Here is a 60,948-nt window from a genome sequence, read left to right on the forward strand (position 1 = left end):
TGGCATTAGGGCCAGCCTGAGGCTCTTAGTTCAATCTCCCGGGACTCAGGAGGGGCACTAAAAACAAATGTTTCCTTAAAGAAATAAAACATAGCTTGGATTATTTGGGCAGATACCTGGAAACTCTTAAAATTTTTTTGAAGGCTCATTGATATTTGTGTGTGTGTGTGTGTGTGTGTGTGTGTGTGTGTGTGTATAAAACCTAATAAGGATTTTCAATGTATGCTGTAACTCGGGTAACCACTGAAAGAACAGGAATATGCAACTTCAAACTAGTAATGAGGAGAACGGATGATAAAAGATATCCACTTGTTAATGTATTGACAAGAGTTATATGCGATGGGGCTGTTTCAGTGAAGGCAGCGAAGGAAGCGCCCTCTGATGTGATGCTCTTTGAACAGAGACCTGTAAGAAGTCAGGACATGGCTATCTATAGAAAGACTGTCTTAGCCAGGCAATAAATGTCCCCTGCATTTAACCCCAGCACTCAGGAGGCAGAAGCAGGCGGATCTGAGTTCAAGACCAGTGTGGCTACAGAACAAGTTCCAGGACAGCCAGGGCTACACAAAGAAACCCTGTCTTGAAAAACAAAGCAAACCAACAACAAAGAAAGCAAGACTGTCCTAGCAGAGAATCAAGTCCCTGAGATGGGAGCATGTGTAGTCAGATGCAAGACTTCAGGAGGTTAGGGGCAAACCATGGTAAAAACATGGGACTCCAACACACACACACACACACACACACACACACGCACACACACGCACACACGCGCACACACGCGCACACACGCGCGCACACACACACGCACACACACACCTATGCAGCCACAGCATGCATACGGAAGTCAGGGGATAACCTGTAGGAATTGGTTCTCTCCTTTAACCATGTGAGTCCCGGGAATCAAGCTCAGGTCACCAAGTTTGGCAGCAAGTGGCCTGTACTCTCTGGCCCATCTTTGCAGGCCTAAACTTCTGTTTTAGCACAGTCGGACTTACGCTCACTATGGTATAACCTCTGGCAGATGCAAGGATGCAATAAATCAGGTAAATGATAATAGCAAATCGTTTTTAGGTGACAGCAGACATGGTAATGAGTGAAGGTCTGTTTTTCAGCTAAACTATAACACCATGGTGTGAATCCATGCCAGTGTGTGTGTGTGTGTGCGTGTGTGTATTGAGGTCAGAGGTCAGCGGTCAGCCGAAGGTGTCATTCCTCAAGTTTCATCCACCTTTTTTCTTAGGACAGGGTCTCTGGTGAGCCCCAGAAACTGGTCCGTCTCAGCCTCCTGCAGCCATTGAAATTACAAGCATAGGGCACCACTTGGGTTTTATTTTGTTTGTTTGAGACGGGGTCATACTGTGTAGCCCCTGCTGGCCTGAAATTTCATGTACAGACCAGGCTGACCTTGAACTCAGAGACCTACCTACCTCTGCCTCCCGAGTGCTGGGATTAAAGGCCTGTTTCGGGCTGTGCCTAGCTTTTTACATGTACTTTGGGGAATCTATCTCATGACCACATGCTTGCACTTAAAGTCTATACTGACCGAGCCCTATCCTCAGATCAAAACACTCTCTTAATAACTCATTCAGTCCATCAGTGTTAACTATATCCACATTGTTGGGAGGCAGGCCATATAACATGTGATGGAATTCATGGTCCAAAATTCATTGTTAAATTTTGACATCTGTTAGTACTAGTTTATTCTACCATAACAATCCAAAATCATATATTTAGTCTTAAAACGTTATTTCTAGAAATGAGCCCACTAACGTTTTTATTAGACCTCTCCGGTGTTAACAAAGGGTTAGAGTGAGAGCGTGGGTTGCAGTCCCTTCTAATTCATGAAAGACAGTTTAAAGCCATGATTCTGAGAAGTTAATCCTCAGACGCAACCCGGCTCTATCATCTGCATCGCCAGTCAGTTGCTGATACCAGGGACCAGGTCCAGCTGCCCCCAGGCAGCTCCACCCACCCACCCCTACGACAATGACAGATCTTTGAAGTCTGGGGGAGAGGAGGGAAAGGTGAACAACTGAGTGCCCAGAGAGGGGAGCTGGTGGAAATAGCCCCGAATATGTAAAAAGTCTCCTTGCTGAGTGCAGAAACTTTCAGTTGGTTGATTAAAATACTAGTTTTTATTTATTTGTGCACCTCAGCTTCAACTATGTAAAAGGGTTGGAAGGAAAGGGAAAGAAAAAAAGTCAGTGGGGAAAATGGGCAAAAAATATGATTAGACGCGGCACGGGAGGAAAGTCAAAAGGACGAGCAACAAATGACAGCTGACCGGACCCAAACTGTTCAAAGTAGGAGTCAGGGAACTGCACATCCCTGATAGAAGTGTGCGCCGGCTGCTCTGCAAAGTTGTTTTTAATCTGCCCCCCCCCCGCCGTGTGTGAGTGTGTATGTGTGTGTGTGTCTGTCTGTCTGTCTGTCCCCCTCCAACACACAAATGCATTGGTTTTTAAAGACAGGATTTCACTCTGTAGGTCAGGCTGACCTTGAGCATGAGGCAATCCTCTTGCCTCTGCCTCCTGTTGCTGGAACTATACACATACCTGACCATATCATGCAATTTTAAAAGTAGATTTCATTTAAACTTTTTAAAAAATATTTATTTATTTATTTATTATGTATACAATATTCTGTCTGGGTGTGTGTCTGCAGGCCAGAAGAGGGCACCAGACCTCATTACAGATGGTTGTGAGCCACCATGTGGTTGCCGGGAATCGAACTCAGGACCTTCAGAAGAGCAGGCAATGCTCTTAACCACTGAGCCATCTCTCCAGCCCCTCATTTAAACTTTTTAATGAGAAAACTGATCTATACCATTTGGAAGATGGAGGCAGGAGGATCTGGCTACAAAGCAGCTTTGAGGCAAACCTGGGCTAAAATCCTTTCTCAAAAAAAAAAAAATCAAATAAATAAATAAAAGAAAAAATAACCTGTAGGGAAACAAATGGTTATTTGAGCCATATGTACTGGTATATATCTGTAATCCCAGCATTAAGGAGGCTGAGACAAGAGGATTGCATGTTTGGAACCGGTTTGAGCCAAAAATAAAAAAGTGTTAAATTAAACTGTATGACGTTCCTGATACTTGATCAGTTTTAACATACAAAAGGGCAATTTCATGTGACTCAGCCTAAAATTACCTCACTGTCCACATATACACACAAAAATATACATCAGGGAAAATGCATATGGACACACATGCACACAAACATATCGGAACTATGTATATGACCACATGTTCATACTTACATAAAAATATACATATTAAGGGGAAATAAATACTAGTTGTTAATATGTACAAATCAAACAAAATAATTATAGCATTCTCTGAAAACAAGCCATGACCTCACGATGCTGTTTGAACCAGGAACTAAAACTGAATGATGTTTCAGCTCCCTTTTTCATGTTAGTAAATGTATTCAAAAGAGAACAATTTCACTCCTATAAGAGGGAAGGATTTCCTACCATAAAATAATGAGAGCGTCGTAGCCAAGATATTCAGCTTTTTATCAAAACACTGCCAGTAAACCCAATCAGTTGGCATATCTATCTACAATAATCTTTTCTCAGTGAGGAGACTGGAATTGCTTCTCAGTTTTAGGAGGGATTCCGCAGGTAGAAGCTGGTTTCACAGATGTTCTGGTGGCATTGTGCACGCCCCCGCTGCAAGGTGCAAGGCATTGTGCACGCCCCCACTGCAAGGTGCAAGGCATTGTGCTGCCTGCTCACCTCCCTGATTCTTAACTGCATATTGTTGGACATAATACAGGAAAGAATATTTAAATGTCTATATGAAGAATTTCTATCGTGTTAAAAATGATTTAAAAATTTTTAATGTTAAAAAGTATACTTAAGGGGCTGGAGAGATGGCTCAGCACTGACTACACTTCCTAGAGGACCCAGGTTCAATTCCCAACACCCACATGGCAACTAACAACTGTCTTTAACTCCAGGATCTGACACAAAATAATAAAGTTAAAATAGTCCCACTTTTTTATTTTTTGGTTTTTTGAGACAGGGTTTCTCTGTGTAGCTTTGGAGCCTGTCCTGTAGACCAGGCTGGCCTCGAACTCACAGAGATCTGCCTACCTCTGCCTCCCGAGTGCTGGGATTAAAGGCATGCACCACCACTGCCCAGACAATAGTCCCACTTTTAAAGTAAGTGATCTGTTTGAAAATTTGTAATTCTGGGACTAATGAGCTGTCCCAGAGGTTAGGTGGACAAACATGCAGGCAAAATACTCACACACAAAAAGCTTTTTAAAATAAAACCTAAAGTTTGTATAGTCCCTTTTTGGCAAGGCCATGGCCCTAGGTTTGGTCTAGCTACTACTACTAGAAGGAAAAGAATGTTGTGACCAGAAGTTCGTCTTCTGCCAGGTGTGGGAGCAAGGCCTATAATCCCAGCGGTGACCCAGAGAGTTTAAGGACAGCCTGGGCTACATGGTAAGATGGTCTCAAAGAAAGAAAGCAAAAAGAAAAGGAAGAAGGATGGAAGCATCTGACGGTGTCACACACACAACAGTGACCTAAGAATAATAACCCTATACTCACTGTCTTCCTTTCCTTGGCTTGTTTCCTCCGCTTCCCACGGTGTTTCCTGAGCTTCACAAATAAGCGGCTTCCTTGTCTCGGGGTCTGCTTCTGAGATAACCCAGAACGTGTGAACAATGAGCTGGGAGTCACCCTCTCCTGTGAAGTGAGCTGTAGTGTCCCACCAGCCCGCACTGTCCTGCCCCCAAACAATAGTGTCCTTAAAATCTCATATTTAATGGACCTGAGAGAGATAGCACACCCTGGAAAGACAATTCACCACGCTATCCATGGAACAATTTGTATTTTGCTGGACACAGGACATATTTCAGTTAACAGGTGAAAGGAGAAGTTCATAACGGTTAAAATCATCCTTCAGAGTCACAGTTACACTGGTTCTGAGCTTCTGCTTCCAGCAAATTCGCTCGGTCTAGTTTTACTTATTTTTGAGACAAGATCTTGCCGTTGAGTCTACACTGACTCACACTCACAGCAACCCTCCTGCCTCAGACTCTGAAGTGCTGGGATTTCAGGCATGCCTAGTTTCCGCTCAGCTTATAGACCATCCTTCCACCCTTGAAGACTGCACAGTTTTGCTGGGAGCCCTGTCTCTTCCAAGGAATGGAGCTCACCAGCCCATGAGGGTGAGCAGGGTCATCTCCCTCTTCATCTCTTTCAGACAGCGGTTTATTCATAGACATAAATCTACAGGACGAGTTGAATGGGAAAGGAGAAAAGTAACATTTTGGGGACTGGCAAACAGAGAGATGGGTGCTAAAGAGACTCTAGTCCTGAAAAGGTTGGCGCCCTAAGCCAGCATGGAAAAGAGCCGGAAGGACCCCGATAGAAGTGGATTGCCTGGCTTGCACCGAGAATGGTAGTGAAAGTGATGCTAAGAGCGGAATTCTCGGGAGGGGAGACACTGTTGAAGCAGCTGGGTCCAAGCATCCCTGTGCCCTGCAGTCCTCCTGGCATCTTTCCCGGAGTCTGGAGACACCATCTCAGAGGGGACTCAGAACTAATGGGCACCAGGCACAGAGGAGGACCAGTTCTGTGCTGAACATGGAGGATAGGGCGGGGTAAAGATAAATGAAAGCATACACATAGAACTTAAGCTTCCAAGCCTTCTTTCCAGAACGTCCCATTTGGTCTAAACTCCATAGGTATATCTGAAAAACCCTCTCTGGTGACTCAGACTGCCTGAGGGAAAAGATCTGAAGATACCATCTAGACGCCACTCAATAACTTGAGTATCTGTCAGGGAGGCTAAAGGTCCTGTTGGGAGAGGCTTTCCTGGGGCAAAGCTTTCATTACCCGGCTCCATACTGTCTCACCAGATAACTGGACAAGGGAATTACATACACCCAGGAATCGGCAACAGCTTACGGCTAGAATCCACCTGGTACAGTTAATTCCCTTTGGCTCCGGCCAGGAGTGAGGTGCACCTGCGCACCAGCAGGACTTTAATCCCCTCTCAGGACGGCAGCCTCGCCTTATTGAGTATGCCCGGAAGCTGCCCACCAGTTCGGGTCCAGCAGCAGGAGGCAAGGCTTCATGTCTATCTCTGTCTCGCTACTGAGATTATAGGTCTTCGCTACCATGCCTGGTGGAAGATGAACTTTTGGGAACATCGTTCTTGCCCTACTAGTGGTAGTGGCTAGATCAAACCCAGGGCTGTGGCCTTGCTAAGCACTTAGTGGGATTCAAGATTTTAGTAAACAAAATGTCTTTGGGTTCCTGCCAGTGGCAGGTGACAGAAGGAATGATATATTTAGTAATTCATCCCGTGTTTTTCTTTGATAACTTTTTCCATATATATAAAACAATGTCTGTCATCTCAGCTTCCAGGGCAAGCCAAAAATATATTGAGCCTTGTCTATTAAAATATGCCCTTTTGGAGGGGGGAAAGGGAAGGGATAAATGCTGTAATTATAATATATATTTTTAAAACTTCCCAGCTGGAGAATTAAATTGCTAGACTTCCAGAGGACCCAGATTCGATTCCCAGCACCCATCTTTTTTTTTCACCCATCTTATTTATATCTTTTTTTAATATTTATTTATTTAATATTCTGTCTGTGTGTATGTCTGCAGGCCAGAAGAGGGCACCAGACCTCATTACAGATGGTTGTGAGCCACCATGTGGTTGCTGGGAATTGAACTCAGGACCTTTGGAAGAGCAGGCAATGCTCTTTACCACTGAGCCATTTCTCCAGTCTCTTATTTATATCTTTAACTACTACTTTTAACTCCAGTCCCAAGGGATCCAATGTCCTCTTCTGGTCTCCATGGTACCACATATAATGCACAGACACACATGCAGACAACACACCCATACAATAAACAAAATTTCATTTAAAAAATAAGCCCAGTTACTTGATCTAGTACATCAAACCACAAATCTGCAGTGGGTGTGTCCGTGTGAACCAATATCACCAGACTGTATGGACATGTTGCTCCTGAGTGAACACCTCAGCATTTTATAAAACTCCCTCACCATTTCCCCACTATTGCAGAACATGTCTCCTTCATGGACTTCACTTCCAGTTTCTTTTTTTCCCTTTACAAACATTTTGTTTGTTTCGTGTGGCTCGCATGTGTGTGTGTGTTGGCATCCACAGGCCCGTGGCACACATGTGGAGGTCAGAGGACAGCTCACAGGAGTAGATCCTGTCCTTCTACCGCGTGGGTCCTCAGGCTTGTGCAAGGGCCTTAGCTCACTGAACCATCTCCCCAGCCCAACTTCCAGTTTCTCAAACAGTTTTAAAAAAACTGAAATTCAGGGCTGGAAAATTGACTTAGTGGTTAGGAGCATTTGCTAGTCTTACAGAGAACCTAGGTTCGGTTCCTAGCACTCACATGGAGGTCACCACCTCCTCACACACCAGGCATGCATTCGGTAAAAAAAAAAAAAAACACTCATGCACACAAAATAGTAAAAATAAATCTAATTTTTGGGGATTTTTGAGACAGGGTTTCTCTGTATAGCCATGGCTAACCTGGAACTCATTCTGTAGACCAGACTGGCCTCGAACTCAGAGATTCCATCTGCCTCTGTCTCCAAAATGGTATTAAACATGTGCACCATCATGCCCAGCTAAATTTTTTTTTAAAAAAATTGAAATTCCTACCAAAAATTAGCTGAGTCCTTCAAAAAACAAACAAACAAACAAAAACCAATGAACTAGAGGGAAAAGTTAGAGCCACAATTCCAAACTAAAAACAAAAAACAAAGTAGGTATCATAACAAAATCCAGTTCATAGACTTGGGGTTGGGCCCTGGTTTAAAGGAGAAGCAACCCTGTGCTGTGCTGGCACACCCTTGATTCACACGCAGCACTCAGGAGGCTGAAGCAGGAGGACTTCAAGGCCAGCCTGGGCTTCATAGCAAGACCTGGTCTCAAAACAAATAGATTTTTTTTGGAATAACTTGCAGCAGCTGAGAACAGGCTGACCCCAGGTGGTATGAGATTGCCTTGAATTTGCACGGGGCATCATTTTTAGGAGGCACATATCTAGGGGTGCAACACACTTTAGATGACACGGTGGAAAATGTGCTCAGCATTAAGCTTGTGAGCTCCCTTCACGTAGTTACATGTAACCATGCTCCAGTAAGATCATTTCCGTTTTCCCTAGTGATTACTGCATGGACGTACCACGATTTAGTTATTCGTTTTTCTGTCGATGGACATTTAGATTGCCTATAGTTTGGGGGAGATTATGAATAATAATAATATATATGAATAATAATAATAATGCTTCTAATGTTCAAAACAGGTGTTCTATTTATATTCCCCTGGGGACAGACTTGCTGCCTATTAGTAGTAACCTAAAGCATTCGTCTAAGAACTGGATCGCTTACATCCCCACCTCTTCTGTTATGCATGCCTGTATGCACAGACACATATGTATTTGAAACAGGGTCTCACTATGCAGTCTTGGCTTGTGTGGAACTAGGTAGAAGGACTAGCTTTGGATTCACAGACATTACCCTGCCTCTTCTTCCCTAGGGTTGGGGTTAAAGACTTGTGCCCTAGTAGGAGATACTTTGCTGTGGCTTGTTTCTACTTTCCCAATTTCTAGTAACACTGGACATTTCTTCATATGGATAGGCTAGTAATTTGATTATCTCCTTAAAATGCCCATGCAGAGGTAGGTGTGTGTGTGTGTGTGCGCGCGCGCGCGTGCCTTTCTCTTCTTTTCTGGCACTGGGAATGGAACCAAGGGTCTCAAGTATAGAACATAAGTTCTCTGTCACTAAGTTCTATCCCCTTCTCTCCGGTCTTGAACTCACTCTGCAGCTAAAACAGGCCATGACCATGTAATCCTCCTGCCTCAGTCTCTGGAGTAGCTGAACAAAAGGCCTATGCCACCAGACCTGCTTATATTTTTCCTGTTTAGAATGATTTCTTCACATATTCAGTGCCTTTATCACATGCTGGGAGCATCTTTTCCTGTGTTGTGGCAAGCCATTCATACATACATATTTAATCTCATATATATAATCATATATATGTATATATAAATACGTAAAGTTCTTCATTGTTTGTTTATTGAGAGAAACTGCTCCTTAGAAGCCTGGAGGAGGGAGCATGGCATGCTCTAGCTAAGCCACCAGCAAGGTTGAGAAACTTGGAAACCAGCAGCCTATTATTGAGGTCCAGCTACTTTTTTTCTGTCTGTCTGTTTTTCGAGACAGGGATTATGGAGCTATGGAGCCAGTCCTGAAACTTGTTCTATAGACCAGGCTGGCCTTGAACTCACAGAGATCCACCTGCCTCTGCCTCCTGAGTGTTGGGATTAAAGGCATGCAACACCATTGTCCAGCACAAAAAAATATTCTGACCTCATTTGTTCCTGAGAGACACAGACAATTGTTATTTGCTTTTTCTTTATTGGTTTGGAACCCATACTTTATTGCTTCAAGCAACACTTGACATTCACTATGTACATTTAACTTAACACAACCTGTTTCTCTACTTTCAAATGTATTTCAATTTCGTCTTCAGCCCACATTGGCAGGTTTCCGGCCATATCGCCCCTATGAGGATGCTGGTGCATGCTGCCAGATGCCAACCTAGTCCACTAGTCCCTTCCCATCCTTATCTGTGCTGAGCTTCCCTGCGGACCTGACATCTGTGATCTCTCCACTGGCCCCTAGGGTTCCCTGTGTATTGTGTTTCCCAGGATGCTCTGATTCTACATCTTCATCCCCACCTCATCTCTCTCCTTCTTGGGTGCTTCCTCCTCAACGCCTACTCAGAATGAATTGCTTCCCGAAGGTTCCTTTCCTAACCCACACTTCCCATTTTACTAGGACACTCTTTCTGATCCCATCTACTCCTTCCATGGGGCTAACTCTCAAATTACTATCTCCAGTCCAACCTCTTCTTTGAACCTCAGACTCGAACCCAATTTCCAGCTGTCCGACCGAACCTGGAGACATGACAGGCAGCCCGAATACAGCATGCCTGTAATCAGTAATTATCTGCTTCTTCCATCACTTCTCTGCATGCCCTAGAAAGTCAGGGTTTTTTTTCCACTTAGTTCTACCTCCTGCTATATTTCCCTGGTTGCTTTTCCCAGTTGGCATTCCATGGAAACTGGATATTTAGAAGACATGGACACTGCAGCGAAGTCAGGCTGCTAAATGTTAGAAGGCCAGGACAAACTTGTTTCCACAGGACCTTCTCGAGCCACTCCCGGCTGTTAGATTCTAGATACACGTGAGGTGAAGTGAGCATGTGATCTTTCCCAAGATTATTTTAGGATTCCTACCTGTAGAAATACCGCATAGCATCTCAGGTGCCTCCTCGGGCACGAAACTGCTGCCCTGAACCAGTCCATCCTTCCCTAGCCCCATGCCAGGGCCCTGACATGGTTTTGTCGTCGTCCTGGTCCCATGGCTCTCCTCTTGCTTCCTTAGACACGTTACTCACAGTGGTACAGGAGTGAGCTATTTGGAACTCAATGAGAGAATGACATCTACTCACGGGGTATGGGGAGCTCTCCTGTAACCTGGCCAACTCCACCTGTCTCATCTCGCGCCAGACCCACATACACCGTAGGAATCTCCATCTGCTCTCCTCTCTGCAAATGGTCTTTGTTCACGTGATGCTGTCTGGAATATTCCTCCCCTTCCCTCTACCCACTGGTTAGCTGCTACCTCTCTAAAATTCAGCTCGGATGCTACTATTTTCCAACCCCACTCATAATCTATCATCAGCAATTATAAATGTGCTGTGCAAAGCTTAAGATCAGGGACAATGTCAATTTTTTCTTCTTATCTTTGTGTGTGTGTGTTCTTTTTTTCAAGACAGGGTTTCTCTGTGAAACAGCCCTGGCTGTCCTGTAACTCACTCTGTAGACCAGACTGGTCTTGAACTCACTGAGATCCGCCAACCTCTGCCTCACTGGGATTAAAGGTGTGCGCCACCACTGCCTGGCTAATTTCTTTTCTTCTTAAATCCTAAAACCTAGTGGCCACGAGTCTCAGCTCTCTTCTCTTGAGGCCAAGATGAATCCACCCATACCAACACCTCCCAACTCATTTCCAGTGCAGGTACCTGCGTTACTCTTCCAGATCTCCACCACATTGATGGCTTATTCAGGTCTGTTTGAATATAACCTCCTCTGATACACTCCATCCAAATCCCCATGCCCACTCTCTTCCCTTAACTCTCTGAAGAGTTGTCCACTTTTCCTCCTGAGTTACCCCTTACAACTGGACTTTTCCTCCTGAGTTACCCCTTACAACTGGAGTAGTTACTTACTGAGCTGTCGCTAGTACTTCAGACAGTGTCTGGCATAATGTTTGTCTGCACGCTCACTATGTGCTGGGTGAACTAATGTCTTACATGTCTGGCACATAATTCTTCCTGACATTTGAATGCCTGCTAACTGCCCTATATTGTGTTAACTGCACCACAGGAACTATTTGTCTTGAGGCTACAATTAGCTCCGTTTTATACTGAGACCTTTAGGGATAGTAGTTTGCTGAAATTCCGGTTAGAAAGGATATGGGTGCTGGTGGTCTCACCGTGAGTGGCTACCTTGCTTGCCTCCCACTCACACGGGTAACATGCAACCATGCGCTCAAATGCAAGGACGGTGAGGTGGGAGAGAGAGAGGGGAGTCAAAGAGAGGCGGGAATGCGTGCAGCAGACCGCTGTCCTTTACATCCATCCTCCCCACTCCAGCCAAGCAGAGTACCACCCCATTTCAGGATGGAGAAGTCAAGTTCCCCCTAGTTTTCACTGCTTAACCAGGCAGCCAAAAGGAGCTACTGCTTCTTGCTAGGGAGGAGTTTAAACTACCTATTTACTCATCCGGGTTCAGGGAAAGAACAAAGTGTTCACAGATCAGAGTCTTGGAGTCTACTCTGGGCTCTGCCAAGGAATGGTTGACGCCTAGTAACCACACTCCCTCTTTGGGTCTCAGCTTTTCTACCTATGGGGGAAACACTCCAGATTCTAACATCCCACAGTCTTTACAGTGCAGAGCCCCAGACCAGTCCTTCTGCCCACTGCTCTGGGTATCACTGGAGAAAGGTCTCCTTTCTGTCTTCTGGACTGGCCTGGCCGTTGGCATGCCAAGAACAGAATTCTTTAAAATTCAAGTGAAGGTGGCAGATGCTCTTGGAAAGCAAACACCCTGTGTGTGCCGTACTGTCTTCCAAGAGTGACAGAGAGACAGGCGAGCGAGACGGTCCTTCCCTGCAATATTTATTAAGGAATTTACACATACACAGGAGAAAGGCAACCAGGCGCTGTGGTTCCCACACGAGATCTTTGAAGCAAAGTTTTCTTGTTTGAGTTTTCAAGTGGGGTGAACAATGGCCGAGAGAAAGCTGTCCGGGCTCTCTGCCTCTTACACCTGGGAAAGGTGGGCAAACAGCACTCAGACACGAGGGCATCAGAGATGGTGGATGGGGAAGGGAAAGGAGGAGGGACCTATCAATGAGATGGCAAGTTTTAAACTGTAGAATAATCTGGCAACAGTTTTAGGCTGTTGAGAAATTAATTCCTCTCTGTTGTAAACCTAGAACTATAAAAACACCCAGAGAAGATGGGGAGGTGGCAGGTGGGACCCACACATCCACAGGCACACCAGCAGCGCACACGCTAAGCTCGGCATTTCCTTAGAGGGGCTGGTCTTTCAGCCACAGGGCCAGATCCTGCTCAGTGTAGGCAGAAGGCGGGCAAGGGATGTGTGGGACCTTCATGAAGTCTTTGGTGCTAGTAAAAGCTGACTGAAGCAGCGAGTCCTGAGGCTCCAGATCCTGAAAGGACTCAGAGTCAATGGAGTGATGTTTTTGCTCATCCTCATAGGAAGGGGCTTGCCTCACTCCAGAGCCAGGACCCGAGGAGTACGTGACTGCAGAACTTCCTTCATTCCTACAAAGCTGGGAACAATGCCTCCCTCTCCCAGCAAAACTCCCGACACTTAGAACCAGCTTAAAACAAATAAAGGACCACTCCACGCTCCCTCTGCTACTTGGAGGCCAGAGAGAAGGCTCAACCTCAAGGCAAGGTACTGAGAAGTTCTTGTACCCTCTTCTGCCAATAATTTCCAAGGTGCTGGTGCCGGGAGAGGGTGGGGGTGGGGAGGAAATCAGGACAGTTGGGACATGATCAACACAAAGCAACAGAGAGGTCTGTGAGTTGAGGAAGGGGCTGAGTTGGGCAGGATGCCAAACCCTAGATGACTTATGAGCAATTTCTAAACCAAACATAGAGAGGTAGGAAAAAGAGGAGAGAGCTGGGAAAGAGAAAAGGGAAAGCAAGGGTTGAAGAGAGTGGCAGCCATACAGGCTGCTTTGTTTTTATTTCCATATCTGAGGACTGAGAGTCTGATTGGCTGCCTGGCCATTTCCACCGCCCATTGACTGTCCATAACTCATCATGCCGTTGGCTCCGTAGAAGTTCATCCCAGCCATCTGTTGGGTCATCTGAAAAGAACAGAAATTTTCAGATCAGGCCGAGGGCACTTAGCCAGTTAGTATACAGAGCAGGGGAGGAGAAGAAGAAGGCCTGAGTCTAGTTAGCACAAAACCTTCCAGTGAGCTTCTCTTCTTCTTTTCCAGGCCTGCTCCTCACCTCCTCCCTACTGGGGCCTGTTGTCAGCTGGTCACAGCCTGCTCTTAAGAGTCTAAAACCAGGCCCTGCGGCAGTGGTCCGCCTCATGCCCAGCAGAGGGCACTAGTGCCAATATCAGCTCCTGTATGCTTGCTTGGACAAGTGGGGTGATGGGGCCTCCTACTGGATGGACAAAGGAAGAAAAGAGAGAGACAACCTAAGTGTCATCCATGACAACCAGAGAAGGTCAGTGGAATGTAGCTGGATGGGACAGGGTCTCACTGTGTAGCCCTGACTGGCCTGGAACTCACTAAGCAGACCAGGCTGGCCTCAGACCTGCAGCGATTATCCGGCCTCTGCCCCAGCCTACAAGTACTAGGATTATGGCCATGTGCTACTGTGCTGGGCCAGGAGGGACTTCTTTGTAATTAGACTGAAAGACTGAAATTTGCTGTATAAACTTGTTCTTCCATCAACTTTTTCAAAAGACTTCAGTTTTCCTTAAAATTGAACATTAAGGGAAAACTGGAAGAACAATGCAACAAAGCCCATATTTCACCTTCAAATTTACTAGCCATTACAATTTTAGCCTGATGTATTTCTGTGTACATGTATTCGAAACCTTCAAGATAAATTTGGGGTGCAGGTATTGTACCACTGCACCCCCTGGAGGTCAGGAGGCATCTCAGGAGGATGAACCACACCTCGGCACACCCGAGAAATGTGATGCTGCTACCATCGTCCATACCGCCTCACTGTCTAAAGCCTGATGTCAGCCGGGCGTCCATTTCTGTTCAGTGTGTGACTGACAGACTTGTGTGGGGAGTGACATACAGAGGCAGCCTCAGCCCAGAGAATTTTCCTGTTCTTGGGTGCACTCCCTCTTTTTGTTTTTTTCATTTTTTAAAAATGTATTTAGCTTTTTATTTCATGTGCATTGATGTGAAGGTATCAGATCCCCTGGAACTGGAGTTACAGACAGTTGTAAGCTGCCTTGTGGGTGCTGGGAATTGAACCTGGGTCCTCTGGAACAGAAGCCAGTGCTCTTATGTTGAGTCATCCGTCCAGCCCCCTGGTGCAGGCCTTTAATCAGAGCACTGAGGAGGCAGAGGCAGGTGGATCTGAGTTCAAGGCCAGCCTGTTCCAGGACAGTCAGGGTTACACAGAGAAACCCTGTCTCAAATTATAAACAAAAATATCTCACTTTTATATATTATAATTATCACATTATATATAATAATTTCCAGAACTATTCATTTATTTGTTTTGCTTGCTTTTTGATACAAGGTCTTCCTATGTAGTCCTGGCTGCCCTGGAACTCACTATGTAGACCAGAATGTCCTCACACTCAGAGACTCACCTTCCTCTGTCTCCCAAGTGCTGGGATTAAAGGTGTGTGCCACCACACACAGCTAATTTTATATATATAGTTTTAAATATGTCAACCCTGTCCTATGATCTTATTTTTATTCTTTAGTTGTTTACAAACACACATATGCTACCCTTTCTTTGCCTGCTTTCTATACTACTTTCTCTGATTCTTTTTAAAATAGATCTATTTATTTTTATGTATATGAGTGTTTTGTCTGTGTCTGAATGTGTACCACATGTGTGCCTGGTACCTGTAGAGGCCAGAGGAGGGGATCAGTTCCCCTAACCTGGAGTTACAGACAGTTGGGAGCTGCCAAGTAGGTCCTGTGAAGAGAGCCAGTGCTCTTAGCTGCTGAGCCGTCTCTCCAGTCCAGTCGGTTCTTTTTGCTCCCTTGTTTTGTTTTCGTTTGTGTGTGTGCGTGTGTGTGTGTATACGTGTGTCTGTGGGAAAAGTGCACATGGATACTGCTCCTTTATATCACACTTCCTCTCATTTGTTTCATGCCTTTTGCTATTAATATGTTTTAAGCTAAATCCATTCACTTGTTTTTCAGCCTTTACATCTGAGATTATTTCCCCTGAGCACAGTGCACTCCATTTTACAATTCCCACTTCTCACAGTTCTCCTGGCTCAGTCTCCGGAGTTCTGGGATTTTGGTACAGGCTGCCACGCCTAGCTTCAGGGATTTTATTTAGGTTAGTGAACTGTGTAACAGTTTTTTCTGCTTCATGATTTTGTGGGAGGAGTGGGTTCTTTACCTAAAATTCTTTGACTTTTAAAGATCAGTTCTTTGGACGGCTAACAGCCTGCGCTGATCACACTCAGCCCTTACCCCAATCCATGGCTTGGGGTGGGATCATGAGCTCTGAATGTTCTCTGCTTTCTCCACATAGGTTTGTAAGAATGCCAGCTACCACGTTAGCACGTTCTGCTGGCTTAGCAGCGTCTCATTCTTCTGAGGCAGAAACAATGCAGACAGGCATGAAGGTCTGGGGACATTACTAGACGGGAGCTTGAGGGCGCCCTCTCCTGTCAGTGGAATGACCCCACAGACGAATGGATGCTGTGGCCTCTATTCTATTCCTCACTTGGTTTTTTCTCATCACCTCTAGATTCCCAGAGACTTTCCTCTTCCTACGTCACACTCACCTCCCCACACACAACCTAGCCGCCTGTGTTTCTGCTCTGTCTGTGAGGCCCAGGAAACCAGAGCTCCACTCTGTCAGGGCTTAGGCCTGTTCTCATATGCCTCCCCCAGGATGGGTCCGTTCCCCTCCAGCCTCTGCTCCCTCTCCTCTTTTTGCATAGTCTCCGCTCTGGCTCAGTGGGACTCGGGTGTGCCTATGCCTAAAGTCACGTCACGAGTCAGGTACTAGCACTTTTGCTTGTGGCCCTTGTCTTGTTTGTTTGGTTTTTAGAAGGTGTGGAGGGACTCAGACTTAGTCTACGGGTCTCCGTCTATAGGAACTCAGGAATCCTCAAAAAGTCCGACTTCAGTCAGGCCTTCTAGGGAAATAAAACAAGGTATGTCTCTGGCACTAGCTCGTCCATATGGAAAGGATTTGGGGGGAAAGAAGTGGCACCAGGTGGGACACCAGGGAAGGATCTGAAGCTCATCCCAGGCCCAGGGAGGCTGCTTACCTGAGTCAGGTTCCACTGCAGCTGCTGAGCTGGCTGAACGCCATACACAGTCTGGGGCATAGCTGCCATGCTTGCCATGTAGCCGGCCTGGTGAGAGGTCATCATCCCGTTCGGCACACCCATCATGGAAGCCTGCATGCCCCCCATATAGCCTGCAGGCATAGCCATGGGGGCAACCATTCCAGAGGCTCCTGGCTGAGCTACCATGCCTACTGGTGGGGGCATCATGCTCCCCATGATACTGTTAGGTGGTGTGACCCCAGGGAAACTGGGGTAAGCTGTGGGATATGCCATCTGAGCAGGAGCCATGAACATTGCTGCCAAGAAAATACACATAAGGGTCTGTTAAAGAGGAAAAGACACAAAGTTAGCCCAATACTCACCAGCTATTCCTTTCCTGGAGGAGGTTCTCCCATTACTCAACTTGGAATCCTGTTCTCCACAGCAAATCAGCAGAATAAATTCCTTACAGGTCTCTGTGGTTACCACTGGGCCTTGTTCTGACCTAGTCACTCCTTTTCTGGGGCAGACTCTGACCTTCAGTCAGACTCCACAGAAGTGTGACACTAGACCTCACAGAAGGTGAGCGAGGCCTCGCTCTGATGACAATATAACTATCTGCTGATACTTTGTGGCTTCCCCAGCAATGCCATTTCAAGTTTGTTTTATACATTATATTTCTGACCTCACAGTTACTATTCCTTGTAACAACAAAATAATTCTTTTTATAAATTAGCATACAGTGGAGCAGGTTTCTTTGTGGCATTTTTCATACACACTTACTTTTGGTCCATCACCCCAATAAACACCCCTCTCCCTCATCTCCCTGGACCCCATCCCTGCTGCACCCTCTCTCTTCATTACTTCTCCTTCCTCCTTTCTTTCTTTTTTTTTTTTTTTTTTTTTTTTTTTTTGATTTTTCGAGACAGGGTTTCTCTGTAGCTTTTGGTTCCTTTCTGGAACTAGCTCTTGTAGACCAGGCTGGCCTCGAACTCACAGAGATCCGCCTGCCTCTGCCTCCCGAGTGCTGGGATTAAAGGAGTGCGCCGCCGCCACCACCACCCGGCTTCATTATTTTTTTTTAAAGAAAGATTTATGCAGTGTTCTGCTGGCATGTATGCCTACACTAGATCTCATTACAGATGGTTGTGAGTGAGTTACCATGTGGTTGCTGGGAACTTAGAAGAGCAGCCAGTGCTCTTACCCTCTGAGCCGTCTCTCTGGCCCCTCCTTCCATTTTCATATCACATGTGTCAATACAGCCTTCCCTCTCATGGACCCTTTCTAGCTTCCTGGACTCTGGCCACAATTACTTTCTCATATGTAGATTCTAGTACATAATTTTTGCACATGTTTATTTATGTGAGAGAAAAATTAAACATGTGGTATGTGTAATTCTAAGCCTGTGTTATCTCAGTTAACATAATATTTTCCAGTTCCATCTATTGTTTACAAATTTCATTTTTCTTTATGGCTGAATTCTAACACAGCATCTAATTCTTGCGTTTGTTCTCAGTCTTTCTTTGGAGCACTTCAGTGATTTCACAGTCTTTACCTTGTGCAGGCATCTGAGGCGTCTGGGATCCATACAGTGAGAGGATGGAGTCCTTGGAGAGCTGCTTCTTGCCTGTTTCTTCTGATTTGCTCCCTGGCTCAGGAAACAGGTTCAGGTTTTCAGGGACAGAACCAGCACTCCCTGCAGTTGGCATGGAACCTACAGCCTAGGGCACAGAGGACAATGAAAATTCATTAGCATGGAACCTACAGTCTAGGGCACAGAGGACAATGAGAAAACCATTAGCATGGAACCTACAGCCTGGGGCAGGGAGGACAATGAGAAAACCATTAGCATGGAACCTACAGCCTGGGCACAGAAGACAATGAGAAAACCATTAGCATAGAACCTACAGCCTAGGGCACAGAGGACAATGAGAAAACCATTAGCATGGAACCTACAGCCTAGGGCACAGAGGACAATGAGAAAATTCATTAGCATGGAACCTACAGACTAGGGCAGAGAGGGTAGCAGGACAATCAGAATGGGCCTCTGTGTAAGAACCCTTATACCTTCTGCTATGTCTATCACTTCTGATAAGAATTAATGGCTGGGGCTGGAGAGATGGCTCAGCCCTTAAGAGCACTGGCTGTTCTTCTAGAGGACCCAGGTTCAATTCCCAGCACCCACATGGCAGCTAACAACTGTCTGTAACTCCAGTTTCTGGGGATCTGATACCTTCACACCAATCCACATAAAATAAAGTTAAATAAATGATTAAAAAGGGGGTTGGAGATATGGCTCAGCGGTTAAGAGCACTGACTGCTCTTTCAGAGGTCCTGAGTTCAATTCCCAGCAACCATGTGGTGGCTCACAACCACCTATAATGAGATCTGGTGCCCTCTTCTGGCCTACAGGTAGGATACTGTACACATATATAAATCTTTAAAAAATTATTTAAAAAAAATAATTAATGGCTCATGAACCAGGTGTGATAGCTCACACCTAATAATCCCAGAGTTTAGGAGGCTGAGGCAGGAGGCTGACTGAAAGTTTGAGGCTCCCTGTGCTATACAGTGAGTTCTAGACCAGCCTGGGCAACACTGTTAACGTGTGAGACAGCGGGGAATAGAGAAAGAAAGAATTTTTGGCTCATGTAAAGTCAGCATCTTCCTGAAAATTTTACCATAAAAATACTTGACAAACCCTGCAAATTAAGCTCAGGTACAAGCCTTTGTTCTTCAACAAAACAATATGACCTGATAAGAGAGAAATACAAACAACCCCAAATAATGCAGCACAGAGAACTGAGTTTAGTTCAGTGTACAGGTTGGAGATAGCTCAGTGGCAAAGTGATTGCCTAGGATACATAATGTCCTGGGTTCAACTCCCAGCCTCTCTCTCACACACATACAAAGATCCCAGAGTAGCTATTTCCCATAATACAGCCAGAAGCAATTCCACAACTCTGTTCTCACCCGCAAAATATACATTATAGAGAATTCTTGTGCAGATATGAAAGTGAACAAAATATACAAAGTGACACTGGGGTGGTCTGAACGTAACTGGCCCCATAAGCTCACAGGGTTGGCATTATTAGGTGTGGATGGTGACAGAAGCCTGGAGAGGCCACTGCAGGAGGCTGTGAAGTTGAAGCCTGGATTCCCTTGGAGACACCAGAGCCATAGGATACCTGCTAAGAGCTACTAACTGGATGGAACCAGCCCCAGTCAACAAAGCTGAAAGGAGTTGGAGATCTGAAGAATGCCTTGACATCAAACATGGAGATGCAGAATTTGGAATTTGCCCAGCTGGTTCTCAGTCTTGCTTTGGTCTAGTATTTCCTCACTATGCTCCCTTCCCTGTGTTTTAGAATGGTAATATATATTCTCTGTCATAAATGTTGGAAGTATGTGATTTGCTTTTTTATTTTGATTTTATGGGGTACTACAATCAAGAGATTGTATGAATCTCAGAGGAAACTTTGAAATTTAAACCATTGTTGAGACTGTGATGGACTATGGGGACTTTTGAAGTTGGACTAAAATGCATTTTGCACTGTGATACTGCTATAATCTTATGGGGGTCAGGGAGTAGAATATGGCAGTTTGAATGCAACTGGTCCCTATAAGTTCATAGGAGGTGGCATTATTAGGAGGTATGGCTTTGTTGGAGTAGGTATTGGAGTAGGTCTTGTTGGAGGAAGTGTGTCACTGTGGAGGCGGGTTTTGAGGTCTCATATATGCTCAAGCCATGCCCAGTATCTCAGTTCACTTCCTGTTGCCTGCACAAGATGTAGAACTCTTGGCTACCTCTCCAGCACCATGTCTGCCTACACGCCACCATGCCCCACCCTGATGATAATGGACTAAACCTCTGAACTGTAAGCCACCCAATTAAATGTTTTCCTTTATAAGAGTTGCCATGGTCATGGTGTCTCTTCACAACAACAGAAACCCCAACTAAGACAGGCACAGGCATCATTTCTGGGACGCAGTAGCAAGCACTCCACAAATGAGAGCAGCGGAAGTCCAAGTCTTTCATCCCACAACACCCTGGCTCCTGCCAGGGTTCAAGTGCAGGTGGAGGGGCTCACCTCAAGTATCAGCCTTTAAAATATGACACCCTGTGACACAGACAACTAGTCACTCTTTTGGGGCAAAAGACAAAATAATATGAAGCAGTCATCTTGGACTATGACAACACAACACAATGCCAAAGAGAAAATCAAGAGAAACGGAAGTTCAGCCCTACCAAGGAAGCGTGACTCAACTCTATGATCAAGCTACCAACTTTAATCCTGAGAAGTGCAAAAGACTCACCTTTCTGGAAACTGAAGAAGGGGATGGAACAGAGGCCAAGAGATCTAGATCCTTTTCTAGGGTGTTGCTGGTCTTACTATTTGCAATGGAGCAGGCCACAGGGGCATCTAGGAGGAAAGACAGAATTAAATACAGCACAGCTATGAAGACATGTCCTCTATGTGAGCCAAGAAGTGTATATAGAAAGACAACAGGTTTTGGCCCAGGGAGCCGGGATAGGGCTTTTCAAGAGAGGCCTCACCCCACATTCCCACAAGTGCTCTGTAGTAGGCTACAGCCCACTTTCAGTCAGAGGGCAGCAGAATTTCAGACCTAAAGGCCACATCAGTGCCACAGCTGAGTGGCTGGCTTCCTCCTGGCTACTGGAAGGACACGGTGTGTAGGGCTCAATTTCAGAGAGAAACATGGCGTGGAAACTGGAGGCGTGGTAGTTACCAACCTGAACCAGCAGCAGAGGCCTGGAGGCCCAAGGCCTGTGAAAAAGAACTGGCTTTCTCTTTGGAAATGGCAGGATCAGGGATGCAAAGAGAAAACTGACAGCAAGGCAGCAGGCCACCTCAGAGAATGGCCGCACAGGAATGGTGGCTGGCAGGAGAGAACAGGGAAGTGGCAGAAGGCTCAAAGGTACTCTATAGTGAAATTACCAACATCTGTAAAGGGCTTGGAATAAAGTAGAAGGGCCAGGAGCCACTGAAGCAGACGCTGACCCAGCACACCACATGGTTATGAAAGTGACATCCAAAGGCTAAGTAAACTATTCAAGATCCCAGACAGTGGTCACACCGTGGACACCAAGGCCATGCTCTCGGCCATTGCACTGAGCTGCTGCTCTGAAAAACATCCAGTGAAGAGTTTCTTAGGAGTGATGTTCAGAGCTAACAGGAAGAGCAGCAGAGGAAAACCTCAGTGGAGAAGAAACAAATACAAGCCCCAATTCCCAGTCTTCCCACGGGAGCTGAAAAGCCTGATTCTTACCCAGGCCCAACAAATCCATGACCGGGGCCGCGGACTTCGGGGAGCTTTTCCGAGGTAGCTGTGCGTCTTCTTTTTTCTGTGGCTAAGGTGAAAAAAATGTTATAAAGAAGAACAAGCAGTTGTTTTGACATACCCCCATCACTGTAAAGCCACAGGTATTTTTGTGGTATGGCTGTTTGTCAAAGGCAGTTACCAAAGAAACAAGACTCAGAAGAGCCAGGAAGCATGAGTGTATGAAGAAACATGAAGTGAAAAACAGGCCTGGGCAGCTTCTTTAGCTTTCTGGGGAGGCTTATCTTTCTGAAGCCGGTCATCCAGGAGCAGGCACCAACAGAAACAGTTCTTGGTCCCAGGGGGAATAAGCCCCTGAAGGGACAACACAAGAGACCCAGGCTGAGTTCAGTTTCCAGAAGCCCAGGGTAGAAGGTTACGATGGACTCCCAAGAGTTGTCTTCTGACCTCCATGTGTGTGTTACAGCACATGCACCCCACAGATAAACGCATGAATTGGGTTCTGTTGTCATTTTGTTCTGAGACAGGGTTTCTCTGTATATCCCTGGCTGTCCTGGAACTCGCCATATAGACCAGGCTGGCCTTGAACTCAGAAATCAGTCTCTGCCTCCCCGGTGCTGGAGTAAAGGTGTACTATACTATGTCCTGCCCAGTTTTATTTTTTAATTAAGAAAAAGTCAGGAACCAACAAACTTCTCAATTTGTTTATAAAATCTTTTTTTTAAATTTTTAAAATTTATTTATGTATGTGCATTCGGCATGCCAGAGAGGGCATCAGATCCTATTACAGATGGTTGTAGCCACCATGTGGATGCTGGGAATTGAACTCAGGACCTCTGGAAGAGCAGACAGTGCTCTTAACCACTGAGCCACCTTTCCAGCCCCCTTGTTTATAAAATCTTACTTCATGCTACAGGACATCACTTTACAGAGTCCCTATCATAGTCGCCATGGACTGGGTCTACAGACGAGCTTCACAATGATGTACAGAACTTTTCCTTAAGCTAGAGTCAAAATAGAGAAAAGGGAAAAAAAGGCTGGAGGGATGGCTCAGTGGTTAAGAGTACAGGCTGCTTGTGAAGAGGACCCAGGTTTAGTTTCCAGCACCCGTATGGCAACTCTAGTTCCGGAGGACATAATGCCCTCTTCTGGTCTCCGCAGGCATCAGGCACACACACACATATACATGCAGGTAAACATTCACATATATAAGATAAAAATATGGGGCTGGAGAGATGGCTCAGCAGGTAAGAGCACTGACTGTTCTTCCAGAGGTCCTGAGTTCAATTCCCAGCAACCACATGGTGGCTCACAACCATCTGTAATTAGGCTTGGTGCCCTCTTCTGGCCAGCAAGGACACACATTTAAAAAAAAGATAACAAATAAGGCCAGGTGGTGGTGGCGCACGCCTTTAATCCCAGCACTCAGGAGGCAGAGGCAGGTGGATCTCGTGAGTTTGAGGCCAGCCTAGGCTACAGAGTTAGTTCTAGGAAAGCCCAAACTACACAAAGAAACCCTGTCTCAACCCCTCCCCGCAAAGGCCATCTCTTCTCTGAAAATTATATGCTCCCAGAGGATCTGTACCAGTCACAGTGTCTTACGGGGAAGGGGTGGGTATGACCCCACTTCTGGGCTGCTTCACAATGCAGCATAGGAAGGAGGGAAGAGGCTTAACAAGAACACAGAGGGAACGTCTGCTTAGAAGCAGCAGGTTGCCACGGCACACCAGCAGGGAGCATGCCCTTGCTCAGAGGGAAAGACAGTTTCCAGGCTTCCACCTAGCCCTCTCGACTAGCTATAAGCTAGATGCAGTGTAGCACAGTGCTAGGTCTCTGTGAGCTCCAGGGCTACACAGTGAGACCTTCTCTCAGAAAGGGGGAGGGGGGCAAAGGGCAATCGGGAGGGGAGAAGGGGCGGGGTGCTAGAAGAACAGGAGATGCTACAGAGTACGTTAGATGGCACCAGGCAGGGGGCAAACAGGTGACCTGCGTTACATGTGGGCCTTCGGGCCCAGTGCAGCAGTGCCATATGGTTTCAAAGCCACCCAGCCTCCTCCCCCACAGAAGCGAACACGAGGCCACCCACACGGTGAGAGGATCCCCACTTACCATTTTTACTTTCTCAAAAACAACAGGTTCCATCTTCTTCTCTGGAGCGGGCTCGCTCCCTCGTTTCCACTTATCGTCCTTCTCTTTCTAAAGAGGTTTAACGGGACAGGGGTAGCACAATTAGCGTTTCAGGAGCTACGCTACAGATGTAAGCCAGATAGCAGAAGACCCTAAGATCCTGAAGCAGCAACTCAACCAACTCGGGTATGAGTCGGGTATGAGCACTGGCCTTCCGCAGCCTCCACATGTGCTGAAGGGAGACTGCATACTTTAAGCACCCACTCTTCTCATCAGCCTGACCCATTCATTACCCTTGAAATTTATAATACAGGCTATCTATAGAGATTTAAAAGTTGTTACCCATTTGTGCCCTTTTTAGGATCTCCTATGTGTTATAAATAACTATACAAAGCCAAAGGAATATAAAAAATAAGTACTAAAGACAGGCATGGCGGTGAATGCCTGTAATCTTTTCATTTGGAAGAAGGGGGGGGGCAGGAGAATTTTGAGTTTGAGACCAATCTTGACCATACAACCAACAAAGACCATCAAAAACAACAGTCCAAAAAAAAAAAAAAAGAAAGAAAGAATATTTTTTTTTCCTCTTTTAAACTCTGGTCCTCTGCAAAAGCATCAAGCGGTCCTAACCACTGGACCATGTCTCCTGCCCTTTCACCTCTATTTTTAAAACTCAGGAAACAAAGCTAGAGGCTGGGCATGGTGACACACACTTGCCTGCACTTAAGAAGTTCACAGGCCACCTTGGTTACATAGCAAGTCTGAGGCCAGGTTGAGATATAGGAGACCTTGTCTTAAAAATTGTTGAACCTGAATTGCCAGTTATGAGAATGAATGACGGTAGATACCCAAAGATAGCACGGCTTGGAGAAGTGTGCCGGATAAGGCAAAGAGGAAGGCCCAAAAAACACTGGACAGACAGCATAAAGCAAGACTGTAGAACTTTGGTTATGACAATAACACAAGCATCTAGGGCTGCCCAGGATAGGAACAGCTGGAGAACCGCCATACATGGGCTGTCCACGCATGCTTAGGCATTGCCAGGGCTTAAATAAATGAAACGATAAATGAATGTCTTAAATAACAAAGGAAGGAAGGAAGGAAGGAAGGAAGGAAGGAAGGAAGGAAGGAAGGAAGGAAGGAAGGAAGGAAGAAGAGAGGGAGGAAAGAAGGGAAGGAGGAAGAAGAGAAAGAGAAAATCAGGCACAGTAGCTGACAGCTGTGATCCTAGCATTTATGAGTTGGTGCAGGAAGCTCGTTCTGAGTTTGAGGTCACCCTGGGCTACAGTGAGACTTGGTCTTAAACAAAACATAACAAAGCTTTAGTTTCAAGATTAACATAAGACAAGATAATTCAAGTGGCAACTTTATAATTCTTTCAGATTATAATATAAAGCTATTGGTCAATTTTAACATCAAATAAACATGTCAACGGAAAACAAAATCATAAAATAACTTTAAAAATACAGGCACTTGGGGACTAGCGGGATGGCTCTGTGGAGTACTTGCTGCTTTTGTAGAGGACCTAGGTTCTGTTTCCAGTACCCACATTGGGCAGCTCACAACCACCTGTAACTCTAGTTCCAGGGGATCCAATGCCCTCTTCTGAACAACACAGATACCTGTATGCACATGATGCACACACATATATGCATACAAGCAGGCACACATATATATCCATAAATAAATAAAAATTTAAAGGACACAGGCACATACAGTGCCCATATAAAAGTGTTCAGTCTGCTTATGACCAAAGTCCTCAATTTATTTTATTTTTTTTTAAAATATTTTTATGCTTTATTTAACTTTATTTTATGTGCATTGGTGTGAAGGTGTCAGATCCCCTGCAACTGGATCTTCAGACAGTTGTGAGCTGCCATGTGGGTGCTGGGAATTGAACCTGGGTCTTCTGGAAGGATAGTCAGTGCTCTTAACCACTGAGCCATCTCTCCAGCCCCCAAAGTCCTCAATTTAAAACTCATTTTACAGAGAAGATATTTACAGTAATACCTAGTGCTTGTAGGAACGAAATAAAACTTCAGTTTTTATACAATGGTTAAAAAAAAACAGCATAAAATGGTCTAACCTCTAGAAATTATGTTGGCAAAGAGAGAAGTACTGGATTTCTTTGACTTTCATAAAGTTATAACCTACAATGAAACTTAAGAAACAATAATTGGGGCATGGTGGTATGCATCCTAGTCCTCGCACTGGGGAGGCAGAGGCCGTCGGATCTGAGTTTGAGTCCAGCTTGATCTACAGAGAGTTCCAAGGTAGCCAGGGATACACAGAGAAATTGTGTCTCAGAAATAATAAATAAATAAATAAATAAATAAATAAATAAATAAATAAATGGAGGGAGGGCGTGGTAGAATAGGCCTGAGATTCCAACACTCAGGTGTTGGGGCAGAGGATCTCCAATTCAAGGACAACCTGGGCTACAGAGTCATCCAGGCCAGTCTGGGACACATAGCAAGATCTAACCTCAATAAACAGGCGGCCACAGCCCCCTTCCATCTTCTGGGGCACTCTCCATACTCCCTCCTTTAGTTTACACTTCAGCACAGTGAACACAGTTTTTATTTTCTATAAATAAAAGAAGATGTATTGCTTCGGTTTAAACTCTTTTTTAAAATATTTTATTTTTTATTTATTTATTTTTTTTGGTTTTTTCGAGACAGGGTTTCTCTGTGGTTTTGGAGCCTGTCCTGGAACTAGCTCTTATAGACCAGGCTGGCCTCGAACTCACAGAGATCCACCTGCCTCTGCCTCCCGAGTGCTGGGATTAAAGGCGTGCGACACCACCGCCCGGCTTTAAAATATTTTAAAATTATGTGTAATATGTGTAGAGAGAGGTATGTTGTGCATGCGAGTGCAAAGCCTATGGATCCCATGGGACTGGTGCTCCAGGCAACTGTGAGCTGTCTGCAGTGAACTAGGAACCGAGCCCTCATCCTCTGCTTCAGAGTTCATGCTGCTGACTGTTGACCTGTTAGATTCTTCTGACGGTGCTCTCTGGGATGTAATTCTTTCTTGGAACAGGTACACTAACTGACAAGCCTTATTTTCCAGATGCTGGGAGATCTTCGTATTCAGTTGGGAGGAGTTCCTCTTCCCTGACTTCCTGGACTACCTTGCATTTACCTGCCTGTCGAGACTCAGCAGGTAACGAGTGCCCTTCTCATACACGGCCAAACAGCCATCTACAGCTGATTCCAATTAGCTTACTCTTTAACTATCTGGGAAGGCTTTTACATGAAATGGCTTAGGAAGCCCCATGCAAACATAGTGATTTCACTGGCTGTTGTATCATCCATTAAGATTAAAAAACTAAAGGCTGGGGAGTGGGGTAGAGTACTTGTGTGGTATATACAAGGCCTGGATTCAATCCCTAGCAATGCAAAAAAGAAAGTGAGCAGTTGAATAAAAGCTAGAAGATAAGGGGCTGGAGAGATGGCTCAGTGGTTAAGAGCACTGACTGTTCTTCCAGAGGACCCAGGTTCAAGTCCCAGCATCCAAATGGCAGCTAACAACTGTTAGCTGTAACTATAAGATCTGACACTCCCCACACAGACATACATGCAGGCAAAACACCAATACACATAAGGAAAGAAAGGAAGAGAGGAAGGGAAGGAATGAAGGACGAACAAACAAACGAACTAGAAGACAGGCCTGTGCTAATCAATTGTTCTAAAGGATCTTGCCAAAGCTGACTGAAGCTCTGGGTCATCATCTCTGCATCGTCCTCCCTAGGCATCATTAGTGGGCACACATCCTGAAACTATTGTTACACACATGACAACTGGTACCCATCCATTTCCCTCTGAAACGATTCCTGGGGAAAAGGGTATGTCCAATGACACAGGCCATCAGCACATCACAGTGAAAGAATATGCTGGTCAGACTGAAGGAAACACTGATGATCTGACTAGACTCGCAGCTTTTGGCCTCATTTATAGCAAGCCTCAAGACAGGCTAAGCTGCACAGTGAAACCCTGTCCCAAAACTCAAAAAGGAAGGCGGAAGGGAGGGAGGGGGAAAGAACTGGAACTGGAATCAGCAGCACTTCTCCATGTAGATCAAGGCAGAGACTCCACTGGTAGCTGTCCTGCTTGCCCACAAGGTAAGCTCAAAGCGTGTTCCATATTCAGCACCTGGCTTTCTCCTATTTTTACATTTATTTATTTATTATAGCCTTAGTTTGTTTATTTGAGACAGGGTCTGACTATGTAGCCCTGGCTGGCCTGGAATCACTATGTAGACCAGGCTGGCCTCAAATTCACAGAGACTGCCTGTTTAGCTGGGATTAAAAGTGTACAGTGCCATGGCGGCTACTTTCACATCTATTAACTGATTGTTTGTGACCATTTTGCTGCATCACTGGGATTTTGTTTATTAAGTGAAAGTCTTTCAAATTCTTCCCTTGCCTGATTAAAAAGCAAACCACTAGTATAACAAAATGAAAGATTTACAACCAACCCTAAGGGCGTTGATGTCCAGACTTCGGTCCATATATTTCTTCTTCTCATATTTATCTCGAATAAATCCTTCAACAGCTCTGCAAACATTTATTAAGGACTAATCAAGAGTGTCTCCAGCAGTGGAAAAGCGAAAAGACCGATTTGTCCCCCACAGCAACGCTCTCCTCTTTCCTTCCTGCCCGGTTTCCCCAAGGGACTCCTGTCTCTTCCTGTGCAGCTCCCCTGACCAACACCTTGAAATCACTCCTTCAAGGTTACTGCAGGCAGTCACCAAGTCCTGGTTTCCTTTTGGACTGCTGACAGCAGGTGGAACTGACCTTCACTGAAGGCGTGGCATCTGTGGCTGCTGTAGACTGCAGAGGAAACAGCCAGTGGTAATTTTTAGGCTCCTGATCAACAGAGTTCAAAGGTACCTAAAGGCCTCCCCAAAACAAGCTTAGGTCCCCCACGGCCAGATTTTGATTGCTGGGTCTCTGTCACCTAACAGGCTCCAACAGCCAAAGTCAAACCCTAAAGAGGAAGTCTGCAAAGTGCCCCTTAAGGAACATCACCTTCAAATTGGTTTGTTCTGTTTGTCAGGCCTTGGTGAGGGAATGGAGGAATAACAATACGGAAAAACTGGTCAAAACAGTCAATACTTTTATACAAGCTATTTTAAAAAGCAGTAAAAATGAGTGCGAGTTTTGCTGATTGCCAGGATTTAACAGAGCAAAGAAAAGCATTCTTTCCATGAAACATTAGTTTCAGAGATTCAGAAATGATTGGAGCTGTCACTCTATGGGAGAATTCACAGTGAGATCGCTGCAGCCCTAAATACTGAGCTTTCCCTATGGGACACTATATGACAATCCCAAGATCAGCACACAAGTGCCTTTTCTGTCTCGGTTGAACGAGACAGAAAAGGCAAAGTTTTCGATGCCTGGCTCCTCCCAAACATCCAAGCTGCACTCAGCTATGCTCCAGGAAAGATACGGGTCTATCTGCGGCCGCCGGAAGGTCTCAGGAAGGTAGGCTTCGTAGAGTCGGTTTGCCTTGCCGTTCCCCATCTCTTGCATGCACTGCAGTAAAGAGAACAAAGAGCAGGTGAGAGCAGAGTGCCATTGTCTCTCCCAGTTCTCCTCTGCGAAGAGCTGACTTCAGAGAGCGGCCAGTGGCAGAACCAAGACTGAAACTTCTGGGCTATGGTTTCCCAACATTTGTTGCCACAGCTTTTCCCTCCCTGTAGGTTAATTTTTCTTTGTTTTTCCCCCCTGTGTATGGGTATTTTTCTAGCATATATGTCTGTGCACCGCATGTGTCTGAGGAGGCCAGAGGAGGGCATCTGACCCCCCGGGCCTGGAGCTACAGACACTTGTGAGCCATCACGTGGGTGCTGGGAATGGAATCTGGGTTTGCTGGAAGAGCAGTCGGTGTTCTTAGTCCCTGAATAGTTTTTGTTACTGTTGTTCTTTTTAATTGAAAGATGTGTCTAATAAGAGACAAATAATTCGGTAATAATTCATTTGAAAACCCAAGCTACATAGCTACCCATCAAATTACTACAGAGCCAGCACTAATGGGTCCTATTATTCTAAGTTAATACAAGTTTCTTTTGGCAGTGCTGAGAATTGAATTCAGGGCCTTGTACATGGTAGGAAATGTTCTACTACCACTAAGCTACATCCTCAGCCCTTCTAAACCTATACTTTTAGCTAACTTATCCAGTTCTATTATCAGTAAATGTGTATTTTCCATTAAGCATTTAAATAGATTCCCGTGCTGGTTAGATTTAACTATTAACTTGATAAAACCTAGAATCAGCTGGGAAAATAGTTGAGGAATTATCTAGTTCTGATTTGCCTCTGGGTATGCCTGTGGAAGATTGTCTTGATTGCTAATGCTGTAGAAAGACCAAGCCCATTGTGGGCCAGAGCATCCTCTAGGCAGAAGTTTCTGAACAGTACAGAGAGGCAAAAGCTAGATGAAGGGCAGCATGCACTTGTGCCTCTCTGCTCTGTGGGTGTGAAGCGACCAGCTGCTCAAGTTCCTACCGGGACATACCCAAAATAGTGGCTTGTAACCTAAAGTTATAAGCCAAATAAACCCCAAATAAACCTTTTCTTTGCTCTATGTTGCTTTTGGTCAAGGTGTTTTATCACAGCAACAGAAATAAAACTAGAAAAAGTCAATCATCATTTGGACTACAATGTTCTGTAAGTCCAGTCTGAGGTCATTTCTAATGCCTCTTCAGACTCAAATAAAACAAAACCTCTGATCTCTACCATTAACTTCTAGCAAGTGGTTTTCTTTGGATCCTCCTTCCTTGATGTCCCTGCCCAAAAAGAAAATAAAATGATTTCAATAAAGTGTCTCAATATAGGAAGAAAACAAAGAACAGTGAAGTTACAGACAGGAGCGGATCTCAGGCCGTCCGGCAGCATTAATTTATGTGTCACTCCCAGCCCACCAAGCTAACAGCATGCAGGATTTATGCTGCATCACTCTAAGGCTGGAAGCATAGCTCAGATGCACAGCTCACAGTATCTGCCTCGTATTATGAGGCCCTGGTTCAATCTCTAGAACCAGGAAGAAAAATGAGTAGTCTACGGCTTAGAAGGCTTTTGGTTTTTTTGTTCTTAGTGCTGGGGATCAAACCCAGCAAACTTCCTTCAGGCTAGGCAAACACGCCCTCACTGAGCTATACCCTCAGCTCTTTGTTTAAATGACTGCCTACATCTAAAACTACAAATGTGGTCGGGCAGGGGTGGCTCATGCCTTTAATCCCAGCACTCAGGAGATAAAGGCAGGCAGATCTCTGTGAGTTTGAGGCCAGCCTAGTATAGAGTTAGTTTCAGGACAGACTCCAAAGCTACAGAGAAACCCTGTCTTGAAAAAGACAATAAATAAATAAATAAAATAAGACTACAAATGTTGTATCTGTAAATGCCAAAAGTCCTAAATGACCACAGGTGTCTTGAGACAAGAAAGACTCACGTGCAGTCTCAGTCCTTGGGAGGATGAGCTAAGTGCAGAAAGAGTTGGAGGCCTGCTTGTCTCAAAGCAACAAGGAAAATAACAATTTGCTGGGTGTGGTGGCACAGGCACCCAAGGGATAAAGACAGGGAGATCTCTGTACATTCCAGGCCAGCCTGGGCTATACTATGAGACCCTGTCCCAAATAAACAAAATTAGAATTTGACAAATGTGTTTGAAACTAAATTTCCAATTGAATGGAAAAATAAATAAAACAAAACAAAACAAAAACCCCTAAATTTCCCTCCTCCCTTCTCCTCCCCTCCAGAATCAGTTTAGAGTTCTCCTGGAACTATTCTTATGGGGGGGAGGGTGGTAAGAGAAGCTGGCCCTCCACTGTGGCCATACCTGGATCTGTTCCTGAGTCCACTGGTCGAGGTTCACTGATTTTACCCTGGATATGTGCACTCCCAGATTCCTGTGGATTCCAGCACACCGAATGCAGATAAACACGCCAATGTTCCAGGAGGCCCATCGTGGCCCTATGAAGATGGAGACAGGGCAATCAAGTACAAATTATGAGAATGTCCCAGCCCATCTGTGCTACTGAGATTATCAAGCAACATTTCTGCTAAAATCAAATGAGAGAGACTTTACTGCAATCACCTTTATATTGACTTTATTCATTCCTATGGATCAATGTTGGATTTTCAGCTTAAACGGTTTGCAGAGCTGTGCGGTGACCACCAGTCTAATTCCAGAACAGTTTGATCACTCAAGCCCCAAACCTACTAGAAGGCACTCTGAACCCCTCCCCAGCCACCCTTAGCTCCCAATTCCTGGCTTACAGATCTGTTTTCTGACTATGACTTGCCAGTTGCAGACATGGAATCTACATGGAGCTAGGCAATGTGCAGACACAGGACAGGCTTTGGTGTCTAATGAGGGCTAAAATGCATGCTACTGTACGTTGTTACTTGTATGAAGAACACCACCAACAAAGTGCTGGAAAAGCATGTCACATTCTCCCTAGCCTGGACCTCACACCAACAGGGGAAGACACTGTGAAGGTGAGGGGCCTGGATTCGGCTTTCTCCTAGGGAAAAGGATACTCACATTGCAGGCCTGCCAGGCTCATGCTGAAACTGAAAACGCTGTAATCCTCTCCTCTCCTCTCCTCCAGCCTATGAAATATGCATCCACAGTAACCTAACAGGATCCTCTCCCCTGGCCTGATGTCCCCTTTTACCCAACTTCAGAATCATCTAGATTCAGAATTACCAAATAATGTAATTATTTGAATGCTTATTGGTACAAAAGAGAAATCTCAGATATGAATTTTTAAAGCTGTTTCAGAATCTCCCATCTCCTGACAGTTCTCTGCTCCCTAATAATATCTCTGGAAAATCCCCAAACTCCTCATAATTTTATGTGGAAAAAAGTCACTTTTATATGACAACTGCCAAAGACTGACGGAAAAATCTGACATAGTTCCTTCTCTGTCATTCCTCAGAAACTGATGGCATAAATTAGGCATGGATTCAGAATTAGAGGTTGTGATAGAGTGTCCAAGTGACTCCAATACTGACTGACTTTCTACAGAGATTAGCAGGGCCTGTGCTTGGAATAAGACTCTCGTTCTCTGGGAAAAGACAGTTGTCCAGCCTGTGTATTTTCACTGATGTTTTCATGAACAAACTCTAGAATCCTGTGGGAACTCTTAGAAAAATCTGAATCCATAATTATTACCGGAAAGATAATTTTGGTTCAGGTAAAGTTCATCATGGCAAAATACAAAAGCACAGGAGGCGCGCATCCTCCTAGTCACCACCAGAGGGTGCTCTCTGCTTGAAAGGTTATTGCTATTTATTTGCCAGGCTCAGGTTTCTCTTCGGTCTCTCCAGGTTCCATAAACAGACACACCATGATTCATATACTTGTTTCTCGTAGTGGGGTGTCATACAGATGCAAAATGAACGAGATTTCTCACGGTGCTGAATTTCTGGTTTTGTGAATGGTTTTTAGAATTCCCATATGAGTTTTAAAACTTGCAATGGGACCAAATATCAATATTTCATGCTTCTTTGGCATTTTTCCTTTGTTCTAGATTCTAAAGTCTCAAAACCAAGATAGTTAAGATGGGGCAAACGAGACAGCTCAGCAGGTGAAGGCGCTTGCCACTGAGGCTGGTAACCTCGGGATCCACACAGTGGAGGAGAGCGTGCCCCCCATGAGTTGCCCTCTGCTCTCCACACACACAGAATAAATAAGTAAATTAATAACGATTTTTGAAAAGAATATTAGGTTAGCTGCTTCCTAGGTCTAAGTCGAGAGAAAGCCGTTTCCAGTCATCTAAGACACCGGCACCACTGTGGGATTTCTCCAGATTCTGAGTCTACACCCTTGCAAAGGCCCCAGAACAGAAATACAGGCAGCTACCTTTTAGTGAGCAATCAGATGACGGCCTTCTCTCCCTCTCCCACTGACACTCCTCCCACGTTCCCCAGTGCAATAGTGACATTTCTTCTTCCTACCTCACTCAGTCTCTCCGTCACCCACCCTCCTCAAACCTGAGTCTAGGCAAGAGCTCAGCCACTGCCCTACAGCCTGAGTTCTGAGTTTTCAGCAACTAGACTTCCTGCCCCAACTGCATAATCCATAGGAGACTGTGTAATGGGGAAGAGACAAAAGATACTTGTGGGCTAGGAGTAGAGCTCAGCGGTAAAGCACTTGCCGAGTATGCGAGACTTTGGGTTCAAGGCGCTCGCCCTCCCACAACTTACACGCTGACAGCGTGAGAAAATGGCCTAGTTATCTAAAGTGTAATTTGTGAAGCCAGAAAAGGCCTAGGTTTGAATGCAACTCCCATCAGTGATTACACATATGACCTTCAGAGACTTCTACTTCCCAGGCCTCAGTCTTCCCATCTATAAAATGTGTATAACATCTACCTCCAATCGCCTAGAACAGAGAGGAACAGTAAATAACAAGTGCACATGAGAACATGGTACAGAAGAGGGTTCTGGAACACACTTCCCATTCACCTCCACTGAAGAGCCCGTCAATGGACTTGCATGTGTGTCCCAATGGAGCACAACACTACTGTTTTGCTCTTTCCCTAGCTGGCCTCAAACTTGTAGCAATCCTTCCTCCTCTGCTTCAGCAGAGTTAGGATTAGAGGTATGTACCACTACACCTGGCTTCCCCCACCCCCTTTACTTTTAAATAAAATTTGTGTTTATGATATACATTAAATTATAAAATACACTTCTGTGGGCTCACAGCTCATCATGGTGAGGAGAGGACAGCAGAGCTCACTGCACGCTGGTTACGAGAGGGATGTCTGCACCAGACATCTGGACTGTCTGTGGGGCAGTCTATACACATACACATCCTCCCTCTGTGGTTAATCTTCCCTGAATTTACTAATCTCCCAGGTAGTTCATAATCCATTCAGACCAACAAGATTAACATCTTCTTGACTAGTATTAATGGCTTTACAGATGCCAAGTGAGCCGAGTGGTGGTGGTGCATGCCTTTAATCCCAGCACTCGGGAGGCAGAAGCAGACAGATCTCTGTGAGTTCAAGGCCAGCCTGGTCTACAAGAGCTAGTTCCAGGACAGGCTCCAAAGCTACAGAGAAACCCTGTCTTGGAAAAACAAAAACAAATGCCAAATGAGGGTATAAAATGGCTCAGCAAGTAAAGGCATTTGTTGCTAAGTTTGATGAGGAACTCACATGATGGAAAGAGAGAACTAACTTCTCCAAGTTGTTTTCTATCTCCATATGTATGCCATGGCTTGTGTGCATATGTATGTGCAGTGTTTGTGTGTATATAAACAAGATAAGTACATGCCAAATGAAATAATAAACTTATAGACATATTAGCTGTTAATGAAACTAAAACAGTTCGTGAGCCTGACACTGGGACAGAAAACTGGTCTAAATGTGACAATGTCCTGGTTGGTTTTTGTCAACTTGACACAAACCTAGACATATCTAGGAAGAGGGAATCTTAATGGAGAAAATGCCCCAATAAGACTGGCCTATAGGTAACTCTATAGGATGTTTTCTTGATTAATGGTTGATATGAGAAATTAAGTAGGGCTGCAAGAATTATGTTTACCAGTCTGTTTGTGGGGATATTTTGTTTGTGCTTTAATAAATAAAGCTTGTCTGAATATCACTCGTTAGGTCTAGAGATCTGTACAGACAGAGAGTGATATGGCTGGATGGAGAGAGGAATATAGGGCGAGAGGAGACAAGACCTCAGCCCCTTTTTCAGCGGAGGAGCTAGCTAGGTAAGAGTTGGCTGTGGCTTGCTCCTTTGTCTCTCTGGTCCTTCAGAATTTACCCCGATACCTGGTCCAGGTTTGGGTTTTTATTATTAGGATCAATTAGAACTCAGGGAACACCCATTTTTATTTATTCAAAAAGGCATCCATTCAGTTCCCTATGCTAAAACAACAGTAAGCAGTACCTCTGTAAATATAAACAGTTTAAGGAGCCATGAGACTAAAATAGGGCTTGCTCAGTCAAGCTCTGCTCTCAGAATACCCTGCAAGAGAAAAGAGAAGCCGCTTGTTCCCTCTGGGCTGCTTTTTCTTTTTTCTTTCTTTCTTTCTTTTTTTTTTTTTTTTTTTTTGGTTTTTTGAGACAGGGTTTCTCTGTAGTATTAGAGCCTATCCTGGGACTAGCTCTTGTAGACCAGGCTGGCCTCATAGAGATCCACCTGCCTGTCTCCCAAGTGCTAGGATTAAAGGCGTGCGCCACCACAGCCCAGCCAGAATGTTGTCTTTCTGTCTGTCAAACAGGGACATGGTCCATGTGCAAAGTCAATAAAAGAATAAAAGTTAAATTTCCTAAATGTTTGAGACAAAGAAAATGGAAATATTTCTTAGATCACTAAGGAGTTAAAAAGTCAAAGGTGCCAGATAGTGGTGGCACACGCCTTTAATCCCAGCACTCAGAAGGTAGAGGCAGACAGATATCTGTGAGTTTGAGGCCAGGCTGGGCTACAGAGTTCCAGAACAGCCAGGGCTACACAGAGAAACCCTGTCTCGAAAAACCAAAACAAAGCAAAAGTTAGAGGTACAAAGGTCTGGAGAGATGGTTCAGCAATGAAGAGCACTGGCTGCTCTTCAGGTTCAATTCCCAGCCCCACACATCAGCCTTCATACATACAGGCAAAAAAGGCATATAAAATAAAAATAATTTATCAATCATTAAAGACCCTTCAGGCCAGCAGTTTGTGGCACCTTTGGGAGTCAAATGACCCTTTCACAGGGGTAGTACATCAGATATCAGCATATCAGATATTTACTTTATGACTTATAACACTAGCAAAATCACAGTTATGGAGTAACAACAAAAAGTAATTTTATGAGGCCAGCCTGGTCTACAAGAGATAGTTCCAGGACAGGAACCAAAAAGCTACGGAGAAACCCTGTCTCGAAAATCCAAAAAAAAAAAAAAAAAAAAAAAACAAAGTAATTTTATGGTTGGGGGTCACCACAACATGAGGAGCTGTACTAAAGGGGGTGCAGCATTAGGAAGGTTGCGATCCACTGCTTTAGGGAATCATCCGCAGTGAGTTAGGGACCATCTCAAAAGGCAGTGGGTTCCACTGTTAGATGGCACAGACTGCTAGAGACGCTTGCTCTGGCTGCGTTCCATTCATCTGTCTGGACCACTTCCATCTCCCAGGGCTGCTCTTCACTCCTAGATTTACATGAAATATGCAAGACAAAGGTGGAGGCTAGGAGATTTTAGCAGGGGGAGAGTAGTGCTTCTTACAGTCAACCAAAATACAAACCAGCTGAGTCAACTTAATCAAGGTGATCAATAAATGAACAGATGCAGTAACTGGGTTGCTCTGATGTCAGTGGAGGTGCAAAGCAACTTTGCCTTGTACTAGGCAACAGGGAAAGGAGGTTAATGAAACAGAGCCCTGTCCAATACTCACAACTGAAAGGATACTCAATGGAGATCATGCCTATTTCAACAGTCAACAGAGCTTTTCCCAAAACACGAAAACTTAAAACGTCAAGAAATCACTGAGGTCTTAGGCAAGAAAAGAAGAATGATTCCTCGTCTTTCTCAAGTGGTAGCCTTGCTTACTAACTGTGGAGTTCCCTTGACTTTCCTCAGCTCAGGCAAGGGAGGGCCACAAAAGGAAATGCCACTGAAAAGCATGAAATGATTCCAGAAAGGAATACAGGTCCATGGCTCTAACAGCCAAAGTGTCAGGAAATTACCCACAAATCCTAGGAAACCTAAGTACTCCTCTGGACTAGTTCAGATGCCTGAGGTTATCTGCCTGATCCCAGCAACCCACAGAGCTAAAGATAGGCTAATCCTTTCTGTGACTTTGTCAACTATTTCCTTACCTAGATTAAATTATCTCTAAAATCTAGCTCTTTTGAAAGATAGTTACAAGGCCTCTTAAAGATGCTAGGCGTCATGGTGTGGTTCTATAATTCTAGCTACTTGCAATACTGTAATCCCAGCCTCTGAGGCAAGAACACTGCAAATTCAAGGCCTGCCTGAGTAGTTATGTTTGACAGTGTCTTAAAATAATAATAATGTTTTTTTTTTCTTTTTAGATTTTCAAGACAAGGTTTCTCTGTGTAGCCCTGGCTGTACTGAAACCAGGTTGTACTGTAAACCAGGTTGGCCTTGAACTCAGAGATCCACTTGCCTCTGCCTCCCACGTGCTAGGACTAAAGGTGTGCACCACCACCCGGCAATAATAATAGATTTTAAGGGACGTAGCACTGGTAAAGTGCATGTTTGAGGTCCTGAGATGGATCTCTAGCACACACGCGCACACACGCACGCACACACATACACTAATATTTTAAAGTACAACACTAACAAAACAAAGTACTAAGCTAGGTGGTTCCTAACTGTCACAAACTCTACAGCTCTACATATGGGAACACCACGGTGTAACTCATGCATGTGTAAGCAATTTCCATGTCAGTAATGTCTTAACTTAAACCATTTTGCACAAGGCCTTGGAATTAAGCCCCAGCACCAGAGGAAAGGAACAGTCTTTCTAGATGGGAGGCCACACACGGCTGTGGTGGTGCTATCTAAAACTTTGGGACAAGGCCCAAGTCTCTTGGTATTTCCCTGGGAAATTCTTCTGGTATGTGCTGCTATGAATTTTTTTTATGGTTTTTTTTTTAAAACATGGTTTCTCTGTAGCTTTGAAGCCAGTTATGGAACTCATTCTGTAGACCTACCTGGCAATGAACTCAGAGATCCGCTTGCCGCTGCCTCCCAAGTGCTGGGATTAAAGGCGTGCGCTACCGCCCAGCTGATTTTTTTAAAAAATAAAGTGCAAACATATTTTAAGGAAAAAGGAAAAAAGCTGGTCAAATGATTTACTGCCTGTGTTGAAGAATCTTGAGAAGTCAGTAAGAATGGATGACTCTCACAACCAAGGAAGCCCCAAAGCTACTTGCAGTAGAGACCAGTCCTCATAACTTACAGAGCACTAAGAACAGTCAGTTTTGGTTGTTGTTTTGTTTGTTTGTTTTGAGACAGGTTCTATATAGCACCGGCTGTCCTGGTGGACAGTGCTGGGATCAAAGGTGTGTGCCACCATGCCCAGTGAATATTGTAAAATTTAATGAAAGAGCCAATATTGATCTCTATTCTTGAAATCCTGGTGTGGGAGGCCCTTCTGTCTATGTGTTGCTTTTATTGGTTAATGAATAAAGCTGTTTTGGCCAGAGGCTTAGCGGAATAGGGCAAGGAAGGAGTTCCAAGCAGAGAGAGGGTGGAGAGAGTAGACGGAGTCAGAGGGAGGCCATGTAGCCACCTCCAGGAACAGACGCCTCCCCTGGAGGGAAACTTTACCAGTAGGCCGCGACCTCACGGTGATGCACAAATTAACGGAGATGGGTTAGTTTAGGATGTAAGAGCTAGCTAGCAAGTCAGGTGGTGGTGGCGCACGCCTTTAATCCCAGCACTCGGGAGGCAGAGGCAGGCGGATCTCTGGGAGTTAGAGGCCAGCCTAATCTACAAGAGCTAGTTCCAGGACAGGCACCAAAGCTACAGAGAAACCTTGTCTCAAAAAAACCTAGCAGGCCGGGCGATGGTGGCGCACGCCTTTAATCCCAGCACTCGGGAGGCAGAGGCAGGCGGATCTCTGTGAGTTCGAGACCAGCCTGGTCTACAAGAGCTAGTTCCAGGACAGGCTCCAAAACCACAGAGAAACCCTGTCTCAAAAAACCAAAAAAAAAAAAAAAAAAAAAAAAAAAAAAAAAAAAAAAAAACCTAGCAATACGCTTAAGCTACTGGCCAAACAGTATTGCAAGTAATATAGTTCCTATGTGATTATTTCAAATCAGGGAGGTTGGGAGACATAGCAGCAGCCTCCCCCAACAAAATCCTAGTTGTCAAGAGGTTAAGGCAGGAGAACTGTGAGTTTTAGCCCAGGTTGGACCAAACAACAAGACCTTGTCTCAATTTAAAAAAAAAAAGGCAAAGAGAGGGGGAAAAAAGCAATCCAGCTCTAATTTAAATAACCCTTAACCAGAGAAATGGCTCAAAGAGTAAATTATTCGCTGTGCCAAGTGAGATGATGACCTGAGTTCAAATCCCCAGGCCTGTGAAGCGGGATGCAGTAGAATACATCTGAATCCCACACATCTATTCTACAGCATGATGGGATGTGGAGATGGAGGAATCCTGGAGCTCACAGGTCAGTTAGCATGGTGCATGCACGGTGAACAAAGACTTCCCTCAAACAAGGTGGAAGGCAAGGGCTCCTGAGGTTGACTTCTGACTTCAGGAATGTTTCATGGCATGCACACACCCATACACGTGCTCGTTTTCTCTCTGTCTCTCTCTGTCTCTCTCTCTCTGTCTCTCTCTCTCTCTCTCTCACACACACACACACACACACAAACATGCACATAAGCAGATGCAAAATAAGTAAAATCTCTTGGGGTAAAAAAAAAAAAAGCACAAACAACAGGGCTGGAGAAATGGCCCAGTGGTTAGGAACAGTTGCAGAGGACCTGAGTTCAGTTCTGAGGGATTCAGCATCCTCTTCTGGTCTCTTTGGGCATTAGGTATGTATGCAGTACACTTATATACATACAGGAAAAACATTCATATACATTTTTAAAAAATATTCATATAAAAAGCATATAAAATAGTAATAAATGAAAACCTAGTAGGGATATTTTTGTGAAATGGCATTTTATAGAGGAATGACATAATGTTAATTTAAACACACCACATAGAATGTCAGAGGAATAGATGTGTACAATGTTTCATGTCCCTTGGCCATCCCACGAGTTTGACTCTAGCTAATTCCCTCTATACAAAGACCCTGCTTAAAGCATTTAAGCTAGAAGAGTGGTGGCTGAGACATGCTTCTCTGTAAAGGGGAGGGGGGAACAAAAAATAGCTGCTTTCATGAAGGGCAGGAAGGAGGTTACTTCATGAGGAGCCAAACAGTGAGACTATCTCAGTACAAACGATTGTGTTTGGCTTAAAGGCTCCATGTGGGCAATTACTCCAGCAAAGGCTCAGCTGGACTAGAAGCAAAGCCTGCCAGAACCCCAGCACAGAGACTAACACAGGCTCAAGTGTCAGAATCATGGTACTGGCATCCCAGCGCATCCCTGTGAGGATAACACAGAACTCGGTCTCCTTTACTGCACACAATTCTGAACTGAGCAGTGAAGACTGAATTCAGAGTCGATGGGAACAAATCCAATGTTATTCCTAAACTGATACTTTATAGTTTAACTGTTAACAAGCAGAAAAGTTCAACCTCTTAGGGTCAATACCTCTGGAAATCCTCAGTTCAACCATCATTTCAAGGAGTAGTGGCAGACTGGTGGAGCATTCCCACAGGGAGGGAGGGCACAATTTTTTGGAATAAGCCATTGAAGAAAGACGATATTGAAACTGAGCCATGAGTTGCTCTTCATCCTCTATCCATAGGATAGACTCCTCTCCCTCTATCCAATGAGGACAAGTTAATTTCTTCCTTGGGTGGTTGAAGGGCTAACTGTCACAACACTGGATTCTCACATAGGACCCAGTCCTGATCCATGACTCACACTGCTGACTTGATAGTCTACAAAGAAATGCTTTCACGCCTGCCAGCCACTACTTCAACCAGCCACTAACTGCAGATAAGCAGGGAGGGGCTGCTGAGCTGAGAGCTGCGTAACCACCTCAAAGTCAGCTAGCTGCAGCTGTATTCAAAACTTGGTCTAATCACTAAAGTCCCTCCACAGAATTCAACCTTGCTGATAATACAGGTAAGAGGAAGCAGAGGAACAACAGGACAATTGACAGTAACCCCACCCACATCCAAAGAGTCCCCCCCCCCCCTTCTTGTCCCTCCAGACCTATGGTTCCCAACCAAAGCACTTTCTACTTTAAAGAAATGTCTCTAGAAATTTCTTGGCTGTCACAACTGGCAGGAAGTAGAAACATGCTAGGCATCTAGAGGCCAAGGAATGCTGATAAAAAAAAATTGAAAATACACAGGGCAATCCCCACAAGGAATTACCAAAATGTCAATAGTACTGAGATCAAGAATGCTGCTCTAGAGGAATCAGTCTTAAGTCTTCAGTTTGGAACAGGCAATAGAGAAAAACACGACAATTCTGCAGAACAGTCTTCTCTTGTTCTATGACAGATAGGCATTTAGAGTGGATTGTAGCTTGCATGGGTACTCTATAGGCCCATATGTCAAAAGTTTGGTCCCAGGGAGATGGTGTAGCACTGAGAAGTGGGGCTTTATGAGAAGACTTCAAATCACTGGGTGCCTGCCATCAGAGAGGGTTGTGAGACCCTAGACTCATCCTCTATGTTGCTTCCTAGTTTGGCCAAACCGTGTGCTCCAGGCATGATGAACTGCCTTTGTCTTGGAGGGACCCTCCAGAACCACGAGTCCAAACAAAGCTTTCTCTTCTTAAAAACTATTTTAGACATATTTCTTGTATGTGTATGTGGATTTTGCCTGCATGCATGTATGTATGCACGTATGCCCATGGAGGTCAGAAGAGGGTGTCATATCAATTGGGACTGGAGTTACAGACAGTTGGGTGTAAGCTGCCATGTGGGCACTGAGAACTGAACCTGGGACCTCTGCGAAAACAGATAGTGCTCTAAACAGCACCCTCACACCCTGCGCCTTTGCTCTTTATAATGTAACTGCCTTGGGTTTTTTTTATTAGTTTTGTTTGTTTATTTTGAGACAGGATTTCTCTGTGTAGCCCTGGCTGTCCCAGAACTCACTCAGTAGACCAGGCTGGCCTTGAACTCATAGAGATTCACCTCCCTCTGCCTCCTGAGTGTTGGGATTAAAGGCATGCGCCACCACCACTAGACTTAGGGTTTTTCATTATAGTGACAAAGCTGACTATTCATTATAGTGACAAACATACTATTCCAAAACCTTAGAGATTTTCTAGTTCAAGTACAGTTGAGAAACTGGAGAATTCAAGCTCACTCAGAAAGGATCACCTGCTGAACTGGAATTAGAATCGTCTTTACACACCTTAAACGTATCAGAAGTGTTCTAACAGTCGTTACTAAACTAACACCTCACTCTGCAGGTATTTTTTTTTTTTACTATAACATGATGGTGCAGCTAGGAAATGGAGCGTCCGAGACTGAATGTGAAGACTCATTCTCAGGTTTTCCATCCGCACCCCTCCACTTCCTGAAAAGGAAGCCCAGAAGAACAAGGGTGACACACTGGGTCTCAGGACCCAGCAGTCAGGCAGGCGAGGTCTCTCAGCCATTCCCAGCAAAGCACAGGCTTTTCACCAGGCAGCGGCTCTATACAAAACCTTCTGAGCCAACAGATGAGCTCTGTGACCTGAAAAAGAGCACAGTGGCTTTCCCCACACATCAGAGGAGAGCAAGAGCGGCAGACACACAGAAAAGCAGGGCCATTTACCAATCACAGCCGTATCTACACAAGTCAGACAGCTTCCTAAACAAACGGCAGCACAGAAACCAACCCTGGGATCAAAGTACATGCTGCACGTCACCACCGGAACAGCCCTGCCTGGAAGGTGATCAGAAGGTGGAGGTCTGCCCTTTCAGAGATGACCCATCATGGTGTTTCAAAGCTAGGACATCAGAAGCAAGTACGAGCTATACATATGGGAAGACTTGGCATGGGGCAGGGCAAAGAAGCCAGCCCTGCAGAGAAGGATCTGCGCAGGGATCTGTATGCAGAGAGTAGGGCAGGTCTCTAGAATAATAATCACAGCTTCCCGGGAGCCAAAGGAAGGTTCTTCAGCTAAGCAAACCTGTTCCAGTGGGGACTGAGAGCTCCTAGAACTGCTACAGGGTTAGAATTTCACTACAACAGTGTCTAAATATTTACCCTGTCCCATAAAAGGGCTAAAGGACTGCTATTTCAGCCTCCGGCTTCACACCCCTTGCTACATTTCCCCCAGATGATGCGTCACACTGAACCTCCTACAGAGAGAGGGCAATGGATGGGCTTCGTGACTGGTCCCAGCTTTCAGGTGGTACAGATGCCAGGAGCACACACATGAAACGCGCAAAGAAGTCATGCCACAAAGCAGTCACGAGATTAACCTCTCAGCTTCCTAGAATGTCACAAGTCTCCAGCTATCTGAGCCCACAGTGTGAAGGGGACTGTTAGGAACCAAAAGAAGAGTAAGATCTGAACACACAGTAGCAGAACAACTGTGTGATGGGCACAAAGACACTGCCAGAGAGTACGCATCCACTATGCACACACACAGACACAGTCCTTTGTCTTTGTGTATAGTCTAGGAAAACCCTTGCTCAGAAAATAAAAACTATAGCAATCATCATTCCCTTCGTAGCAATGTAGGGCCTCTAATCTGCCTTCTCAGCAGAGGGGTTGAGTGAAGGAAGACTGAAGACCTAAGGGCTAATCATGGTGTGTAAACACTCTCCTACATAGGCAGAGCATGGTGAGCTGGCCCATCCCATCGGCTGCCCTATGGTCAGCCAGGACTCCCCAGCTCTCCCCACTCCTTGCCTCAAAGACGTCTACCACAGTGAAGCATTTCAGAATGACAGCCCCTACAGCAAGACCATCTCTCAAACGGTTCCAACCAGGAGATGCCACCCCACTTCTTTAAATTAGAGGGGCCCATGACTACTCAGGGCTGAACATGTGAATAACTCATCAGCCTGAAAGAGCACAAAAATTTACACTGCACTATTGTCTGTAATGTTAAAAACTGAAAACTTAAATGTCCAACACTTAGTGTTATGTAAAAGATGACATACTCCCATGACAGAGTATGTTTTTAACAAAGGTATTTACATGTTTTAATGCCATGAAAAAAAATACCCATGACAAATGTTAAATGAAATGATAATGTCATAAAAATTGAAGCACAAAATCAAGAAAATAATGTGCAATGAGAATTCTGGGAACTATCATTTGTGTGGTTCAGTTTTCCCATACTTTCCAACTGTTTTATCACATATATAGGTAAGTGCCATAGTAAGGGAAGATGGCAGCAGACGGCTCTGCTTTCAAAGGCAGCAGCTCCTAATGTTTAGAAAATAAGCACACCTCCCCGCTCCACGAATCTCATAAGATTAAATAAGAAAAAAAACAAAAACCCTGCTCTAGGAGTCTGTTCCCATGGCAACAAGTCTTCCCCTCCCCCTTAAATACATGCGCAGTCTAATGAAACGAGGATCTATTTTTACTCTGCCATAATGTAGACCCTTGACTGGAGTCATTTGTGCCAAGCTGCTTCTGTTCAGACAAGGCTGAGGACCAAAGAAGACACTCAACGGAAGTAAAATGCACCCTCCTGGCTCTGGCTCGAAAGCTTCATTTAAAGGTGCACCTTGCTCTCTTGTCTGAGCTGGAAACACACAGCAGCCCATTACAGGAAAGACCTTTTCTTAGATTTCCCCTGTCTGCTGCAATTCCTCTTACAAAGTCCCCATGCCCACTTTCAGAGTGACAAAGCCAAATCCTGTGCCAGCTACTCTGAGTAAACACACTCTAAAGCCGGCATGAGAGCCTGACCGAATCTTTCTAGTTTTTTCTTTATCTAGTGGGCTGTCACACTGAAATTGGTTTCCCATGGCTCTGCTGCTGGCAGCCTGGGAAGGATTGGGATCCTTGCTATACCTCTCCTCTAAGGACTTGTGTCAGATAGCACACAAGCTAAAGTATCAGCAACACAAACCCAGAGGCTGCAGGCTGCAGACTAAGACCTTGAGATCTATATACAAAGTTCTCATAAGAAATCATTTTTCAAAAGCTAAGAACTGCCAGGTGTGGTGGCGCACACCTTTAGTCCCAGTGCTCGGAGGAGACAAACACAGGCAGTCCTCTTAGTTTGAGGCCAGCTTGGCCTATAAAGTGAGCACCAAGACAGCCAGGGTTACACAGAAAAATCCTGTCTCACCACACCAAACCAAATAGCTTAAGAACTAAAGCAACTATCAATGTGCTAATAAAGCAAATTCTTTCAAGTCACGGCCAGAAATGCCAGAGAGCTCATTTCTAAATCTGCATACTCGGGGACTTCCGTCAGATAAGAAAAGAGGAAGGAGTTAAAAACAACATCAGCTGTGCGCACTTGGGCAAACAAGGTGAAGAAACACAGTAGGATTCGCACACAAACCCACAGTGACAGATGGCTACTCTGGAGAGGCCGGGGATTTACAGTCTAGCCTTCACTAGCAACTGTTGCAAAAGACAATGGGCCAGTTGGTTTCTGTTAACTTGACACAAACTAGAGTCATGTGGCAGGAGGGAACCTCAATTGAGGAAATGCCTCATCAGATTGGTCAGTCTGTGGGCATGCCAGTTGATTATTTTCTTGATTGTGGATTGATGTGCCAGGATCCAGCCCAGAGTGGGCAGTGCCACCTCTAGGCAGGTGGTCCAGGGGAGTACAAGAAAAGTCAAGAAAGGTGGCTGAATGTGGGCCTGGAGGAGCAAGGCAGTGAGCTGCTCTCCTCAGGCCCCACCTCCCCCCTTGCTTGGTTCCTTCCTTCTGTGATGTCCTCAATGACAGGCTATAGTCAGATCAACCCTTTCCTTCCAGAGTTGCTTTTGGTCATGGTGTTTCTCCCAGCAAAGGAGAGCAAACTAAGACAAGAGCTCTCTGTGCAAAGGAGAGGAGAGGCGAAGATGCTCTCCTTGCTGCATCACTGTGCTGGGACACAGTTATCCTCAGAGAAGGCAGCTTCCCTCCCTCCTGAGTCCTTTCCTATTTTCAGTACACCACCAAATGGGACCATCACACATTCATTCAGGTGGGGGTGAGGAAAACAATGGCAGGAAGTCAAAAGGATCCAGTTTAGGACTAAGAAATTTCCTGTAAAAGCTGAGTTGAATTTTTTTTTAAATGAAAAGAAAAAAAAAATCAACAAAATCTTCTGCAGGTGGACTTGTAAAACGTAGTACATTTTAAACCTGTATTCGCTGTGCATCTAAAACCAACCTGGGGTGAAAAAACTGCACAAAGACTGCATTCATCATCAAGGAAAAGGGAACAATAGAGAATCCTATTCCTCCACAAGCCACAAATTATGAAGGTAGAAACTGAGGCAGGTTTCGGCCATACAAGAGGGAGAGTTGACAAACTGTGAGAACCCCCACAGCAACCTTACACTGCTGGATGGCCACAGCTGAAGGTGAATTTGCTCATCTCTGGGGCTTTCCACTGGGGAAGGACCTGTCGTTCAGCCATCACGGACCAGCGTTCACAAAGCCTGTGGGGAATACAGGATCCAGAAGAGCGGGGTAGGGAAGGAGAAGGTTTGAGAAAGGGAAGAGTCAAACACAGTGAGAGATAATTATAACTATACAACACGAAGCTCTACAGAGGCGCGGGTATGCTTTAAGAGGTACCTTTAAAGCCCAGGTGGCCTGGCTGAAAAGAACTGGTATTCTGGAGAAACGTCAAATATATCAAATACCAAATTACAAAGCTAGCTGCCTAAGCTCCAGTACGGGAGGTGGTTACAGTGTGACCCAGAAGTCAAGACATCCTCCACTATATAGGGAGTTCAAGACCAGCCTGAACTATGTGAGACTCTGTCTCAACCTCCACAAAATTATTAACTTACTTATTTAATTAAAATATAAAATCTAGCCAGGTGTGGTGGCACACACTTTTAATCCCAGCACACACTTTTAATCTTGGAAATCACAGGTGGATCTCTGTGAGTTTGAGGCCAGCCTGGTCTACAGAGCTAGTTTCAGGACAGCGAGGGCTACATAGAAAAACCCCACCTTTAAAAAGCAAAACAAAAGGGGCTGGAGAGATGGCTCAGTGGTAAAGAGCACTGACTGCTCTTCCAAAAGACCTGGTTCAATTCCCAGCACCCACATGGCAGCTCACAACTGTCTGAAGATCCAGTTGCAGGGGATCTGACACCTTCACACCAATGCACATTAAATAAACCATAAAAAATATATATACAAAAAAATGTGTGTGTTTATACAAATACATATGCCAGACATGGTGGATCACTCAAGTGACCTCAACACTTAGGAGGCTCAGGTAAGAGAACTACCACAAGCCAGGCAGTGGTGGCGCACACCTTTAATCCCGCAATGAGAGGCTGGAGCAGGTAGGTCTCTAAATTTGAAGCCAGCCTGGTCTACAGAGTGAGTTCCAGGACAGTCAGGGAGCCCATGTCTCAAAAAAAACCAAACAAACAGAAACAGAGAGAGAGAGAGAGAGAGAGAGAGATAATTGCTACAGATCAAGGCCAGTCTGGGCTACACTGTGGGTTCAGGGCAGACAGAGCTACATGGCAAGACCATGTCTCAAAAGTAAATAAACAACAAAAAATAAAACCCAAATTGCATTTAATTGTATCTGTGAATTACAGGAATGCCTGTCAAGAAGAAATTAATTTCTAAAAGTAAAACACAAAGAAACCCATGTGCTTTTCATTGTTGACAACAACTTAAATGACATTCCCTTCATCTGCGGAAAGTAACGCCCAAAACAAACGTACTCACACTGAACTGAAGCCTTTCCTTGGCCTAGTTCCACCAAAGCCATTAACATGGGCATAGCCCAAATACAGGTGACCTGATTGACAAAAAAAGCACTTCTAGAAAGTGCTGAACCGGAATCACATAACGCAAATGCTTTTATAGTCAGGAAGGATATCAGCGGCCGTAACTTGGCAAGCTTTGCCTTTAGAGAGAACAGTGACATTCCGTGTAAGACTATAATACTTTTCAGGGTTGGTGCAGAAGTTACTGATATCACCCTTTTCACCCAGTACTAACCAACCTGTCTGAAGTTCTTGGGAAACACCAACCACAGGCCCCCACTCCTCACCTAACAAGTCTAGAAACAGTGGTGCATGGTACACGGAAATTAACCCCACTGCAACTACCTTAATTATCAAGGAGAGATTAAACCGGGTCATATTTTAAAGCTGCCATCCAAAAATTCTGTGCATCTTTGTATTATTGACTTAAGTCACCCAGGTGAGGATGAGGCAACATGCCTAGACCCTAGGCTTCCCAGAATTCGAAGAGTGGGAACTTCTTTTCCGAGTAACCAAACGATAAATCGATGCATAGGTCCTGGTTGGCAGCCATAGTCAAACAGCTTCAATCTGGCACACAGCCTTAGAGGATATGACTTGCTGTATCTCATTACTTCCTGGGACGAAGTTTCAGTGATAGCTGGGATCCTTTAAAAGCACATGAAAGTTTTCTACCAGAAACCCCTTCCTATTTCCTGTCCACATTTACCTGAAAAAAATTTTTGATATTATCCCTAATAACTAAGGGGGAACAATCACATCTTGGAGATGTTTTCAGTGTCTTTGTGTCTGTCAGTACTTGGATCTTACCCTTATTCTACTCTATCACAGGAAATCACCTACATTTCCCAGCCTCCCTTGCCAAATGATTTCTGGATAAATTCCTTCAATAAGAGATTTTAGTAAGGATAAATGGCAAAAGGAAGAAAGAAGTCAGAGTTCTCTTATTTGGCTTTGGTTTCAGCAGCCACTGAACAATTCCTCTTTCCATGCCTCTGGATCATACCACATGGCTTCTGGAACTCTCTAATTCCCTTAGCCACATGGTAGCTCCTGGATACCATGATTGCCTAGGTGTCTCGGTAGCCACTGACCTATTGGTTTCTGTTTTCCTAACTGGTTCTCGACTGAGGAAGCCTTCCAATATATCAAACATATTTTTTAAATTATTTTTTAGAAAATAATTTTATTTTATCCAGATATCCTATAAAAAATCCTTGTAGAGAACAAAATGTACAGATAATACAAATTCATTCATTCAATGATTTACTTAGGCCTTATCAACCCCTATCACTGCTGAGAATATTAGTGAATGTAGCCCCAAATCCTTGTCCTTATGGGCTCCCATCCTAGGGGACACTTCAAGTGCAGTGAATCACAATTTAAGAAGTTAACGTTGGCTGGGGATGTAGCACAGTTACTAAGTTCTGGCCTAGCATGAATGAAGCCTTGGGTTTGATGCCTAGTATCACATAAACCAGGTGTGGTGGCACCTGCCTATAATCTTATCACTGAGGGAGTGAAGGTAAAAAGATCAGAAATAAAGCTAATCCTCAACTACGTACTGAATCTAAGGACACCCTGGGATACACCAGGTCCTGAGCCAGGTGTGCTGGGCTTAGCGACACAGGCCTGTGATTCTAGTGACTTAATAGACAGAGGTGGGAAGTACAAAAGTTCAAGCCAACCCGGCTCTGTCTCAAAAAGTCTAAAAGTGACACACCCTTGTATCCCAGCACTCAGGAGGCAGAGCAGGAGAATCTGCACAAGTCTGAGACTTCATCCTACATAGTGAGTTCCAAGCTAGCCAGGACTACATAGGGAAACCCTATCTAAAAATGGGGGGCTACGGAGGTGTCTGAGGATATAGCTTAGTGGTAGGGTGCTTGCCTGGAATGTGAGTAGCCAAATCCCAGCACTACAAAAAACAATTAAGCAACACAGGATTACTGTCTCAACACTAGAGAACTGTGGTAAACAGGAGAATGTTAAGGTGTTCTATGCTACAGAAATTTGCCCCTCCCTTTTCAGTATGGTGTGCCGGCCTGAGAACTTCAGGAGCAGTACGGAACTTCCTCAAAGTTACCATCTACTTAAAAGGGCCCCTTGCTCAAACAGAAGTGCAACTGTGGCCAGGATCTAAGAGATACCGTGTGTTCAGAATGTATAGCAAGTGACTATGACACAGACTCTTGCTGGGCGTCTTTTCAACAGGGGACATCAACTGGAGAAAGAAACTCTGAGCAATGTGTCACTTACCCTTTCTCCATAGCACAGGTAGGCTCCACTAACAACATGCAATGTACGTAATTAATAGTGTGTCACGGCCACCAATTGCATATTATTTTCAGGTTGGAATGTGCAGGCACAAGAACAGAAACAGACAATGACTCATGTGATGAACAGTTAGATAGACAACTGTGCCCAAGAAAGCTGCCACCTACATCCCATAAAGACATCAGATGACAAAGGTAGGAAGGGGGTAGTTTTCAGATTTATCTGGAAACAAGATTTGCTACCAAGAGAGCACCTTACACAATCATGAAGTCATCACAAATATTCGGCTCATGGTCCTGCTTGAGCATAAAAGCATGCTCAGCTCTGAAACTATAACAGCATTGGCTGCAGAGACGACAGCACACACTCTGCTGGCATTTCATTAGACCAACCTCAGAGGAGGGCATGTCCACGAGAGCACCTGCCATACAGACGATGCGGGCTCAAGACTCTAACCAGCTACCAAATTCTAACCTTCATACGTCACAATATGTAGTCAAATCACCCTAAATAGCACACGCATTCACAGACACACACACACAGCACAGAGGCTCTGTACATTTCTGCCTCCCCTTCTATGAGTATAGTTCCTCTGTGCCTCGCAAAGCCCTGTGTATCCTTTCCACCAGCTTAGTTGCCTCTTTGAAGCTTGCCTTAAGGCCTTTTTGTCTTCTTCAGTGCTTTTCCTGCTCCCTGTACACAATGCCATAATGATTATTTGCTTTATATATCTACTTTCCCACTAGACTATAAAGCTTTGAGATCAAAGGTCCCATCTTTGAATCTTATCATATGTCCCTGCAAAGCGTCTGGCACAGACTGAGTGCTTAAATATTTTTTGTTGTTTGGGTTATTTTGTTTGTTTGTTTTTGTTCAATGGGGTGTTTTGTTGTTGTTTGCTTGCTTCTTTTTTTTCTTGGTCTTTTAAGACAGGGTTTCATAGCTGGGCATGGTGGCCTACATCTTTAATCCCAGCATACAGGAGGCAGAGGCAGGTGGATCTCTGTGAGTTCAAGGCCGGCCTGGTCTTCAGAGGAAGTTCCAGAACAGACAGGGTAACACAGCGAAATACTGTCTCGGGGAATAAAACAAACAAAACAAATCAAGACAGGGTTTCATGTAGTCTAGGCTGGATCAGGATAATCTTGAATTCCTAATTCTCTGGGTGATATGAATATAAGCATGTACTCACACCCCACTTTTAGGACACATTACTGTATATGTATGCATGTATGTGGGGGGGTATGCACACACATACTAATACATATATACATACAGTGTGGAATCTTCAATCGAAAGGAAGCTGTTCCTAAAGGAACTTTGTCCTCTTTTCCTCACGGCCACAACTATTTAAAAGGAATGCAGAATAAACAAGGAAGTGTCTCCCAGAGAACAGCCTTAGCACATTAAAACTATGAGACGATTTAACAGTGGCTTTGACTAATCACTTTCAGTAAACTTGTCAGTATAATCATGACTGTCAGGATTAATATGCATCAGCTGTGAAAGCTCAGAAAGCTATCTGGTCTTGGGCAAAGGAGACTATAACAGCAAGAAAACTGGAAATGGAAGAATAACTTGTCTGTCTACATCTGGTAGAATTTTTTAAACCTCTCAAGGAGGTTAAAAAATATGTTTCTGGGGGGCTGGAGAGATGGCTCAGTGGTTAAGAGCATCGCCTGCTCTTCCAAAGGTCCTGAGTTCAATTCCCAGCAACCACATGGTGGCTCACAACCATCTGTAATGAGGTCTGGTGCCCTCTTCTGGCCTGCAGACATACACACAGACAGAATATTGTATACATAATAAATAAATAAATATTTTAAAAAATATATGTTTCTGCTTTATCATATGTCACTGACATGTAATAGCTAAAACAACTTAAAATTGACAGGAAAGTTTGTGTTCTAAGGTATGACAATTAAAAAGCAATAGTTGACCATTTATAAAAAATAAATAAATAAAAGGACAGCTAAAGATTAAATTGCAAAAGTTAAAACTGGGTGACTGGTGAGATGCCTCAACGGGTAAAGTTTCTTACTGCCTGCCCATCTGAGCTCAGTCTCTACAGCCACACTGCAGAAAGTCAGAGCTGGTTCCTACACGGTGTCCCTGACCATCACATGTGCATGTACATGCACACGCGCGCGCGCGCGTGCGCGCGCGCACACACACACACACACACACACAAATAATTAAAATATAGTACATTTTTAATTAAAAAGGTTAAAATTTAGGGCTACTACTAGAAAATCTCCACATAAAGAAATTGCTGGTCTCATCTTCCACACATGTCTAGAGAGGCAGGAATCATCCAGGCTATCCTCAGGGTCCTGTAAGCACATTTGCAAAAATGCCAGAACTCCCATACATAGAAAATGGTTTTGGCTTAAGGACTAGGGGATTACTATGAATCATTCCAACTGTGGCTTCCAGTAACCAAAGTATTTTAAGAATATAAAGTTAAAAAGTGAAACTAACAAACTCAAGATAAGATAAATAAGACCAAGAGTGGTATAAAAATGATGTTTGCATCTGAACAGCACTTGTTTACAAGACACTTGCATTTTCCAAGTAAGAAAATGAAGCTGACAGATGTTATGAGCACTGACTACTTCACTGCTCTTCCCAAGGTCCTGAGTTCAATTCCCAGCACCCATATGGATCTATAATAGTACCGGATGCCCTCTTCTGGCATGCATGTGTACATGTGGAAAGAGCACGCATACATTAAAAAAAGAAGAAAGAGAAGAAAAGGAAATGGAGCTGAGAGGTGGGTGGCATGCTGAAGGGTCACCTTAGCTGCTCCATCACCAGGGGAAGTCCTTTTCACTACTGCCTCCTTGGTCCTCAAAGGCTCCTGAGTGCTGTAGATTCTTTATTAAAAGATGTATTTGTTGTGGGATATTTGTACACTGTGAAGATGTATTGCTGTGATTGGTCTAATAAAAAGCTGAACAGCCAATAGCTAGACAGGAGACATAGGCAGGACTTCTGGGCAGAGAGAGACCTTCAGGAGGAAGGCGTAGTCACCAGCCAGGTCGCAGAGGAAGCAGGATAGAAAGTATAGAGTAAAGGTAACTGAGCCATGTAAAAGAACATAAAAGTAGATTAATGGATATGGGTTGTAAGATTAATGGATTTAAGTTGTAAGACTAGTTAGTAACAAGTGTAAACCAAAGCCAAGCATTCATAATTAATAATAAGTCTCTGTGCCATTATTTGTGAGCTGGCGGCTCCCCAAAAATCCATCTACATATATTCATTCTTATTTTATGTGTAAGAATGTTTTACCTGCATGTCTGTCTGTGTACCACATGTATGTCTGGTGGCCATGAAAGCCAGAGGAAGATCTTAGATCCCTGGAACTAGATTTCAGATGGTTGTGAACCACCATGTTGATTCTAGGAACCAAACTTGGGTCCTCTGCTAAAATCCTAAGTGCCCTTAACTGCTGAGCCATCTCTCCACTCTCTAATCCCTTTTCAAAGACATCTTCCATAAGAGAAGCTGTCTTCCAAATCATTCAAAAATGTTTCCCAGCTTAACAGAAGTACAGACTTGTGTACGACCTTGAAATAATGCAGAAGCTCTTTCATGTACATGGACAGAGAATCTTCATTGTCTTCATATTATGATGTACACTGTGTACATAATAAATAAATAAATCTTAAAATAACCTTTAAAAGATCCAAGAGACCAAACTCAGTGGGTAATGCGCTATTTGCATAAAAGTGCTGAAAACCTATACATATAATGTCACTATTTAAAACCCACATATACAAAATAAAGAAAATGTCATTGCTTGTCAATGCATTTATTACCTCTCAAAAATCAGGTAAAAGAGGCTGGGGAGAAGGCTCGGGAGTAAAGCACTCCTGATGGTTCAGTGGTGAAGAGCACTGCTGCTACACCAGAGGACAGATTCAATTCCCAGACCCGCATGGCAGTTCACAACTGTCTGTAACTCCAGTTCCAGAGGATCTGACACTTTCACACCAATGCACATAAACAAATTTAAAAGAAGAAGAAGCACTCCTGCAAGTGTGAGGACTGGAGTTCCAATCTCCATAGCTATACAGAACTGTCTCAAATACATATGTAAGAAACCAGGCACAGGGGTGCATGCCTGTACTGCAAGCTTTGGGAAGGAAGATCAGGAGTTCATTTACTCAGCTACACAGAGGTTAAGGCCGTCCTGGGCTACAAGACCCTGTTTCAAACAAAGAAAAACGATAGCTAAGAAATGGCCAACAGTGGTTATCCCCAAGACAATGACTTTTCACACTCTTTAGAGTTTTTGAATTTTGAACCACATGACAATCAACTTAAATGAAAATATATATATAACAGGAGATGAAACAGGTAGGGATTAGTTGATTAGAGGGAAACACCAACAACAAGATGTGACAAAAGAGGGAAGGGAGCCTCGCAAAGCCTTCAGACTCCAGAACTCCATGAGGTGCTCCAGTCTCTCACATATTCCACAAGCCATCATGTGGCCCCATGTCGGCTCCTTCCCAATGGTAAATGATAGATAGTATCTGGTTTTAACCAGTCTCTGAACAGGTTAATTCCCACCCACTGTGGCCCCAAGTACAAAGGAAGTATGATGGTCTCCGGCAGCCAGTTACTATGGACATATCTGGGTCTTACACTAACTAGTTTTGCCCTGTTTATCATTACTGAAGTCAGTCCGTTGAAAGTATTAATGTAGGAGCTCTCATGACAAAGAAACTGTATCTTGGGCTATGAAGAAGTCATAGCATTGAGAAAGGGAGCTTTTTGAGACAGGGTTTCATATAGCCCAGGCTAGCCTCAAAATTGCTAAGGATAACTGAACTGACCTGAACTTCCTGCCTCTAACTTCTGAGTTCTGGGATTACAGGTGTGGCCATGTCAGATGGTTTAAATCGTGACTTTTTGTTTTTTAAACAAAGCAGTGCCAAAGCAATCTGGCCATTCGAGAACCTGGTCCAACAAGCTTTTCTATTGCAGTGGTTCTCAACCTTCCTAATGCTGTGACCCTTTAATACAGTTCCTCATGGTGTGGTACCCCAACCATAAATTATTTTTTGTTTGTTTGTTTTTTTCAAGACAGTGTTTCTTTGTGTCCTGACTATCCTGCAATCCTAGTAGACCAGGCTGGCCTCAAACAGAGATCCACCTGCTTCTGCCTCCTGAGTACTGAGATTAAAGGTGTGCGCCACCACCGCCCAGCTCCAAAAAATTATTTTTGTTGGCACTTCATAACTGTAATTTTGCTATTGTTATGAATCATAATGTAAATATTTTTGGAGACGGAGGTTTGCCAAAGGGGTTGAGACCCACAGGTTGAGAACTGTTCTACTGACTAAAGAGAAAGAGTGTCTGCTTGTTCTCTATTGTGATGTTTAAACTCTATCATTCTAAGATCAGCTAACATATCACTTCCTTTCTTTTCTGTTTTCTGTTTTTTTGAGGACAGGGTTTCTCTGTGTAACAACCCTAGCTGTCTTGGAACTAGCTCTTGTAGACCAGGCTGGCCTCGAACTCATAGAGATCCTCCTGCCTCTGCCTCCCGAGTGCTGGGGTTAAAGACGTGCGCCACTACCATCCAGCCCTAATGATGTAACAAAGAAGAATCAGGGGACTAGAGAAGTTACTCTGTGGTCCAGAGTTCATACTTTTTAGAAGGCCTGAGTTTAGTGCCTAGCACCCACCTCAGGTGGCTCCTGATCACCTATAATTCCAGCTTCAGGGAATCTGACACCCTCTCCTGGCGTCCATGGGCAATAACTCACATATACACATAATTTAAAATAAAAATAAACTTTATGAAAGATAATTTTTCTAAAAAATAAATAAATAGAAAAGGCAGGGTGGCAAGATGGCTCAGTGAGTAAGAAAGGGTGTTTGCCACCAAGCCTGACCATCTGAGTTCTCTCCCCACATGGTAGAAGTTGTTCTGCCTCTTACACACACACACACACACACACACACACACACACACACACAGACACACACACAGACACACACACACACAGACACACACACAGACACACACACAGACACACACAGACACACACACAGACACACACACAGACACACACACACACAGACACACACACACACACAGACACACACACACACACACAGAGACACACACACACACAGACACACACACAGACACACACACAGACACACACAGACACACACACAGACACACACACACACACACAGACACACACACACACACACAGACACACACACACACAGACACACACACACACACAGACACACACACACACACACACACAGACACACACACACACAGACACACACACAGACACACACAGACACACACACAGACACACACACACACACAGACACACACACACACACACAGACACACACACACACACACACAGACACACACACAGACACACACACAGACACACACAGACACACACACAGACACACACACAGACACACACACAGACACACACAGACACACACACAGACACACACACACACACAGACACACACACACACACAGACACACACACACACACACACACACACACACACACACACAGACACACACACACAGACACACACACACACACAGACACACACACACAGACACACACACACACACACAGACACACACACACACACACACACAGACACACACACACAGACACACACACACACACACAGACACACACACACACACACACACAGACACACACACACAGACACACACACACACACAGACACACACACACAGACACACACACACACACAGACACACACACACACACAGACACACACACACAGACACACACACACACACACACAGACACACACACACACACACACAGACACACACACACACAGACACACACAGACACACACACACACACACACAGACACACACACACACACACACAGACACACACACACACACACACACACACACACACACACTATAAAATTTTAAAAGAGTCATTGCCAAAGAGTTATTTTAGAACATTTTTACAAAAGTATCCACTTACAGATCTGCAGTCCAAGCTACATCAATAGACTCAATATTAATAGATGAACACTCTCCAGACCCTGTCTGGTGAGCTCTCAATTTTCTGAGAAAGGACAAGATAAAAAAAAAAGTAAACTCAAATATTTAGTGAATAGTTTTCAAATTCTTCTGCCAACTAAGGGCCTTTTACCACAGCTGAGCAAGCCACGAGGCACAGATACAAACGCCTTTCTTACCACCCGCTGAGAACTGCAAATGTGTTCATTACGAAAGCAGAAAGGGGAAAAGAGGAACAACACGAATGAGGGGTTAACCAGCAGACTGGGCTGGATAATTTCTCCCACTCGATAAACACGAGGCCTTGGCAAAAGCCTGTTTAACAGAACTGAAAGATAACGACACACAGTATCTCTTTTTTAATAGTGGTGAAATGTATTGAAAATAATTTCTGGCTTGGAATGTTGAGGAGCTAAGGTAGTAGCATCAGCGGCTACTAGCTTTTGTCGCTGTTGTTTACATCTTATTTATTGATTGTGTAGGGATTTGTACAGGTATTAGAGCATCCCCATGGAGGTCGAGGAACAACTGTGCGTCCTGGACACCAAACTCAGTCAGTCTTGGTGGCAAGCGCCTTTCTCCGCTGAGCCATTTCACAGGCCCCAGCGACCGTTCTCGTTAGGCATTAACCAAGGCTTCATATCTGAGTTCCCAATAGGACTATTAATAGAGGGCAGTGGGAAATTTGGAGGAAATGACAAAGTAACCTCTCTCTTCCACATGGTATATTTTATTGGAATGAGTACGTTTAAGCGCGACATGAGAAATAGGGGAGGGGGTGGTTCTAAAAATCACCAAAAAACGGCATCTGATTCCCCAAATGTGGTGATGTTCACCCAGGGATGCCTCACTGTGACTTAAGAGCTGTCAACTGAGGACATTAGAGAATCTGAGTGAAACCAGATGTTAAACCAAACATCCCAATAGATCTAACCAGAATCAATCCAGCCCGGTGGGGGTAGCCAGGGGATCTCTGCGAGTTCAAGACCAGCCTGGTTTACAAAGTGAGTTCTAAGATAGTCAGGGCTATGCAGAGGGACCCTGTCTCCAAAAATATATAAATAAATAAAAATTTAGGAAAGAAATCCAGGGACCTGCTTTCCTAATAGTACGTTCCATTTGCCTGCTGATAGAGGTCACTAAAAAAATATTACGAGGAGTCTAAATCAATGCATCATCATTCCTGATGCCCTCCTTACATAACCCTACTCTAAATAAACCATAATCACATGAAGCATGGGTTAGGAATCTATTGCTTTTCTCAAAATCAATACACACACATTTGAATTTGTCTTAAACTATATGTCCATATGCTATACGGCAAATCTGGAAATGGAACTAAGGTACATAAACAATAGCCCCCCCCCAATATAACTGCTTGTCTCTACAACGCCAAGTACAAACATTTCACTAGTACATTTTTCTACCATATTGACCTTTAATTTTATTAAAGCACGAACCTTTAAGAGCACAGAAAACAAAGGCTAAATGGTTGTGGCCGATTTACAAAAAATCCTTCCGTTTCACCTCTAGGAGTGGAAACACCAAGGAAGCAACGAACTCGATGAATTCCTTGCTTCCCTTTCTCCCTGTTTGGATGGGTCCTGCACTACAGCCCAGATCCTGCTAGTTTCGGCCACCCCACAAGCACAAGGCCTCTCCAGACCAAGCGAGGCTATCTAGAAATCCGCACTGTGTCACTGCGTAAGGCAGCTTCCCAGGGCACACATCCTGAGTGAAGAAAGCCACCTAAGCACTTTGTCAGAGCTCAACAAGGTGGCAAAATGACAGGAGCTGCTAATGAAAGAGCAAACAGTAAGGAATGCCACCTTTAAAAACCATTTCGACAGTTTTCCTCTTCGTCATCTCACCTTCCTCCTCGCCGCCCCCACCCCCACCACCACACTGCAGCTCACCCACAGCTCTGCCAAGTGAAAGGCTGCCAGCTCTGGATGACAGCGGGCCCAGAAGCCATTCAGAGCCTGCAACACAGACATTCTCACCTGAACACACCGGGCCTCCCCACCCCCCACTATACCATCTTCACCACGCTCTCATACACACACATAGACACACACATACGCACACGCACGCATGCACACACATCTCCCCAGTCCCCTCGCCACACCAAACCCCAGCCCCAGGAAATCCAGAAAGCTCTTGAGCAAGGGTAGTACCCGTTGCCATCCGAAGAGGGCTCGCTCCTGGGCTCCAGAATCCCCTCCCAACTCAGGCCACCGCCACGCCACCGCCCCGCAGTCAGCCCCCAGCCGATGCCGCGGATGTGCTACCTTTGGACTGGCAGTCAGCACAGAACTTGTTATCTTCCTCCAGCAGCAGGTTGGCCAGGACCGCCTGGTACCGATCCACGTCCCTCACCGACTTGCCCGTCATGGCCAGGGTGCCGGCGGGGGCAGAGGGCGAAGCGCCCCCCGCGCCCCCAGGAGCCCCTGCCTCGGTCCCGGGTTGAGGCCTCGGGGCCCCCGCCCAGACGCACCTCCCGTGCGGGACGAGCCGTGTCCTCTCGCCCCGCCCCGAGCCGTCCCCGGGGTCAGGGCAGTCTGCCCCCCGCCCCGCAGTCCCTCGGCGCGGCGCCTCCTGGAGGGCTCCGGGCAAGGAGGGGACCCGCGGAGGCTGCGGGACCTGGGACGCGGCCTAGGCGGAGCGAGCCCTCGGCCTCAGGCGTGAGGGCCGCGCACCTGACCCCGGTGCTGAGGTTCTGCCGCCGCGCTTCCCGCCTCGGTTTCCCTGGCAGCTCCGGCTAGCTCTGCCGCCACCTCCACCGCCTACTTCCGGCAGCTCTTCCTCTCCTCCTCCACCCAGCCCCAACCCGCGCATGCGCCCCGCCCACCGCACCGCACTGGGCTCTTCCCTCGGCTCCGCCTCCAAGGAGCCAATCCGGGAAGAGGCAGGGGCGGGGCTTAGGTGAGAGCGGCAGTGGGAGGACACGCCCCCTTCATGTCCTTGGAAAAGAATGAATGAAGCCCGGTGGAAAAGGGAGGAGAGCGAAAAGAATAGTGACGGTAACAACCAACAACTACCGA

At 45.0% G+C, this 60,948-nt stretch overlaps 1 protein-coding gene across 1 annotated transcript; it reads right to left on the reverse strand.

Moving 5' to 3' along the window:
• Positions 1 to 12,252: 12,252 nt before the first annotated feature.
• Smap2 (small ArfGAP2) lies at positions 12,253 to 60,556 on the reverse strand. Its single transcript, XM_075947137.1, has 10 exons — positions 60,196 to 60,556; positions 31,908 to 32,041; positions 29,520 to 29,605; positions 28,546 to 28,624; positions 24,049 to 24,135; positions 21,928 to 22,009; positions 20,953 to 21,059; positions 18,191 to 18,356; positions 16,636 to 16,952; positions 12,253 to 13,495 (listed from the first exon to the last, which is right to left on the reverse strand). The coding sequence occupies exons 1-10, from the start codon at positions 60,296 to 60,298 to the stop codon at positions 13,370 to 13,372; spliced, it is 1,287 nt and encodes a 428-aa protein (XP_075803252.1). The 5' UTR covers positions 60,299 to 60,556; the 3' UTR covers positions 12,253 to 13,369.
• Between the last annotated feature and the right edge of the window lie 392 nt (positions 60,557 to 60,948).

Source organism: Microtus pennsylvanicus, chromosome 13 (assembly GCF_037038515.1).
Source record: "Microtus pennsylvanicus isolate mMicPen1 chromosome 13, mMicPen1.hap1, whole genome shotgun sequence".
Taxonomy (NCBI): Eukaryota; Metazoa; Chordata; class Mammalia; order Rodentia; family Cricetidae; genus Microtus; species Microtus pennsylvanicus.

Excerpts from the sequence above, each read along its gene's own strand:
- Smap2 (XM_075947137.1), bottom strand. The coding sequence starts at position 60,298 with ATGACGGGCAAGTCGGTGAGGGACGTGGATCGGTACCAGGCGGTCCTG. Across the intron at positions 24,136-28,545 it reads TGGACATCAACGCCCTTAGG|AAAGAGAAGGACGATAAGTG; the intron begins GTTGGTTGTAAA and ends AAACCTCTTTAG. Across the intron at positions 22,010-24,048 it reads TTTTTGAGAAAGTAAAAATG|CCACAGAAAAAAGAAGACGC; the intron begins GTAAGTGGGGAT and ends TTTTCACCTTAG.